General features: G+C 44.8%; 2 protein-coding genes across 3 annotated transcripts; one reads left to right on the forward strand and one right to left on the reverse strand.

Moving 5' to 3' along the window:
• Positions 1 to 10,367: 10,367 nt before the first annotated feature.
• On the forward strand, positions 10,368 to 50,103 carry LOC142486291 (uncharacterized; the record flags this gene model as incomplete). The annotated part of the gene is made up of 9 exons (XM_075584917.1): positions 10,368 to 10,680; positions 18,189 to 18,305; positions 19,125 to 19,191; positions 20,857 to 20,930; positions 32,063 to 32,117; positions 32,206 to 32,267; positions 41,431 to 41,491; positions 42,424 to 43,778; positions 50,016 to 50,103. Coding segments are annotated over exons 1-9 (2,026 nt in total), but the record flags the coding sequence as incomplete, so codon positions are not given.
• On the reverse strand, positions 24,118 to 30,758 carry LOC142486290 (uncharacterized). 2 transcript variants are annotated; one of them, XM_075584916.1, is made up of 3 exons: positions 30,061 to 30,758; positions 29,048 to 29,227; positions 24,118 to 25,883 (listed from the first exon to the last, which is right to left on the reverse strand). In XM_075584916.1, the coding sequence occupies exons 1-3, from the start codon at positions 30,302 to 30,304 to the stop codon at positions 25,747 to 25,749; spliced, it is 561 nt and encodes a 186-aa protein (XP_075441031.1). In that variant the 5' UTR covers positions 30,305 to 30,758; the 3' UTR covers positions 24,118 to 25,746. The 2 variants fall into 2 exon arrangements, with proteins under 2 accessions (XP_075441031.1, XP_075441030.1); XM_075584915.1 differs by having other exon boundaries at positions 24,118 to 29,227.
• Positions 50,104 to 72,089: the final 21,986 nt, after the last annotated feature.

Genomic DNA, 72,089 nt, shown 5'->3' on the forward strand with positions numbered 1-72,089 from the left:
AGGAAATAATACATGTGACATAACGGGAATGTAGTAAGTATGTGGGTTTGGCTGGGATTATCCTACATCCTGCAGGGATATAATAACTGGGAAAACGCTATATTTGATACCGCCACGTTGTGGGATGAGCGAGTAAACATTGCATGTCATTTCCCAGAATCCCTTGCTGCAGTGGGAGCACTGTATGCTACTGTACTGTAGGTGATAATGGTTGAAATATATATATATATATATATATATAGATATATAGATATATATCTATATATATATATATATATATATATATATATATATATATATATATATATATATATACATACATACACATCAACCAGTACAATAATTTAAAAGGGGGGAATTAAAATGGTTGAAGTGGATAATGACAAGTATATACCGATCCAAAAAAACAACTCCTGAGCATGTATGTACTGCTTACATGGATGTACTATTAGCATGTACAGTGTTGTTTGTTACTGCAGTTACCAATTTATTTCCATTTTAAATATTTAATTTCTCTGAAATGGTGCAAGCAAATTGTATGAAAAGTTGCAAACGAATACATGAATGTTTTGTATCCAGAGTCAGGGGGATGAGATGAGATGGGGTCATGTTCATACAGTATTTGAACTGTACATTACTAAAAGAAGGCTTTTTTTCTATGCAGATACAGTATAGTGTTTCAAACACATTCTATACACACGTACACACACATACACATACACACACACACACACACACACACACACGAGGTAATGTAAAGATGTGGGTGAACAGAGCGAAAAAGATTGTACTAGAAACGCTTATTAACATCAAAGGAATGGGCCTAAAGCAAAAGTTTGAACAGCAGCAGCAGCTGCAGTACCCTTGATATCTATGGATGGGACAGATACCCCCTGCAGACGCACGCACGCACACACACACACACAGGGAGGGGTCTGTAGTGTGACAGAGCACACCAGCTTCGCCACCAGGCACTCCTTCTTGAATTAAAATAAAACTATCTCCTTACCTCTTTCTGGATGCCCCCTCTTTACCAACAAGAGGGACAGGACCAGCTCTCCTCAGCTTCCATTTTCCTCTTCCTTTCCTCTCTCCCTTGAAAACTTTCTGCACCTGAGACAGTGGGAGGGAGGGAGATAGAGCATGAAACAGCACCCCAAATCCTGTCCCATTACAAGCAGCACAGGCTTCTGTCCCTCTACTCCTCTGCCTCCAGTCATTTGCATGGGAGGGAGGAGCTGCTTGCTCTCTCTCTCCCTCTTTCTCCCTCTCTCTCCTCTACCTCTCTCCCTCCCTCTCTCTTTTAGAAGCTTTACACCTGCCATCCTGCCTACAGTATGTGATGATATCACAATGTCTCTCTTACATCACAGACAGGCTGACATCATCACACAGGCTGGCGGCCAGCAAGAGACAGAAATGCAGATAGAGACACACTGACAAATACATACACTGTAGGCACAGGCACCATGCGGCTTCTGCACCATAAAAGTTCATTTGAATCAAAAATAATGTCATCTTTTAAGTGAGGCGCTATTGAAATCTTGGGGGTCTAAGTGTCAAGACAATCTTGACATAAAACGGAGGCATCATTTTCAATCATTCAATAATGATGTGGTTTTGGATGACAGTATTCTATGAGATATCATGGGAAAATAATAGGAGACATAATGGAAATACAGTATCGTCCAATTTGTGACCATAATGGGAATATACATAGCGCTTCCTTCACAGGAAATAATACATGTGACATAACGGGAATGTAGTAAGTATGTGGGTTTGGCTGGGATTATCCTACATCCTGCAGGGATATAATAACTGGGAAAACGCTATATTTGATACCGCCACGTTGTGGGATGAGCGAGTAAACATTGCATGTCATTTCCCAGAATCCCTTGCTGCAGTGGGAGCACTGTATGCTACTGTACTGTAGGTGATAATGGTTGAAATATATATATATATATATATATATATAGATATATAGATATATATATATATATATATATATATATATATATATATATACATACACATCAACCAGTACAATAATTTAAAAGGGGGGAATTAAAATGGTTGAAGTGGATAATGACAAGTATATACCGATCCAAAAAAACAACTCCTGAGCATGTATGTACTGCTTACATGGATGTACTATTAGCATGTACAGTGTTGTTTGTTACTGCAGTTACCAATTTATTTCCATTTTAAATATTTAATTTCTCTGAAATGGTGCAAGCAAATTGTATGAAAAGTTGCAAACGAATACATGAATGTTTTGTATCCAGAGTCAGGGGGATGAGATGAGATGGGGTCATGTTCATACAGTATTTGAACTGTACATTACTAAAAGAAGGCTTTTTTTCTATGCAGATACAGTATAGTGTTTCAAACACATGCTATACACACGTACACACACATACACATACACACACACACACACACACACACACACACGAGGTAATGTAAAGATGTGGGTGAACAGAGCGAAAAAGATTGTACTAGAAACGCTTATTAACATCAAACGAATGGGCCTAAAGCAAAAGTTTGAACAGCAGCAGCAGCTGCAGTACCCTTGATATCTATGGATGGGACAGATACCCCCTGCAGACGCACGCACGCACACACACACACACAGGGAGGGGTCTGTAGTGTGACAGAGCACACCAGCTTCGCCACCAGGCACTCCTTCTTGAATTAAAATAAAACTATCTCCTTACCTCTTTCTGGATGCCCCCTCTTTACCAACAAGAGGGAGAGGACCAGCTCTCCTCAGCTTCCATTTTCCTCTTCCTTTCCTCTCTCCCTTGAAAACTTTCTGCACCTGAGACAGTGGGAGGGAGGGAGATAGAGCATGAAACAGCACCCCAAATCCTGTCCCATTACAAGCAGCACAGGCTTCTGTCCCTCTACTCCTCTGCCTCCAGTCATTTGCATGGGAGGGAGGAGCTGCTTGCTCTCTCTCTCCCTCTTTCTCCCTCTCTCTCCTCTACCTCTCTCCCTCCCTCTCTCTTTTAGAAGCTTTACACCTGCCATCCTGCCTACAGTATGTGATGATATCACAATGTCTCTCTTACATCACAGACAGGCTGACATCATCACACAGGCTGGCGGCCAGCAAGAGACAGAAATGCAGATAGAGACACACTGACAAATACATACACTGTAGGCACAGGCACCATGCGGCTTCTGCACCATAAAAGTTCATTTGAATCAAAAATAATGTCATCTTTTAAGTGAGGCGCTATTGAAATCTTGGGGGTCTAAGTGTCAAGACAATCTTGACATAAAACGGAGGCATCATTTTCAATCATTCAATAATGATGTGGTTTTGGATGACAGTATTCTATGAGATATCATGGGAAAATAATAGGAGACATAATGGAAATACAGTATCGTCCAATTTGTGACCATAATGGGAATATACATAGCGCTTCCTTCACAGGAAATAATACATGTGACATAACGGGAATGTAGTAAGTATGTGGGTTTGGCTGGGATTATCCTACATCCTGCAGGGATATAATAACTGGGAAAACGCTATATTTGATACCGCCACGTTGTGGGATGAGCGAGTAAACATTGCATGTCATTTCCCAGAATCCCTTGCTGCAGTGGGAGCACTGTATGCTACTGTACTGTAGGTGATAATGGTTGAAATATATATATATATATATATATATATATATAGATATATAGATATATATCTATATATATATATATATATATATATATATATATATATATATATATATACATACACATCAACCAGTACAATAATTTAAAAGGGGGGAATTAAAATGGTTGAAGTGGATAATGACAAGTATATACCGATCCAAAAAAACAACTCCTGAGCATGTATGTACTGCTTACATGGATGTACTATTAGCATGTACAGTGTTGTTTGTTACTGCAGTTACCAATTTATTTCCATTTTAAATATTTAATTTCTCTGAAATGGTGCAAGCAAATTGTATGAAAAGTTGCAAACGAATACATGAATGTTTTGTATCCAGAGTCAGGGGGATGAGATGAGATGGGGTCATGTTCATACAGTATTTGAACTGTACATTACTAAAAGAAGGCTTTTTTTCTATGCAGATACAGTATAGTGTTTCAAACACATGCTATACACACGTACACACACATACACATACACACACACACACACACACACGAGGTAATGTAAAGATGTGGGTGAACAGAGCGAAAAAGATTGTACTAGAAACGCTTATTAACATCAAAGGAATGGGCCTAAAGCAAAAGTTTGAACAGCAGCAGCAGCTGCAGTACCCTTGATATCTATGGATGGGACAGATACCCCCTGCAGACGCACGCACGCACACACACACACACAGGGAGGGGTCTGTAGTGTGACAGAGCACACCAGCTTCGCCACCAGGCACTCCTTCTTGAATTAAAATAAAACTATCTCCTTACCTCTTTCTGGATGCCCCCTCTTTACCAACAAGAGGGACAGGACCAGCTCTCCTCAGCTTCCATTTTCCTCTTCCTTTCCTCTCTCCCTTGAAAACTTTCTGCACCTGAGACAGTGGGAGGGAGGGAGATAGAGCATGAAACAGCACCCCAAATCCTGTCCCATTACAAGCAGCACAGGCTTCTGTCCCTCTACTCCTCTGCCTCCAGTCATTTGCATGGGAGGGAGGAGCTGCTTGCTCTCTCTCTCCCTCTTTCTCCCTCTCTCTCCTCTACCTCTCTCCCTCCCTCTCTCTTTTAGAAGCTTTACACCTGCCATCCTGCCTACAGTATGTGATGATATCACAATGTCTCTCTTACATCACAGACAGGCTGACATCATCACACAGGCTGGCGGCCAGCAAGAGACAGAAATGCAGATAGAGACACACTGACAAATACATACACTGTAGGCACAGGCACCATGCGGCTTCTGCACCATAAAAGTTCATTTGAATCAAAAATAATGTCATCTTTTAAGTGAGGCGCTATTGAAATCTTGGGGGTCTAAGTGTCAAGACAATCTTGACATAAAACGGAGGCATCATTTTCAATCATTCAATAATGATGTGGTTTTGGATGACAGTATTCTATGAGATATCATGGGAAAATAATAGGAGACATAATGGAAATACAGTATCGTCCAATTTGTGACCATAATGGGAATATACATAGCGCTTCCTTCACAGGAAATAATACATGTGACATAACGGGAATGTAGTAAGTATGTGGGTTTGGCTGGGATTATCCTACATCCTGCAGGGATATAATAACTGGGAAAACGCTATATTTGATACCGCCACGTTGTGGGATGAGCGAGTAAACATTGCATGTCATTTCCCAGAATCCCTTGCTGCAGTGGGAGCACTGTATGCTACTGTACTGTAGGTGATAATGGTTGAAATATATATATATATATATATATATATATATATATATATATATATATACATACACATCAACCAGTACAATAATTTAAAAGGGGGGAATTAAAATGGTTGAAGTGGATAATGACAAGTATATACCGATCCAAAAAAACAACTCCTGAGCATGTATGTACTGCTTACATGGATGTACTATTAGCATGTACAGTGTTGTTTGTTACTGCAGTTACCAATTTATTTCCATTTTAAATATTTAATTTCTCTGAAATGGTGCAAGCAAATTGTATGAAAAGTTGCAAACGAATACATGAATGTTTTGTATCCAGAGTCAGGGGGATGAGATGAGATGGGGTCATGTTCATACAGTATTTGAACTGTACATTACTAAAAGAAGGCTTTTTTTCTATGCAGATACAGTATAGTGTTTCAAACACATGCTATACACACGTACACACACATACACATACACACACACACACACACACACACACACGAGGTAATGTAAAGATGTGGGTGAACAGAGCGAAAAAGATTGTACTAGAAACGCTTATTAACATCAAAGGAATGGGCCTAAAGCAAAAGTTTGAACAGCAGCAGCAGCTGCAGTACCCTTGATATCTATGGATGGGACAGATACCCCCTGCAGACGCACGCACGCACACACACACACACAGGGAGGGGTCTGTAGTGTGACAGAGCACACCAGCTTCGCCACCAGGCACTCCTTCTTGAATTAAAATAAAACTATCTCCTTACCTCTTTCTGGATGCCCCCTCTTTACCAACAAGAGGGACAGGACCAGCTCTCCTCAGCTTCCATTTTCCTCTTCCTTTCCTCTCTCCCTTGAAAACTTTCTGCACCTGAGACAGTGGGAGGGAGGGAGATAGAGCATGAAACAGCACCCCAAATCCTGTCCCATTACAAGCAGCACAGGCTTCTGTCCCTCTACTCCTCTGCCTCCAGTCATTTGCATGGGAGGGAGGAGCTGCTTGCTCTCTCTCTCCCTCTTTCTCCCTCTCTCTCCTCTACCTCTCTCCCTCCCTCTCTCTTTTAGAAGCTTTACACCTGCCATCCTGCCTACAGTATGTGATGATATCACAATGTCTCTCTTACATCACAGACAGGCTGACATCATCACACAGGCTGGCGGCCAGCAAGAGACAGAAATGCAGATAGAGACACACTGACAAATACATACACTGTAGGCACAGGCACCATGCGGCTTCTGCACCATAAAAGTTCATTTGAATCAAAAATAATGTCATCTTTTAAGTGAGGCGCTATTGAAATCTTGGGGGTCTAAGTGTCAAGACAATCTTGACATAAAACGGAGGCATCATTTTCAATCATTCAATAATGATGTGGTTTTGGATGACAGTATTCTATGAGATATCATGGGAAAATAATAGGAGACATAATGGAAATACAGTATCGTCCAATTTGTGACCATAATGGGAATATACATAGCGCTTCCTTCACAGGAAATAATACATGTGACATAACGGGAATGTAGTAAGTATGTGGGTTTGGCTGGGATTATCCTACATCCTGCAGGGATATAATAACTGGGAAAACGCTATATTTGATACCGCCACGTTGTGGGATGAGCGAGTAAACATTGCATGTCATTTCCCAGAATCCCTTGCTGCAGTGGGAGCACTGTATGCTACTGTACTGTAGGTGATAATGGTTGAAATATATATATATATATATATATAGATTCAGAGGCAGTCACGTGGCGACAGCCTCTGAAAAATCAAATTTGACCAGCACCAAATTTCGCGCCGCCACGTCGCATTGCGCTTACTATAAGCGCACACAATGGCGGCAATACATGTTTTGCCGCAACGTCGCCGGCATTATAAGCGCAGCCTAAGGCTGCGTTTATAGTACTGGCGACTGCGATTTTGCGCAGTGCCTTAGCAAGTACATGCAGTCCATCGCGGGTGCCCATAATGGGGTCGACGCGATCGCTGGAAGACTTCTTCGGCCCAAAAAAACCTTGCGCACCCCTGCTTTACGGTAATGTCATGATTTGCGTGGTGGGAAATTTAAGTGGTGGTCTTGCAGCCTCCATACTATTTAAGAGAGTGGGGAGCACTATACTTGCTCACTGCACCTGACATAGGGAATCATTCTCTGAACTGTTGTGATCTTTCTGCAAATAAATGCATGCCTTTTTTTTTTCCCAACGTAAAATAGTGCGCGCGACAAAGTAACGGAGTGATGTCGCCGTCGCAAAAACTGGAAGCCGGCAAATTTTGATTTTTCAAGGGCTGTTGCGTCACGTGACGGCCCTTGAACAAATCAAATTGCCGGAATCCCGCAACGCTGCTGCCCGGCGAAACATAACTTCCGCCGGTGGCGACGTCACACGTCGAGTCGCGGTCGACGGCATTATAGGCACGGCCTTAGATATTGTGGAGAAGGCTCGGTTCAGTGTCCAACTTATTCCAGACTGACTTTCATCAGACTATATTGAAGTCTATGAAACCCCTCATGCTAAAAATCAGTGACGAACTCAGAATCAGTGATATGGAGAAAATCAATGGGCATTGACATGTCTGATATAGTTATCAGCATCGGCAGCCCTCACTTTGTTGTCAGCCCGAAATCTGTCCTCATGAAGCTGCTTCCCTGCGTTCCGCTTCAGTTGAAGGCTATGTCCTATTAGATCTTACAATGGTTAAGGAGCATTATGATTGGTAACAAACTATGGACAGTGGTGGTAGTGCATTTGATAAAAGCTGTGGTTTGGTGCTTGGTTGCTGAAGAATAGAATTTCTTTTAAAGCATTTAGAACTGTGAAGTGGCTAAACAGGATTTGAAGCAGTACAAGCTCCTTGTAACTGTGGGATAGTCACTTTGTCTGCTTTGTCCTTAAGCTCCAAGGCCCTAATGTAACATGCTGTGGAGCCGCTTCTTTGTGCAAGAAACTATTTTAGTCCCTATTGTTTAAATGGAGCTGCTCTCTTCCCCAGTGCAGGAAAGTAGTTTCACAGCATATTGTATAGTGGTGCAATAATTAAACGGTGAGCTTTAGGCCCGCGCTTATAGTGCCGGTGGTGGCGACGCGACGTCGCCCGAAAACATGCATTGTCGCCGTCGCGTGCGCTTATAGTAAGCGTGACGGGGCGACGCGATTTTTTGCAGCCGGAAGATTTGATTTTTCAGGGGCTGTCGCCTCGTGTGACAGCTCCTGAACCAATCAGTGGCCTGGTCGCCCGCGCCGCCGCCGCAAAGCGAAATACAACTTTCGCTAGCGGCGACGGGTGACGTCACGTGTCGCCGTCGCGGTCACTATACGCGCGGCCTTACACAGGCAGGGGACTAGTGCCTGGAAGCTGTATATAGAGTGCTATATAAATGAATACTGTAGTGCATTATCATACCATTACAGTTAGTCCCCGCTCTTCAACGTTTCACTATACAACGAATGGCATATCCAGGGGTGAGCAAACTTTTTATGCCGAGCCCCCCTTTTCATCCATGACCTTTCTCGGGGCCCCCCTGCCTGATGTAATAAAAATCGTATGGAAAAAAAAACCCTTTATTAAACGGTATACAATGTAAATACAAATATGTCTAAATACTTATATATTTCAACAGCTCACGCTTGCAAAATTAGGCTGCGTCCATGTTGCCGCTGAGAGCGGTGACATCTCAAAGCATGAGTCACATAATTTTGCAAGCACGAGTGGGGGGGGGGGGAGTGGATCAGGGCTATTTTTGTGTGTAGCTGTGTGTGTGTGGCTGTGTGCATTGACTGCTGCTGAGCGTGCTACAAAGACAATTTTGTTTGTCTCCCCAAGCGCCAAGCTTGGGAGAGCGTACGTGCACAAAGGCAATCCTTTAGGGTGGGCATTCATCCACTTCTTTGCTACCTCCCTTTCCTCTCTCCATTTTTTTCCCTTCCCTCCCTTTTTTCCTTCTCCCATTTGCCTTTTTATTCTCCCTGCTCTTTAGCTTGCTTTCCCCAGTGTCATCCACACTCCTACCTACAGTATTATGTATTATTTATTTATTTCCGTTTTCAATGTTGTGTTATTTTTAATTATTTCTGTATATTCATAGTATGATTGATAGTGGCAGCCTACCCTTTCACTTGCAGAGGAAGTTGCAGAGGATCGCAGCGAAACAGTTTGCCAGCGGAGAGCAGGAACCCAGCGCTATTGCAGGGCAGACACCGGAAGGAGGGGCGTTTGACATCACAGCGCTGGGGCGTGCTCCTCCCCGTACCTCCGAAGCCCTCGCGCGTGCGCACACACAATCACGTGGCCGCCACCGGCACTATCCTGTTCGCCCGCGCACATCTTCGGCTGCCCGTCCGTGCACATCTTCTTGGCCCTTCCATGCACAGCATCTGCCGGCCCACGCACACCAGGTTTCGCTGCACGCGCCCCCATAGATAATCTTGCGCCCCCCCCCCCCCCCCCGTTTACGCACTGCTGCATTCAATCACAACACAGACACAGCACACATGATCACAACACACACAGAACACATACTCATATCACAACCTACACAACACACACAGACACAACACACACACTCAATCACGTAGCAAGCGTGCCCTCTATAGAACAGCCCTTGCAACGGTTTCACTATCCAACGCTACTTCCAGAACGGATTCCATTGGATAACCGAGGACAGCCTGTAATTATACACAGTACTATGCTGTTAAATTATTCCCCTTTCCCTGGCTGGAGATGAGATCAGCTCCAATCTAATGTGACTACAATCTTGTCCAGTACTCAAAAGCACCTTCACAGCATATTGAATTGGGAAGGTTTGTAGAATACAATCAGATCTTCTTGATGAAAATGAAAAGGCCACTTTCGGTCCAGAACACCTACATGTCACTCATGTTCTGTCCTTGGAGACTGATATCCGTGTTTCCTTCAACATGATTTCTGCTTTAATAACAGAAAGAGTAACATTGTTAAAAGAACGCACAGAACACGCGCACCTCAGCGCACAGAACACGCGCACCTCAGCGCACAGAACACGCGCACCTCAGCTAGGGAGACTGCTGCCCCAGCCCCCTCCGTGCTGCATTACTGTGACTAGGGCTGGCGTGCTGGCTATCAGTGACGTCACTACGCCTGCCCTCACCACCAGGCGCTGGTTTGGTGGCATAGAACGGGGCGTCTGCAGCGGCGGCGGCGGCATCATCATGCAGGGCGCAAGGGCAGGAAGGAGCGGGCAGGCTGCTGATCCGCGGCCGTGCAACGAGGTAACCACGGGCAGAGCCGGCGGGGCACTGAGCAGGGTTACCCCACGCGCTGCCAGGGTGGCAAGCAACACACGGGCAGAGAATTGGGTAAAGAGCGCCTTGTGCATGAAGAGCCGTGCTCAGAAGTCCGTGATTAGGGTGAAAGAGCCCGGACTCTGGGCCGGGTAGGCAGTAATATGCAAAGGTGAAGAGTGTCTGCTTCCTGGAGTGACAGCTCTCTGCAGGGCCCCGTGGTTGGATTACCCACTGGCCCTATCTCACCAGCCTTACACATCCGTTCATACAATTCATCTCTCATTCCCAGCATAGGACACTGCAGGTTTATGTGGTGACATCTGGGATGGGGCAGGAGTGCATCGCCATGTTAGCAATGGTTTGGCTAAATGTTACTGCATGTGTACTGCATGTGTACTGTCCAAGTATTATTTTTTTTATCATAGGAATTCAGATTTTACTGCTTTTACACCTAGTTGTTTTTTTTGTTAATAATAAAACGCGTTACACGATTGTTGTGTCCAGCAGTTCTGATTAAAGCATTTACTGTAGTAAAAGAAAAACACTGCACAGAACAGCAAAGCGTTAATATTAAGCTATTATTGGATTCTTGTTTTTTGTTTTACACAATTGCATCCACATTTTAATGTATTGAAAGTATGCAGAAAAATTCATTAAAACATTTTTTTTTACATAGTGAAACCATGCAACACTGCATGTGTAATTTTTGTAACTATGCCCAAGACATACAGTACTTGAAAAGGAGAGGTAACTCAGTGTATTACTTCCTGGTAAAACATTTTTATAAATAACTCATTTAACCCCTAACCTGCTTGCAGAAACACTGAAGTTTATTGCTGGCCCTGTGACTGAAGGAATCCGAGTACTTTGACAGCAAAGCTTTGATTTGCTATTGAGGGTGATGTTTAACCCTTTGAAGAAAAAAAATGTTCCCAGCACTCATAAATGATGAGTAAGTGTCAAATGGATATGCCAAAAAAAACTTTACCCATATTACAAAATCATAACAAAAAACACGAATGAATGAACAGTTTAGACACTGTATGTATATATACATGCAAGAACACACGGATAGAGAGAGAACAGAGCACAGTGTGAACACAAATCCAAAACACCGTGCGCAAAAGGGAAATACTACACACAAGAACAGATGACCAAAGGGGGGGGGGGAAATGAGAAGGAAAAGAACACAATGAAAATCTGTTACCACCGAAAGGTCTGTGGTACTTCCCTTAAGACCCTTAGGCCTTGCCCCCGCTGCCTACTACAGCGTCCGCTGTGGCGGACGCTGCGCGCACGAGAGCCCTCCCCGCAATGGCGCCGGGCCCGCTGCGAGCGGGGGCCGCAGCGCTCGAGCGAGAGCTACTCCTGCTCTCAATAGAATTGAGAGCAGGACCTAGCGTCGAGCGATACGGCACGCCCCCCGGCGGTTCAGCCAATGAGGGCGAACCTGCCGGGTGACGTCATGGCCACGCCCCCGTCACTCCTCCGCCACGCCCCCCCGGTCTCTTACTGCAGCTCCCTGCAGACCAGGTAATCGGCTGCACGCGCCGCCAATCTCGCGGGCGCGCGTTGCAGCTGAGTTACAGGGGCCGTAGCCTTAGGCTGCGTACATTGTGCGGAGACGACGTGAGTGACGTCGCTTGCGCCGAAAACAAACACTAGGGCGCCATTATAAGTGTGTATAGTGTGAGCGCGTGCACAAGAGCGACCGGCGCTTCGCGCGACAACCTTTATTGAATTTGCTGTGCGATGCTGGTTCTCGTGAGCAGTTCGCCCAATGAGTGTGAACCAGCTCTGTGACATCACAGCCACGCCTCCCTGTCGCTTCTGCCTGCAGGACAGAACAGGCGAGCGTGACGTTGCACACGCATTCACTATGGACGAGTCCTTAGTTAGGTCCTCCCTTGTTGGCAAAGAAAAGATGTAAAATGTGTACTGTAGTCCCAATGATGGGAAAGCAGTTGCACAATGGCTGGCCTATGTAATAGCCCAAGAAACAGGTATGTCCTCTAGCAGTGATAAACAAAACAAGAAAAGCTTCCCTGTTGAATGCACTCGTACAGTGAGTGCGTTCAACAGGGAAACTTTTCTTGTTCTGTTTATCATTATTATATTGTTCCTATTGCACCTCCAGTGTTAACATATCAATCAATATATTAAGGCTGCGCTTATAGTGCCCGCGGCGGTGACGCGACGTCGATCCGAAACAAATACATTGACGACCTCGCAAGTGCTTATAGTAAGCGCAACGGAGCGACATTGCAACCAAACATTTTGTCGCCGGGTCTATTTGATTTTTTAGAGACAGTCGCCACATGTGACTGTCTCTAAACCAATCAGGGACGTCGCTTCAAATCAAATTATAACTTTCGCTGGTGACGTCTTCTGCCGTCGTCGCCAGCACTATAAGCGCGGCCTTATACTGTAAGTACCAGGTCGCACTATATTCGGGCAAATATGGTACTTAGGCTGATGCGGGAGTATCATCCCTTCCCCCTTTCCCACAGAGCTCCGAAACTTGTGCAAAAAAAAAAAAAGCTAAGTACAAGCAAAAGTTCAAAACGCTGGAAAGCTCCAAGTATAAGCGTCCTCAATACTAAATATTCCCCAGCAGGGCTAATGGTATGTGATGCAGGAACCAAAGAACCGTATAGCTGCAAATTCAGATTTCCTCCCTCCCCCTTTTTTGGTCATCTGTTCTTTTGTGTAGTATTTCCCTTGTGTGCACTGTACTTTGTTTTGGAATCATTTGTGTTCATATTTTGTTCACACACTACTCGGTTTTATCTGTGTGTGTGTGTGTGTGTGTGTGTGTGTGTGTGTGTGTGTGTGTGTGTGTGTGTGTGTGTGTGTGTGTATATATACACACACACACACACTACATTGTTCATTCATTAGTGTTTTTTGTTATGATTTTGTAATTAAGTAAAGTTTTTTTGGCATATCCATTTGAGACTCATCATTTACCTTTCAGTGCTGGGAACTTGAGTGTGTTTTCGTGTGGATATTTTCAAGGGTTTTAGGGTCCCTCGCATGTTCCACTTGTACCACCATTGCGCTTTTGCATAGATGTGTTTATTTTTAGAGTGCTGCCTATACTCTATACTTTAATGTTTAACCCTTTGGTTGCGATCTTTCAGTGACCACGGGAATAGAGGAAATATGGTAGGGCACTCGACCTGCATTGCGACCTTTTTAAGTGCTAGATAAGACCAGGAGGGCTTTAGCGTTTTCCAGGTAAATCCAAGCGTAGAGTATGTTACAGCAAAAAGAAAAAAAGTGAGAAGCGCAGTCAAAATTGGGTAGTGGTAAAACTAGACACTTTTATTAAAAATCCTGTCCCAGGGATCACCCTCTAGGACAACAAAAACATGATGATCAATATATAGACAATAAAGTTTAAAAACTGTGCAGATGAAGCTGTTGTGCAATTGCACTCAATGGGTCTCCAAGGGGTTAAAAACGGGAGAATCCCGGTGTACAGTCAGAGTCCTGTAAACTGTGCGCTGCCCGGGCAGATTATGATATAGAGGGGTACCCCAGGGTTGAAGCAATGCTCGATATGCTCACCCTTTAATCGCTGCTGGTCCGTGGGGGTCCGATGACTTTCTTCAATCTCGAAATTTGCTCCAGTACACGCTGCACAGATGCACGTTGACACACGATACCACGCAGCCCTCCGGGTGTCCGGGTCTGATGTCACTTCCGGCCGTGACGCACAGACCCTTCCCGGTAGTCTCTGGACTGCGTCCGTCAGCTCTCCTCCTGGTGGTTGCCGATGAAAGGCAAACAAACTTGAAACAGGTGCTACTGGCTGGAGCCCACTGTATGATGTTGCTTGCTCCACTGCACTGAATGAGAGCAAAAACCCTATGCTCCTCCTCCTACGCGTTTCACCATGAAGATGGCTTCGTCAATTTGGGGCCCCTTATTTGCCTGACAATGTCTTGGTTAAATCTCATCTGGAATTCTAAGGACATCTTTTTATTTATAGATTATGTATGCCATGATCTTATTGCTTTTTCCAGTTGTTTCTTTGCCATTAATACTGCGTCATTGCTCTGGAACACATTGCTTCACGAGAGGCCCACGCCAAGTATAGGGCGTAGGATAACCCTCTATTATATGCTGGAACATTACTGCTGTAGTGTTGGTAATGAGCTTCCCATATGATTTGGGTTTTATTGTAGAACAGTTGCCTTTAATCTAACCCAAGCAGACCAGATTTTAGGAACCATTAATGAAGCATTGGGCAATAATGCAGTTACTTTTGGACATTTAAAGTAACCCGTATCAGTTGGCATTATTTTAATGATTTTTTTTTTTTATTATCGAAACTGAAACTCAGAGGAAGGCCAGCGCTAAAACGAGGCACGGGCCGTGGCACCCAAATATTGAGGGGGAGTGAAACGCAATCGCCAGGAGCAGTAGTGGTAATGTCACAACCTTTTGAAGTGGGTGATCACCGTTAAAAACCCAGTGTCTGCTGCCTACGTCCTGGGTAAAGTCACTTTACGTCCCCTTGTGCCTCAACTACTGTTATTATAATGTTACATTATAATGTTAATAGTGCAGGGATTTATGCCTGAAAACAATCCAAGCACAGGAATGCATAAGCAACAATATTATATTATCATATCACAATGTCCCTATATTATTACCTCAACTTCAAAAAGAGTTTCCCGTGGTTTTAAGCTTAAAGCTACAGCGCCAGTGAGCGTGCGCGAGCAACGGAGTGCCTGGTGGCGCTCGTGGCCTTCAGCCGAGCAATCTGAGGCGGCGGGGGCGCAGCCATGATCTCATGTGTCTGCTTCGCCCTCATTGGCTGAACCGCCACCGTGACGTGGCCATCGCTCGGCCGCACCATAAGTCAAATTTCTTGACTTCTCAAAATGTAGTCGCCACTCGCGCTTGATCATATGCGCGCATGCACTGACTGGGGCCGGCCCCATAGAGCCGTATTTTGTACGTGCTAGCAGTGGGGACGAGGCCTTATGCCTTGTCCATGAGGACGGAGCGCCATGGCGCTCGCTTGCAGCACGGGCGATTCCTGGCCTGCAGTGTAGCGCGATGGGCGGCTTGCTCGGGGTGTGCCCGTGATGTCACGTGCGCAGTTCGCTCTCATTGGCTGAACCAAGCACGTGACCGGCCCATCGCGCAACAGACAATTTTTGTCTCTGCATGAATCGCGCCTACAGACGCGCGAGCGCGCACACAGAGTATGGACACTCCAATGGATTTACATTGATCAACATGGAGAGGCCTAAGGCTGCGCTTATAGTGCTGGCGACGTCGCGGCAAAACAAATATATTGCCGCCATCGTGTGCGCTTATAGTAAGCGCGACGGATTGGTCGCGATCGCTGGAAGTCATCTCTATTTGATTTTCCAGCGACCGTCACCTGACAGTCGGATCGCCGGCACTATAAACGTAGCCTAAGGCTTGCTACCGCCGGGTCACTTATGACTTTTAATATGTCTCACTATCGCTTTAGTGGGTCGGTGTGTGTGTTGCACACTTTTTTGATTTGCGTTTAGGTGTGTATTGTGTGTTGATCTTAATGTCGATCCGTTAATACAGTACAGCAGTGTTTTCTTTATAAAGCTTTCTATGGTTGCCTGCATTTCCCCCTTGGTTTGGACTCCAGGGCCCTGACACAGCGCTTTGTATATTGCATACTTTGGTTAGTCACAAAAACCTGGTCTCTCTGGTGTCCCTAAGGGTAGACGTGAGAAAGTATGGCTTCGACGTTATTAGAGATGGACGAGCGTGTTCAGTCTGCAAATTCTCACGCACATTACTATTTCTTTGCAAATCCGTGGAGGTTTGTGCAAAGAGTTTGTTATAAAAAGTTTGTGCAAAAACATGCAGTTTCACCTTGCGCCACTAGAGTTCGCACCGACAAACTTCATAAATTTCGCTGAGACTCGTTATCACTAGAGTCCCAAGTGCTATACAGGCATACCCCGCTTTAAGTACACTCACTTTAAGTACACTCGCGAGTAAGTACATATCGCCCAATAGGCAAACGGCAGCTCACGCATGCGCCTGTCAGCACGTCCTGAACAGCAATACCGGCTCCCTACCTGTACCGAAGCTGTGCGCAAGCGGGGAGACTATAGAGCCTGTTACAAATGCGTTATTTACATCAGTTATGCACGTATATGATGATTACAGTACAGTACATGCATCAATAAGTGGGGAAAAGGTAGTGCTTCACTTTAAGTACATTTTCGCTTTACATACATGCTCCGGTCCCATTGCGTACGTTAATGCGGGGTATGCCTGTATATACCTCCCAAAACACACCATTTTATACAACGTGGAGAGAGACGTGCACCTAATGGAACACCCCTGAGATTCCTGGGAAACATGCTATTTTATTTATGCAATATATATATATATATATATATTATATATATTATGTCTTTAACAAAACTACAAAAGTTACAAACGTGACAACCGGTCATGTTTCACTCCCCACAAAAAGCGAAATGCTGACCCTGAGACCATTTTGGTGGACACTCATGAATGTGATTGCATTGTGCAGTAGTTTAAGTGGGGCAACGTAAAGTCATCAATGCACTCACAAGATGCCAGTATCAGCGGGTTCATCAGAAAAGTGGGTAGTTCTCCTCGAAGGCATTGCAGCTGTATATGCTGGATGCTTCTAGTAGTGGTCTGACTGCAGAGTGTGCTGGAAATGTCACCCGAGCCTATTCCCACACTCCTTTCCGGTATCTTCACTGCCGCGCGTGTCCGGAGCCGGTTCATACTGTTTTTTAGTGAAGTGCAGAGACAACCTTGTGTAATATTTTGGTTCAGTGATTCATAAACCGCCCCATTATAAGGAGAGAACTCACCAGTGTAACATCATTTAAAGCTTGAATAAAACAGTGTTATCAGGGTAATTGTGCTCAAAACCAAATATAAGTGCAATTCTTAAATAAGAAAGTGCTTAGTGAATTATTCAATACTGTATAACAATATAAAATATAAACTGAAAATTCTGTGATGAAAGACCAGAAAGTGACAATTTTCACTTTTTGATTATTTAAAGCTTACCTGAAACCCAGCAAGAATACCTAAGATTATAGGAACTACTGCCAGGTTTACATAAAATGGCTATTATTTGTAGGGTTTTTTTTTGTGTGTGTCAAAACAAGCACACAAAAAAACAACAAATATCTCAGGAATTAAATGGTCCATTGAAGGTTGGAGGACCATGGATCAGCTCAAGGGGAACCCAATTCCAAGTAAGTTATAAACCAAATAAGAACCAAAAAGGTATAGCATCGTGAGCTGCTGATTTTTAACCTGTCTTGAGTATCAAACAGTAATGTTGAAATTAAGTTCCAGCACTAGTCTTCCATCCTATTATGCTTGGTTCTGGTTAAACATCAGGTAACCGACCTCCTAGATAGTTAGTGAACGTATTGGCTTGTTTGTTGCCCCTTCTTCTGTACTACAACAATGACATTAGTGAGACATTTTAAGAAGTTAAAGCCCTACCCTGAGTGCCTTTGTCGGTGAATTCGGAAGACTTGATTTTTCGTGTTTAATTTTACCCTACCCAGGTCTTCGCTGACCTGTCCTCCGGGAAATTGCCTCTGGACCCAAGCGGCGTTTTGAACAGTGAACTGGACAGAAATGAGAAGGTCTTCCAAGCTAAAATGACAATGATTTTAATGAAGGTAGGAGCCATATCGCTCTACCATGAATATATGGATTGATGTTTCTTACATGATATTTTCATTTAACCGTTTAAAGCCTATGCCTGTGCTATATATTATTTATGATGTGATCTGCATCAGGGGGGTTCGCAGACATTTCTCAGGTCTGTCAGAGGAATGGAGTACATGGGTTTGAAAGCCTGTACAAGAGTAGAGAGAACACACCTGGTACACCTGTGCATGTGTTTTCACAGGCTACTTTAAGTTGGTATTCCATATAAAGTGACAATCTCCTGTGCCCGCCATAAAAATAAATGTTTATTTCATTTCTAAATTCTGTAAGGGCATTCTGGATAAATGATTTTTATTTTTCTTCCCCTCCGAGGGAAATAAAAATGGTTGCTGCCACCCACAAACATTTTAAAGCAGCTATTTGCATGGGGATGTCTTAACAGTGCAATAATAAACCGGTGAAAACTGTGTAAACCAGTTTTTTGGAAAAAAATTAAATAGAACAAGAAAAATCTGCACAATACAATCTAACTGTTTTGGGTTCTGATTTTTATTTTTTTTATATATATATATATTATTTTGGTGGGGGATGCTGCTTCAACCCTAATTTTAGTGGAGCACCTGAAAAAGCAGATTGTGTGCTGCAGTACAACCAGCAGTGAATGTTATATCTGTATCCAACACACACCACCACGACATTCCATATCAGATAAGTGTGAGGTGTAGCTGAATAATGTGAAGGTATTTGTTGTTATGGTTCTGTCTGCTACAAAGTAAATAGTAACTGCTGCAACGCCTTTTCATGTCTGTTTTTTTTTTTTTACATAGTACGACAAGCCTTTTGAAGATGATCTACTAATAGATATTGCAAGTTTAACTTATGATACCCCAAATGGTAAGGAAGTATTTGCAACCGATAAAAGTCCATGGGAAATCTCATGTGAGTGGGTAAATTGTTCTTTTAATCGGTTAATTGTTGGAGCCAAGAAATGTAGTCTGGTCCAATAGCACGGACATGTAAAGTGTTTATATTTCCAAATGAACATGAAAACTACTTACTACTTTAAAAAAACAAACCCCAGGAAATGTCAAGTGACCTGTTAATACTGTGTATGATTGTATGCATAATAATTGTACGGTTTCATTTTCTGGCTTGTTATATCTTGTAACATTATTTTAATGCGTGTCTCACATTCAAATGAATGTTGCAAGTGTTAAAGATCCCATCGGGACCAGAGATTGATCTATTTAATTAAACACTTGGAACATTCATTTGCGAGTGGCGTTTGTTGGAGATTCTGCAGTACCAAGGCAATTACACCAGTGCTGCTGTTTTGGTGTCCCGATTACACTGTAGTAGCCAAGCGTGTCAGCTTTTTTTTATGGTGGCACTCCTCTCTATAATTGCAATATGGCATCGCTGAAATTGGAGAAAGGTGGGAATAGATCTAACTGCTTCATATTTTTTTACATTAACCATCATGTCAAAGAATGAATTGCTTACAGGCATACCCCAGTTTAAGGACACTCACTTTAAGTACACTCGCGAGTAAGGACATATTTACAATAGCACCATACCTCTGTGTCCATACGCTTGCTTCGCGAGTGCGGACACTTATTCTGCCCTACAGACCGCCGTAGTAGCGATGCGCTGATTCCCCTCGCCCAATAGGCAAACGGCAGCTCGCGCATGCGCCTGTCTGCACGTCCTGAACAGCAATACCGGCTCCCTACCTGTACCGAAGCATCGATAAGTGGGGGGAAAAGGTAGTGCTTCACTTTAAGTACATTTTCGCTTAACATACATGCTTTGGTCCCATTGTGTACGTTAATGCCTGTATATATATCTAAAAAATTTTTTAGACATGTGTCCAGTGTTGCAAAGATCAATGGCTTCGTTTTGGACAGAACATGTAATTAATTTCCGGTTGCACGTGATTTGATCATCATTTCTTTGTAGCTATTAGTAAGTGTAGGAAGATGTTTGTGTCATCCCTACCAATGATATCAAAATGAACGTCTTCGGCCAGTTCATATTGGGACCTCCTTTCATTAATTGAAAGTTGAACACGATCCACTTCTCTCTCCTCAAGTCTGCAATACTTTCCATCTTTATTCAGCCATCCACTTATCTCTCCGTTATGCTCCTTGAGTGGTTCATTTAAGACTCCTACCTATCTCAGTAGATGTCTTCTCAGATGTTTTGGCTCTTTTAACCTACTTCTGCCCACTGGTTCAGAGCAAGTCTCTGTAGCTGCCAGCATTTCTCTCCTCTCGGGCTACAGCCTAATTCTGACCTGATATTGATACCAACAGCTGCTACTGCAAGCATTCCTTGGTTGGGTATCCAGACTACAGCAATATTTGTGCTACCATTGTAGTTCACCTAGCACTGTGATGACACTTTTTAACCCATTAAATATGACAAGAAAAAGCAAACCTATAACGTCTAGCAATCCAATAAATTATTATCTCAACGGATGACTCCCCTTCTCTGCTTTATTTAATGTGTTCATTTTTACTCAATCTTTTCTTTCTTTTTTTTTTTTTTTAAATCTAGGACCCAAAATATGGAATGGCTGCTATAAAAATATTAAAAAGAAACCGAAATATAAAAATCGTTCAAAGAAAAAGGTATTTATCAACTTTGTAGTCTTATTTTGCTTAAGATAGATAGAAAAGACAAGCCCAAACCCTCATAAAGCATTACTAAACAAATATTTTAGTGGGTAAAAGGTACTGAATACACATATGGTACAGTGGAAAAATAAAAACAATTGGGTATAATAACCATCAGGAGTCGTCGGAATACCAGACCCTCATAGGCACACCGAAGTGACAGGGACCCCACAAGGAAGCCCAGCCAGCCTATTGGTAACAATGCAGGTAGGTGTATTCACACAATCACTGCAGCATTGGAAATACCCGTTCCGATAGGGAAAGCACCCTCTCCCGGTCCAAAGCATACACTCCATCACTGCAACTAAAATTTTCTTAAGACACGCTTGCGGAAGCCCCTTCTAAAGCCGCTCTCATTGCGGCTGCAGGGGCTCGCTGCCGAGCAGCAGCGCGCCTCAGCGCCTAAGCACTGACCATGCCCGAGGCCTAAGGCGTCCACACCCCACGCTCCACTCAGATGAGCAGGTTAAGCTGGAATCATAAGCAAAGAAAAGAAAGAAAGCTCCCTAATAGCCGCACAAGAGAACACCTATACCTATGTTAAAAATTACTATTTATTAATAAATGATTAAAATATATTTATTGCAGCAAAAAGCTAACGTGAACCAAAGTGATTAAAATAAATTAAAAAACGGAGCAGGTAACTGTATGCCTAATTCAAACTAACAGTGTATGCTAGGAATAACTATTTTAGAATGTCCCACTGCTATATAATTATACTAACAGTGGTAGTTATACCAATACAGTTCTATATAGTTTGAGGACTACACCTAAATGGAGAGTATAGCTTAATGTAGTGTGTGTGCTCAGAATAATATATTTGTTGAGCCAGCTAATGCTAGTATACGGATATATACACACACATATGTACCAGACCAACGGGTTCAAAGGTAAATGAACATAGAGGTCTGTTATGTTTAGCAGAACAGCTATTTCAAGATCACAAAGTATGTGTCTTGTACTCAGAACCATGACAAATAGGAAAGTAGTCAGAGTGTTGTGCTTCCTTTAGAAGGCTCCGAAACACTCTAACTGAGAGAAGGCAACAGTCCTCTCCGATATAGCCAGCGCACTAGGTGGTGACGCTTAGCCTGCCCAACATATGTTTCACCGTTGTGGCTTCATCGGGGGCTGGAATCACCTCCTTTCAGGGAGCAGCTGCGACACAGACACTCAAGGGTGACGTCACCGCTCAGGAGTGGTACAGAGATCAAATGATTACCGGTAGCATGTGTCACGGGAGACCAGGACTAACACGCATGGTACATCATTGGTGGTTTCTTCTCGCTCTTCCTCATCTGGATTATGCCCCGTGTTTTCCATGCTCCCATAACATTTCATGCATAAATCCTCAACTCCCTTTTAGATAAGTGCAAAGTCTTTTATGGAGATAATGTGTAATCCTTTCCCCTCCAACAGGACATACATGTACAGGTAAGGGAGGAGCTAGGTGTCCCTCTATAAAAGAGCTCTGTCCACCAAAGCTTGGGATTTCTTCCATTATGAGTTAATGTTCCTTTTTAGTAAATGCTGCAGCAATTACAAATTGAAGACTAACCCGGTTAGGGATTGACTAAAAAGAAAAATGAAACGGGAGCAATGAATTGCTGTGACAAGGACTGCCGTACCCTCCTGAGGGACTTACACATGCATACTCTCATATGCATACGTTGAAATGTGTCCATATATATATAACCAGTGTTCGACAAACCTATACATTTGCTCGCCCCGGGCGAGTGGATTTATCCCCCGGGCGAGTAAATATTGGCCCAAGCAGCACACGTTTAGTACTAGGTGGCGAGTAGATTTTTTTGTGTGGCGAGTAGATTTTTTGGTGATTTGTCAACCACTGTATATAACCATACACAAACAACTTTAATCACAAGCGTTTCCTGATATTAAGTATTCATATATAGCATATCACGCACAGTGAAAGCCCAAATAAATACTTATTCTAGTAGTACATTTATTATTATTATTATTATACCTATGTGGTCACACTTTTTTTTTTTACACTGCTTTACAAAGCAGATCTAGAATTTCCAACAACATGCATTGAAGTTGTGGTTCGGTCTTGGGTTTCTTTTGTCCCCCCTAGATTGGAAGCAGGAGCTGTACCGCGTTATTTTCAGCTTTGGGAATCATCTCTTGCAGATATACTTGCCTCTGACCCCCAGTGGTGGATTTTCCATTAGGCCTGTGCCTAGGCCGGCATATTTCTTTACACCCCCTCCCCCCACAATATAAAGAGGCCCCTCTCTCTTCCCCACTGGTTGCTGCAGGAGAGAATAGGGCCTCTAAAGTTCTTACCTTCTGCGTCATGCCGCGCTTCTTCTGCAGAGTCAAATGACGCAGCGACGTCCGGTACCATGGCAACGTGCTGCCGTGTCACATCGCGGTACCATGACAACATGACGTCACGTTACCATCGTAACGCGAAGCCATGGGACGTTGTAGCTTCATTTGATGCTGCAGAAGGAGGGGCGCGGCACCAGGTAAGTGACTATGGCCGGCAGTTTTTGTAAATCCACTACTGGTGACCCTCGGTACCATCCCCTGCTGGGGTAACAAAATTGCATCCTTTTGGCCCACGTGCCATGGGAGGTTTTAGATCCAGTAAGTACCAACAGCAACTACAGAAGTTAGTATCTTGGGAAGCATGGGGTCCGCAGAACCAAAACGAATGCGGTTCAGCTTCATACCGATTTACAATATGTGACCTTAGTATGGAATGCTCCTTTCAGAATTAAATATCTTAACAAATGTATAGATCCTTTTTATCTTAAGTTTGATATTTACATTATATGCATGCGTTGTCTGGTTTTCAAAACGTAAACATTTTCATTGACCAAGGAGGCGCGAGCTTCCCCCCCCCCCTCTCATAAAAACCCTCTACATAAAGACATACAAATAACAAGAGGACACATATATGGAGGTAAAAGGCCGCGGCTTATTTATTAACACAAATGGGGATAGCGTACCACCTGTCCGCGCCAGAATGCTCAGGGCTGGGCAACGCAAAGGGGGCACCCGGAAGTACGTCCCGGTGACCTGCCCAATTGCTTCAAACCCCCCGATAACCAGCCCCGAGCCACTTCTGGGGAACAAGCACCTACCCCCCCCCCCCCCCAACTGCCGCCGCGACAAAGCAATTGGTCCACTGACCCCTCCATCGTTATCTTTTCTTCCTTGTCTCGAATATATACTCTTATTTATCTGCAAAATAAAGAAATGTTAACACCCCCCCCCCCAACTGCCGCCACCAACGGGCCTGTTTAACCCCCTTAAATCAGACCCGTACCGCCATACCCCTTATGACCTCTTCCAAACCTTCCTGTAAATCATTATTAAACATATCCACACCCACATCCGACAACTGTACCCCATCTTCCCTAAACCATCCACTCAATTAAAAACTAAACTGCGGGTGACGAATGACCCCACCCCCACATTGAACCAAGAAATTCCCCACCTTCCTGTTTAACCTCTTCCTCATCTTGTTAACTCTCCCCGGGATACGCGCACCTTTCCAAACCAACCTGCATATTATCTTATTATCTCGGACCAAAATAATTGCACCTTTGGCCAAAACGCTAACATGCGCGCCAAATCTTGCTTAATCTGCTGGAATAAATCAATCGACCGCAATTTTGCCACATCATTACCCCCAACATGAATAATGATGATGTCCGGTGCCCTCCTACCCCTGGCCCTAGAAATTAGCAGCGGAAAAAGACGTCCCCACCGCATCCCTCTCATCCCCCACCACGTTACCTCCACCTGCTCCATACTCAAACCTAAATTCTTTCCATACGGGCGCGAATTCACCCTCTTCCCCGCCCAGTGTACCATTGAATCTCCCACGATCCAAATTACCACGAAATCTGAGGAGGCAAAAACATGGTGGGAAAAAAGAAAAACAACAGCAGAGTGATTACTCTATCGCAACATTCTCCCCTACCAAATCCGGCCTGATGTATGTCCGGTAACTGTCTGACTTCCAGCGCCCAATCCTCCGTATCTTTGCTACCGCGAGCCCAACGCGTGCTGCTTCCGTCGCTGCCCCAATGCGAAAAGAATGCGTTCCATACTGCCCCCTTCTAACCCTTGCTGCTTGAGACACATCCGAAAGACCCGCAAATATTGAAACCTTGACAATGCCCCCCCGTTCATGTGCACTAACAGTGGACCCCCTTGTTCTGGCCTAATGGCCAAATAATCTTCCAAAGCTTTTACTGGGCACACCACACTTCCAGGCAAACCCTTCAACAAGATCCACGCTCCCTTTCCTTTCGGATCCGTTTTAGACCTCCGTACCAGCAACCTCACCAAACCTTCTCCTAAACTTACGTCAGCCCGCTGCAAGCCACCCCCTCCTTTCTTGGATACACAAACCAATTCACCTGCTCACAGAGCTGCAAAAAATGCTATGATGAATGTGACCTTAAAAAGTACTGCCTCAAAACTGGAAGAGCATACCACGTCTGTGACCCACAACAAACCTTCCAAAATTACCGGCGTCACTGGTCTTCTGCCATCCCTGCTAGTTATCCCTTTAACCATGCCTGCTAGCACCTTCCTTACCACAAAACACATCAACCCTACCATTCAGCCTAAGGAAGAACGATATACCCGCCATCTTTCTCCCTATGGATCCACCAGCTAAACACTTGTCCCTCAAACTCATCATGTGACCCAGCAAAATGTCTACCTCCGAGATCTTTCCTCCCGCCAACCTTTCCGCCTCCCGAAATTCTCGCCAAGCAGCCACCTAAGCACCCCACGTACCCGGGGCGAGTGAAGCCTTGATTATATCAATCACACCTCCGTTACCAGATCCCACAAGACTGCTGGGCACCGTTCGCCCTGGGTCTCCGCCCCCGGTGCCAACCTCCGAAACAGCTCCATCTGCAAACGTGATAATGCATCAGCAATGTTGTTCTCCACCCCAGGAACATGCCTAGCCTTGAAACCTATATTAAGCTGTAAACACCGTAACACAAAATGCCTCAACAGAACCAACACTGGTGGGGACCGTGAACCAAAATTATTCACAGCCTCCACCACACCCAAGTTGTTGGACCAAAACGTCACCTCCCTGTTAGCAAACTTGTCCCCCCAAAGATGTACAGCCACTAGTAAAGGGAAAAGTTCAAAAAATGTCAGATTCCTGATAAGCTGAGTCCCTCGCCAATCCTCTGGCCATTCCTCCGCACACCAAGCTCCATTAAAATATACACCAAACCCTACTGACCCAGCCGCATCCGTAAATAGCTGCAGCTCATCGTTCCGCGCTGGACGCCCCCTCCACAACGTCCTTCCGTTGTAACTCTGTAAGAATTCTTGCCACACCACCAAATCCTTCCGAATATCTGTTGTGACCCGAATGAAGTGGTTGGGACACCTTACCCCCGCTGTAGCTGCTGACAAGCGCCTGGAAAACACCCTTCCCACAGGCATAATGCGAGCTGCAAGCACCAAATGGCCCATCAAAACCGGAAACTGTCTTAATGAGGCCTTCCTAAGAAGCATGAAATCCTTTATCATACTCTCCAAAACAACTAACTTCTCAGGAGGTAACCTATATTCCCTGTTCACTGAATCAATTACTATGCCCAGAAAACTGAGAGTGGTCGTGGGTGCCACTGTTTTTTCATTCGCCAAAGGAACCCCAAATTCGCGCGCCATGGCTGAAAATGAAAAAGCCACCTTGCGCACAAATCAGACCCCTGCGGACCAACGAAAAGGAAATCATCCAAATAATGTATGATCCCTGCTGCCTGCACCCTATTGCGGATCACCCACTCCAAAAATGTGCTGAATGTTTCAAAATAAAAACAAGACAATGCACAACCCATAGGTAAACAAAGGTCAACAAAATAAAGCCCTTCCAACATACAGCCCGATAAATGAAAACCATCTGGATGTACCGGCAAGAGTCTGAAAGCTGACTTAACGTCAGCCTTCGCCATCAATGCCCCCTGCCCCATCCTTCCCACCAAAGCCGCCGCTTGATCAAAAGTGGCGTAGCTTACTGAGCATAAGTCCCTATCTATCCCGTCATTAACTGACGACCCTTTCGGGTAAGACAGATGTTGAATTAACCTGAAAGCCCCCGTCTCCTTTTTTGGAACCACTCCCAACAGTGACACCCTAAGATTTTTCAGTGGCGGGGAAAGGAAAGGGCCCGCCATTCTGCCCAACTCAATCTCTTTATCAATTTTTTCTTTTGCCACATCCCCATTCAACCTGACCAACTTCAAATTCCTCTCGCCCCCCGATCCCTCCTGATACTCAAAGGGGATCCTGAATCCTTCCTTAAACCCCTCTCGTAATAAGCTAGCTGCCCGTCTATTGGGGTATTTTTCCAAAATGTGCTGAATGTTTCAAAATAAAAACAAGACAATGCACAACCCATAGGTAAACAAAGGTCAACAAAATAACGCCCTTCCAACATACAGCCCGATAAATGAAAACCATCTGGATGTACCGGCAAGAGTCTGAAAGCTGACTTAACGTCAGCCTTCGCCATCAATGCCCCCTGCCCCATCCTTCCCACCAAAGCCGCCGCTTGATCAAAAGTGGCGTAGCTTACGGAGCATAAGTCCCTATCTATCCCGTCATTAACTGACGACCCTTTCGGGTAAGACAGATGTTGAATTAACCTGAAAGCCCCCGCCTCCTTTTTCGGAACCACTCCCAACAGCGACACCCTAAGATTTTTCAGGGGCGGGGAAAGGAAAGGGCCCGCCATTCTGCCCAACTCAATCTCTTTATCAATTTTTTCTTTTGCCACATCCCCATTCAACCTGACCGACTTCAAATTCCTCTCGCCCCCCGATCCCTCCTGATACTCAAAGGGGATCCTGAATCCTTCCTTAAACCCCTCTCGTAATAAGCTAGCTGCCCGTCTATTGGGGTATTTTTCCAGCCAAGGCGCCATTGCCTCTGCTGAAACTGGCGTTCCCGCCTTCCTGAACAGCCTGCTGTCCTGCTCCCTTGAAACCCTTACTATCTTTCTTAAAGCACTTTGATTTGGGATGCTGACCCCCGCACCCAGCGCAAGTATGTTGGAATCTACATACAATTCTCAAAATTGCATCTTGACTCGTTGTAACGCCAACATACCCCCGACTGCTTCCCACCTGCACGCCCTCTCCCTGATGTGCGCACCTGAAAATGCTCCCGCCAGACCCCTTTGAGGCTATTTGACCCACGAAAGGACGACCCCCCGTGTTTCTGAAACGCTTTTCTAATCGTATCCTGATACTTAAAAAGCGCCGAGCATAAATGCGGATCCTTTTCCCCCGCAACGCCCGCCAAAATCCCAAATGCCTGCGACCAATTACTGAACTTGCGAGGAAAAAGACGCTTTTCCACATCCTCCTTTTTAGCCTCCCCCTTTTTTTTTCCGGATTTAGCTACCGCTTCATTGTAACCCGGAAGCAATGACAAAATCTCAACGTAATCACCCGCCCAAATCTTTTCCTTTACTTCCTTTGACAAATGCACGCCTAAGGAACGTGATATGGTCGTACATGAGTCCCCATAGGCCGCATCCGGCAGCCTTTTTGAACCTGCCAATGGCCTTCCGAGCCCTGTCCCCTGCCCAGCACCTGAATTCACCACCGGATGCTCACCTAACAAACTAACAACTGTCGTTAAATCAGCTCCTTGTCCCGCCACCTGCACCGGCAATGCTGTGGCCGATGCCAACGCATCTTGAATAACTTTCGGCACTGTGCTAAGGGTACAACCTGCTGTACTCTCCCCACCCAAAGACACCTGAGCCAACTCTCCACCCACTGTTCCACGGTTGCTCCCCCCATCAAGCACTGAATCTGACCCCCCCTGCCGCTCACTTGACTTGCATGCCTCCACTGCTTGCTTAGTGGATAATAACGTTGTCATCGGCAATAAAGCTAACTGAACGCCCTTAACCACCGCACTAATCATTCTTGCCTCGGCATCGCCCGCTAACCCCAACTCCAACACCTGTGGCCCAGGGGAGCTAACAATGCCCGGCAAGGTAACGCCCTTATTTCCCAAACAAGCAACTCTTTTTCGCTTACCCTTCGATGCCCCAGTCCCCGGCGGTGTTTTGAACCGCCTGTCGGGACCTGCCCCAAGACCCTTGTCCTCTAAGCCTCTGACAGCAAGCTCAACCCGAGGCCCGGACCGCTTGCGAGCCGTGGACGACGTACCAGCGCCACGAAGCGAGGTCGACCGCGTCCCGGCCGTTCCAGATTTACCTGTAAATGAGGAAGCAAATATTAAACCCCCAATTAAGCTAACCTTTATTCCTGAATAAACGCTTATTTTTTTTTTTTTTTTAAAAGGACCAATCCTTTACCTACGTTCTCTTCTAGGCTGGGACCAAACCCCCCAACCTCTATTTTTTTTTTTTTTTTTTTTTTTTTTATTACCAACTATCCTTTTCCAGCTTTCCTTTCACCAGTAACCGGCTATGGCGAGCATGTCGGCCCTCTCCCAAAATCCCCCCCTTTTTTTTTTTTTTAGGGGAGAAATGGAATACTTAGCCACCTACTGCTCGCCTCCATCCATGCTTTTTTTTTTTTTTTTTATATAAGGTTGGGACCCATGTCCCACCCCTGTTTTTCCAGGGACCCATGTCCCACCCTTGTTTTTTTTTTTTATTTATTTTTTTTTTCTCAGGGACCCATGTCCCACCCTTGTTTTTTCCAGGGACCCATGTCCCACCCTTGCTTTTTCCAGGGACCCATGTCCCACACCGGTTTTTGTGGGGACCCATGTCCAACACTTGTTTTTGTGGGGACCCATGTCCCACACCTGTTTTTGTGGAGACCCATGTCCCACCCCTGTTTTTTCCAGGGGCCCATGTCCCACACCTGTTTTTGTGGGGACCCATGTCCAACACTTGTTTTTTGTGGGGACCCATGTCGCACACCTGTTTTTGTGGAGACCCATGTCCCACCCCTGTTTTTCCAGGGACCCAATGTCCCACACCTGTTCATGTGGGAACCCATCTCCCAGGCTCCTCCCAAAAGTCACCCAGCCTTCAACCAAATAGGCTGTGATTTCCAAAAACTCCGCCATGACATACCCTTCTGCACCACCAACGCTTCCCGTGCTCCGTAACTAGGACCCCCTTCATCACTTGATGATGGCCACGCCTCAGCGCAGGTAGCATGGGAACCACCCTGTCCTCTCGCGTTTCCACGACTGCCCAAACTTCCTTGATCACTTCCAGCTTTCAGCACTAGTGCACACATCTGCTTCTGAAACCATCCTTCCTCATTGTTGTGCGCCTCCGCCAAAAGCTGCATGGTGCTGACCTGAAAGGACATCGCTACTAGCGCTGAATTTATCCAATGGCTCGTCAAACACTGGTTTAATTCCACCACCTAAATCCTGCCAGCAAACTACTCTTGAACTCTTGCCTGGCCGATCTTTCCACGAAAACCAGTTCACTTGAATAGACTTAGAACCGCTCTAAAGCTTTTTTTTTTTTTTAAGTATGGTGTCACCCACGACACGAAAAACCTTAGAATTGGCTTCCATTAACCACAACCAAGACCAACCTCAAAAGGCGTTTTTTTTTTTTTAAACCTTTTTTTTTTTTTAATATATATTTTTAATTATTTATTTAATTATTATTATTTTTTTAAATGGACAGCCCCTGTTTAAAAGAGTGGAAGAAAAAAGGGGGGGAAGGAAAAGGGCCAATATCTCCCCAAGGAGGAGGGAGGAGGGGGGGCAAAAGCCCACCATTCCAGCCAAACCACGAACAGCCCCCTCCCCCAGACGTAATAACAGCCTTGCCCCCAGCCCCCCCCCAAAAAAACCACCCCCTGATCATCGTCAGGAGGCGGAACCACATGACACTCGTGTATGCAAAGACCTCCCTTGCCATTAGCCCAACCGCACGGCTAAGCGTGGGCTGGGCGAGCCTCTCTTCCCCCCCCCAGCCACACAAGCGGCCACAATAGGAGGACAGGAACAGGGCTCGCAAACGGCGCCAAGCAAAAACCTCCTCCACGCCGATGCGCCTTCCTACACGCATCAGCCCCAGGTAGGAGTCACTCTCCTCATCCTTCTCCCTCCTCCCCCCGCCGCTGCTACCAATAAAACAGCGCGATAACGAAAGGCAGGACAAAAACCTATCCCTACTCGCAATCCCCAACCTCCCCCCGAGCACCGGCAAAACCGGCAAAAACACATGGGGGGGGGGGGGGGGCGGAGGGTCCCTCACCACGAGGAAGGAAGGGAGGTCCCACGCAGGACAAAAAACAACAGCCTTACTTGCAATTCCCCCCCCCCCCCCCCCCCGGGCACTGGCAAAACCGGCAAAAACACACGGGGGGAGGCGGAGGGTCCCTCACCACGAGGAGGGAAGGGAAAATCCCTCACCCCGGGAGGGGGGCCCAAATCAAACCAATTTTAACCTACTAAACGCAGGAGAAGAGAGGAGAGTGTGTGAAACTGTTGAACGCCAAGGAACAAGTGACAGTTGCTTGTTCCTTGGCTCTATTTAAAAACTAACCGCCCCAACTGCCTTCCCTGATCGTGCACGCGACCAACAGCCTAGCTGGGGGGGGGGGGGGGCCGCACCCCCCGGTCAATAGCTGTAGCCACCCATGCGGGCTAGGCCAGCTCTATAACGGGTAATGAGGATATTACATTTAGATTTTTTTTTTTTAATACGTGGGGTTTATTGATTGTTATTCACATGTTCCAATGATAAAGGGGGTGACCCCCTTGCCAGGTGTGATTTGCCTTTTGTGTTGGCAAAACAGAGTGTAGAGTAGATTATTGATTTTATCTATGAAGCATGTTTATACAGTAGCTGAATATAGATTCCCAGTTCACCAGCGTGGCCTCAAATTCTCTCGCCTCACAATTCCATCATTTTAACTTGAGTATGGTTTAACCAGCATTTATCAGCTGGCTGTTCATAGGAGTTATCAAAAAGTCGAACGAAGATGCAATGCTGATACCTGAAATTTGTTTTAATGGGTGACATTATTTACCAGACATCCATATTCTGTAATTATTTCACTGTTTTTAGAATAAAGGTGTGATACTTTCGTTTTACTCCTTGTCAGGTGCATGCGATTGAAGATAATATTAATGTGTGCTGTGACAGCTACGTTATCTCCGGTAAGAAGGATAAAATATTACTCTGTCCCTAAAAAAAAAAAATACTAAATGAATTGGTTTGCAAGAATATATTTTCTTTCTGTTAAAGGTGAAGATGACAGTGGAAGCCATCCAGATACTACCAGCAATTCCGAACTGAAATCTTCTAATGTAAGTACTGTCACAGGAGACCAGAACTTTTACACCGGGATCACTAGCACCAAATAGGACAAGGTTGTTGAGTAAAATGAGGTTTATTCTGGCACGCCAGCAGACAAAACAAAGATGCACAAAGCAAGATACAATACCACCTGGGGAGTAGACTAGCCTCGCTAGGTGCAGGGGCCTGCTTCAAAAAGGCTTGCCCTGTCCGCTTCTCGTCCAGGATATCAGAGTGCTGATCACACAGCAGCCCCTCTAACGTATCTCCAGCTGGTCACAGTCAAGATCCAAACTCCTTCACAGAATGTCTCCCAGATAGATTCTCTGATCAGCAGTGCCTCTTATATAGCCCTCTGTTGCTATCCTTTACATGGGACGGGTTGCTGGCCAATCAGAGCAGACCTGATTGACCACTCTTTCCCACTCGCCAAATGTCTTTAACACCTCCACGTTCCCAGCCTTTGTCACAATACACATTTCTCTGAAGGAACCTCAGCTGATTAAATCACAGAGTCCCCTCTATAGAAATGTACACATGCAAATCACATTACAAGTCTGTCATCTTAGAAATGAGCACATACAGTCACCTAATCCAATTTACACTTTACAGGGCTGACTCCCAAATCACATCACAGAACAATGTTGATTCACTAAACTGGGGGCTTGCATTTACAGGGAATAAAGTGCTTTGATTTACATACATAGTGCATTATACTTTCCCTGTTCTCCCCCAGATATTAAAGTACATTTGGCCAAAATAAGCCTTACATAGGTGGCCAAGTTACATGGATTATGGGGTAGCTAGCTGGGCTTCATCCCAGTTTTGTGATGACAGCTACCCCATCCATCACAAGTACAGGTAGTCCTCGCTGTCCAACGTTTCACATTACAATGAATGGCATATCCAATGCTTTACAATGCAACCCTATGGGCCATTTTTCTACGCCGGAATGCGTTATCCAACGCTCACCACCACTGATTAACATGGGACTCACTTTACAACGTTTTCATTATCCAACGCTACTTCCAGAACGGATTCTGTTGGATAACCAAGGACTGCCTGTTATTTATTTGCTCCTGATAATGAATGCAACACGAAGGCCTCGGTCAGGGTGGCGCTGAGCGGGCGCTCACGCTGGCCGCGATGAAACACATTGCGACAATGTGTGGCCAGTGTGAGCAAGTGCATGAGCGGCGCCTACCTGCTTGCCAAAGCAAGCAAAATTGAATTTGTTCCTCGCACATCACGTGAGCTGTTTGCCCAATGAGGGCGAACCAGCTCTGTGACGTCATGGCCGCGCCCCCAGTGTGCGCATCTAGCCAGCCACAAATCTCCCAACCGAGCAGGGAGAGTGACGTCACCGCGCATGAGCGCCCGCTCCCTGCCTGGCCTCTGCCTAAGGCTTAATAAATTGTTTGCATGAGAATGTTTTGCTTTATTGTTCAGCCATTAACTACATTATTTAGGGTGCTTTTGTGTGTACCTCTGATGGGGAGGGAGCGTCCTTCTAATCATTCAATCTGACTACATCTGTCTGTCTTCAATGACAAAAACACTCTAACATGGAGTGAAATGAGTGTGGAGGTAATTGCAGCAGTTCAATGAACCAATCCCTATTAGTATTTATATTGACAGGAAACAAAAACAAAAAGAACTTACCCTGTTACTCTTCCGTCACTATGTATTAATGTTCCTTCATAGTTTTAAATGATTCAATGACTGTCATACATTTTTTAATAAACCAACAACTAGAATTTTTCAGAGATAATTGAGTGTACAGAGATTTACAAACCCCTGCATCTCTTTTTCATGTGCAGATGAAGATGCACAACTCTCTCAGCGATTACCCGCACGATCTAGCGTGCCTAAAAGGGTTCAGTTGTTGCTGCTCCCTCATTGGATACAGTGAAATTCATTATTAACTTATTACATTGTTTTGCTGGTGACTTAATTGCCTGATCTATTTTCTTATATATACGCTCCGCGCTGAGCCCCTGCATCCTCAATGAGGATGCCTTGAGAGGGGGCTCACGCGAGCGTCCGCAGGCATGCTGAGGCGCTGGATTTTTCAGCCGACAGCCAAGCTGTTTTTCAGAGCGCTGTCGGCTGAAAACAACCAATCAGCGCGGAGCAGCGTCAATGTCACGGCGCCGTGACGTTGACATTGGTGCGTCGCGGGCGATTGGCCCAGCGACGTCACTGCCCCGCCTCCCTCAGTCTCCCCCCGCCTCCGATCGCGCCCGCTGGCTCGCCTGCATGGGCATGAAATCGCGCAGATTTCAGCAGGCGAGCCTCAGCGTCAGCGCGGTCCAGCCCTGCTTCCCCTTCTATGGACCCAGCCTTAGGCTTGGATTTGAACCAGGGATGGTGGCTATTTTGTCCGATGTGGAATGTGTTGCTTACAAAAACAGGAAGTCCATCTTCAGTTTGGAGGCAAACTGACCACCAGAATTTCCCACGTTTGCGCAATGTAACCATTTATTTAAAATTCGTTTTTGAGAGACGGGCTTTTTTTCTGTTTCAATTTTGTTGTTGCAATTAGTTAATACAAAGAAGTGAGATTTTAGCTCAGGGGACGGGTTTAAAGCTGCAGTTCAAGCAATATCCTACGTGTATGTTTGTTTTAATAAATCAGTTCTGTACAATGAGAAAATACTTGTAGCCCTTTTTTTTTTTTAACAATTTTTTAAAGACATTTTTAATGTATTATAATGTAACAAGCATTTTTGTTTCTATAGCAACCATTTACAAAGTCACACACACTTCCTCTTCTGAAACGCTCTGGCATACCCCTTTTGCCCTCTCTAGCAGTACACCAATTGTATCTAGTGGCTGCCTGGTCACATGATCTTTCCCACAGAACTTTGCATCTTGGGGAATCTTCTGCTGCCCTAATGGTGATGTAAAGAACCCCCAAAACCAAATCTTCAGCGATTAATTACAGGAGAAACAATCGATCTGCAGCTTAGCTAATCACTTGTCAGTGTGCAGATTTTATTGATGCACATATTAAATGAAAAAATAAATACATTAAAAAAAAACGGCAGCCTGAACTGCAGATTTAAGTAAATCATTCCATTTATGTGACACCCCATACTTTTTGGATCAAGTTAAAGGTCTATTTTCCCGTGGGAGGTATCCACAAAATATCACTGCACAGTATGGTCTGTCCAAAATGAAATCGGAAGGTGGGTGCTGAATCCTCCCCTTCTTCCCTTTTTTTTTAAAAATTATATAAATATGCTTCATGATCTATTCTATACTATATATAGTGATATATATATATATATATATATATATATATATATATATATATATATATATATATATATATATATATATATATATATTTTTAACAGGATCATGCTCCTTTAGTGCATTTTTCAGATCTGAAGCTTGGGAAAAAATATGTTGCAGATGTAGATATTATTGTTCACTTCAATGAAAGAGCAATTCCTAAAACATTGGCCGTAAGTATATATTTTTGAATCTTACATTTTAGAACCACTGCTCTGTACACATTGCAAGTTCTCTCCAAACAACTCTTCCACACACACATTTTCCATGATATCTCACTTTTTAGTCTCCTATTCCTCAACTTGCATCCAAAACCTCTGCCGGGTCCAAACATTTTCTACCTACCCTGGAACATCAAATTTGCCTTACCCTTCACATAAGGTGTCTGAAAAACGCCTTCCTTCGAAGAATGGTTTTCAACATCCTCCTGTTATGTTACTCTGCTTATTCCTGCCTCTACTGCAACACACATTAGCTCAGGGGTGGGCAACTCCAATCCTCATGGGCCACCAACAGGTCCGGTATTAAGGATATCCCTGCTTCAGCGCAGGTGGCAGTTTTTGACTGAGCCACCTGTGCTGACGCAGGAATATCATTAATACCAGACCTGTTGGTGGCCCTTGAGGACTGGAGTTGCCCACCCCTGTGCTAGATTCATAGTAGTCTTTACAACCACACCCATCTTTTGAAGTGAAACTTTAATGGCACCTAGTAAATTCTCATAGGACAAAATCTCCTTCACGGAGGCGAAAATGTGTAACGGAAGTGACGTAATTTGCTGGTGCTGCACCGCGCATACACAGAAGTGGTCGCCGCATGCGCAGGTGACATCAGAACCGCTTGTGCAGGAGCAGTCAGAGTGCATGCGCAGAAGCGGCAAAAGTTGCATCCACATGCGTACAAACGCCTGATGGCATTCGCGCATGTGCTGAAGAACTTTTCCATTATCGTGCATGCGCAGAAACAACTAACAGAGGCCAGCACCGCATTCGCAGAAACGACCAGAGCCGCTTGTGCATGCGTGTAAACGGCCGTCCACCCTCACGCATGCATAGAAGAGGTTTCCCATTTTCACGCATGTGCAGAAACAGCCAGAGCTGCTTGCACATGTGCTGGATGTTGGGAAACGTTGCTATGGTGTTCCCACTATTTATGGCACACCTGGCACATTTTGTGAGGTAAATTCTCGCTTCATCAAAGGTGATTCAATAGCCCTCTAAATGAGCAGAACATGAGCTTATAAAGAAGTAACAATTGATATTACACACCCATCTGTTAAATTCATTGTATGTATGAAAGAAAGTACAACTCTGTCTTGTCCTCGTCTCTTGATCTACATGCCCCGCTTTCTCTCTGCCGCCCTCGCCCTTCTAACCCTAGACCCTGGCTAAATTCCCACACGCGCATGCTGCGTTCCTCCACTCGTTCCTCTGAACGCCTCTGGAGGAAGTCTCACACTCTCGCAGACTTCCTTCACTACAAATTTATGCTATCCTGTTTCAACTCTGCCCTCTCGCAAGCTAAACAAGCCTACTTTTCTGCACTAATCAACATGCACAAGTCTAACCCACGCCGACTGTTCTCTGTCTTTGATACTCTACTCAAACCACCCTCAGCTGCCTCTCCTTCTTCCATCTCCGCTCAGGACTTTGCTGACTATTTTAAGGAAAAGGTGGAATCCATACGGCAGAACATCCCCTCTGTTCCTTCCCCCCATCCTACACCTCTTCCTAACTCTCCTCCTGCCTTCCTTGAGTCTTTTTCCACTGTCTCAGAGGAGGATGTGTCGCTGTTGATCTCCTCTTCTCCCTCTACCACTTGCCCTCTTGACCCCATTCCCTCCCATCTCCTAAAACCTCTAGCTCCTACTATAATCCCTACGCTTACACACATTTTTAACTCCTCCCTCTGCTCTGGAACCTTTCCATCCTCCTTCAAACATGCAACAGTCATACCATTACTCAAAAACAGCAAGCTTGACCCTACCTGTCTTTCTAACTATCGACCTGTCTCCCTCCTGCCTTTTGCCTCTAAACTACTTGAACGTCTTGTATTCTCTCGCTTGCTCCATTTTCTCAACACCTATTCTCTCCTAGACCCTCTACAATCTGGCTTCCGCACTGCTCACTCCACCGAAACAGCCCTCACCAAAATAACTGACGACCTCCATGCTGCCAAAGACAGAGGTCATTACACTCTGCTCATATTACTCGACCTCTCTGCAGCATTTGACACCGTGGACCACCCTCTTCTCCTCCACATTCTCCATACTCTAGGTATTCGGAACAAAGCTCTATCATGGATCTCATCCTACCTCTCCCATCGTACTTTTAGTGTCTCTTCTGCTAACACCTCCTCCTCCTCTTTTGATCTCTCTTTGGGGGTACCCCAGGGCTCTGTCCTGGGACCTCTTCTCTTTTCTCTGTACACACTCTCTATAGGTGACCTAATAACATCTTTTGGGTTTAATTATCACCTCTTTGCCGACGACACACAAATATACTTTTCAACACCTGACCTTACACCTGCTGTACAAACCAAAGTTTCTGAATGTCTCTCTGCTATATCATCCTGGATGGCCCTCCGACGCCTTAAACTCAACATGGCTAAAACAGAGCTCCTCATACTTCCTCCCAAACCTGGCCCTACTACCTCCTTCCACATTACTGTTGGAACTACAATCATTCACCCAGTAGCCCAAGCACGCTGCCTAGGGGTCACACTCGACTCCTCTCTCACATTCGCCCCTCACATTCAAAACATTTCTAAAACTTGTCGCTTTTTCCTCCGCAATATAACTAAGATACGCCCTTTCCTCTGTTGTTCGACTGCTAAAACTCTGACTCAGGCCCTCATTCTCTCCCGTCTTGATTACTGTAACCTCCTGCTGTCTGGCCTTCCTGCCTCTCACCTGTCTCCCCTACAATCTATCCTAAATGCTGCTGCCAGAATCACTCTACTCTTTCCTAGATCTGTCTCAGCATCTCCCCTCATGAAATCCCTCTCCTGGCTTCCGATCAAATCCCGCATCTCACACTCCATTCTTCTCCTCACTTTTAAAGCTTTACACTTTTCTGCTCCTCCTTACATCTCAGCCCTAATTTCTCGCTATGCACCATCCCGACTCTTGCGTTCTGCTCAAGGATGTCTACTTTCTACCCCCTTTGTATCTAAAGCCCTCTCCCGCCTTAAACCTTTTTCACTGACTGCCCCACACCTCTGGAATGCCCTTCCCCTCAGTACCCGACTTGCACCCTCTCTATCCACCTTTAAGACCCACCTTAAGACACACTTACTTAAAGAAGCATATGAATAGCACTGTGGATATTCTGAACACAGGATACATAAAGATTGGCCCCCTGCAGACGCACTTACCAGAACTCCCTCCTACTGTCTGTGTACGTTCTCCCTACCTACCAATTAGAATGCAAGCTCCTCAGGGCAGGGACTCCTCTTCCGAAATGTTACTTTTATGTCTAAAGCACTTATTCCCATGATCTGTTATTTATATTATCTGTTATTTATTTGATTACCACATGTATTACTACTGTGAAGCGCTATGTACACTAATGGCGCTATATAAATAAAGACATACAATACAATACAATACAATACAATGTATGCAACTGTCTAAATAAACAAACACTTCTGGTCTAAGGATAATTGAAAAAAAAAACTTAGTATGTGTGTTGAAAATTTATGAATGAAAAGAACCAGCAACACAAGCATGAGGATGAATAATAAATAAAATACAAATGTATCACATACTGTAACTAAGGACAACATGGGTAATCCTGAATGAAAGCAAAATATAGAAGTGAGTTTTTAAAAAAAAGTGTGTGCCGATCACGCGCGTTCGAAGTGAAACTTCTTTGTTTTGTCACTGATTTGTATTTTGATTTTTATGATTTTGATTGAATGAAAGACTTTTGAAAGTATCGGCATTTAGATACTTTAAAATCCAAATTATGTATACAGGTAAACCCCGTTATAGCGCGGTCCTCGGGGACCACCCGATCCGACCGCGCTACAAACGGGGTCGCGCTAATTAAATTAATTAATTAATTAAACAAATTTAAAAATGGCCGCCGCGCCCGGGGTTCCGTGTCTACAGAGGGGGGAGAGCTGGGATCGCATCATCGCACTGTGCTGCACTGTGCTACTCCTCCCTCCTCCCCAGCAGTCAGAGAGCTGCAGGCAGTGCTTGGAGAGTGCGAGGCTCAGGGCTGCAGCCTTCTCTCCATGGCAATTTTACTCACATGTCCACTGATCACCCGCACAGCAGCTTCTCCTGCTCTCACTCGCAAACTTTTCAGGGACGCCAGGGGAGCCTGCCCTGTCTAGAAAGAGAGCTGTGTGTCTGTGTGTCTGTGTTCCTGATAGCTTCTCCTGCTCTACACCACAGACATTCTATCCTGTGTGTGGGGGGGGGGGGAGAGGGAGAGAGTGTGTGTGTCCTGTGAGTGTGTGTGCTGTGCAGTGTCCTGTGAGTGTGTGTACTGTGCAGTGTCCTGTCAGTGTGTGTGCTGTGCAGTGTCCTGTGAGTGTGTGTGCTGTGCAGTGTCCTGTGAGTGTGTGTGCAGTGTCCTGTGAATGTGTGTGCAGTGTGCAGTATCCTGTGAGTGTGTGCAGTGTCCTGTGAGTGTGTGCAGTGTCCTGTGAGTGTGTGCAGTGTCCTGTGAGTGTGTGCAGTGTGCAGTGTCCTGTGAGTGTGTGCAGTGTCCTGTGAGTGTGTGCAGTGTGTGTGCAGTGTGCAGTCAGTGTGTGCAGTGTCCTGTGAGTATGTAGTGTCCTGTGAGTGTGTGCAGTGGTGCAGTGAGAGTGTGTGTGCAGTGAGTGTGTGTGTGCAGTGAGAGTGTGTGTGTGTGCAGTGAGAGTGTGTGTGCAGTGTGTGCAGTGTGAAGCGTGCAGTGTGCAAAAAAACATGTAAAAAAAAATTTTGATTTATATATTTATTTATTTTTAAATGGGAGCCACGTGAAAACCGCGTTATAACGGGTCGCGCTATAACGGGGTTTACCTGTATATCTTACTTTAGTTATCATAAGTCAATTGTATCATCTTTTCCAACTGGTATTATGGAAATTTCTGCAGGAAAAAAAATTATACTCAAGTCTTTAATTCAATCAAAATCATAACAATCAAAATACAATGTCAGTGACAAAACACAAAGAAGTTTCACTTAGAACGCGCATGCTCGGCACACACCCTTCCTTTTTTCTTCCCCACTGTAACTTGCACGCCCTCACGTTTTGGACTGTATCCTTTGAGCAAGGCCCTCCTTGCTTATTGTCTGTTAATGTCATTTTATTGTTATGGTCTTTCACAGCCCGTTGTACTGCGCTGCTAAATATTATCTCTTTATAAATAAATGACTTTTTACTAAGTAAATTCTATGATCTGTAGCCAATTGGCTTTTCTGCCATTTGATAGGAAATTGGCAAGTAAAATGTAGAGTATGACTTGTAGATGTCACTGCTAATTACACCTTTAGGCCTCGTCCATGGTAAGCACTTGCTTGCTGAAGCATGCTGACGCGCGCTCCCGTTCAGCACTGAGCCCCTACAGTCGCAATTAGAGCGGCTTCAGTAGGGGCTCGCTTACGCTTCCGCAAGCGCGCGGAACCGTAGGTCTTACCCAATTTTAAAAATCCAAAAAAATCAAGCGCTTGCCGGTCACGTGAGCGGTTCGCCCAATGAGGGCGGACCAGCTCCGTGACGGAACTGGCCCGCCCCCTGACGGAGCGCAGGGCAAGCAACCGCAAGGCCAGGGAAAGACAACGCTTTCCCTGCGCCTCAGCACGCAAGCGAAGAGCCTGGACGAGGCCTTAGTTAGGACGTGATCTATTATCTTTTTCTTTTCTTTTTTTTGTAGGTTGAACGCACAGGAGAAAAATATTTTTCTGTAAAAGTTTCGCCAATGAAAAATAAACACGGTAATAAAAAATGCCCCCCTCCCCCGCCATTCTCTGCCTTTGTATTGGATACAGATGTAGCCAGTATTACTATCGCCAGAGCTGTGTGAAGAAAAGCAAAACGCTGCGGCTCGGGGAACGAACCGTAAAAACCATGGCTGCTTTCAGTGGGTTTATTCTACCTGATACGACCAAGGCTGCATCTGTATAGTAATGTTTGGTAGATTGCTCAAGGACCTTGTAGACAAAATTGGTTGATTTGGAAACCATTCACTGAAAAATCTGATATCTGTCTTGTCCAGTTGGTTGTTTAGGAACTGCGGTCTCTTTTATGGTGAGAAGCAATGTGCTGTACTGTACAATCAATGGTGCATTAACTTTCATTTATGTGAATGGAAGTGACGTCACTGTTATAATGGTGCATTACTTCACTTCACAGAGGGTGTGTCATTGCAGATGGAAAGCTTGTGTGATCTGAGTTAGCATTATGTCAATGTTTTGTCACATTGTTACATCATGACAGAATATATTCACTAGCCCCTATTCTACAGCATACGTAACAGAACATTGTACATCTATCAAAGATCTCGCGGCAAACCCGGCTGGTTTTTATTAGTTTTGGGGAGTTCCCCGGAGCTGAATCTTACTATATGCTGGTGCAAATTACTGGTATAAAGCCTCCAGGGAAATTAAATGTCCGTTCAAATCGCAGGCCAATAGGAAGCTGGAATCATGGCCATTTAAATCTCCTGCTTCCACAGCGGTAACTTCACCGAAGGTATGTCTGGAACTAGGAGGTCACAGAGCTGAAAATAATGCAGGTCATGGGACTTGTCCAATCCAGTTACAAAAACAACTGCAGAATAAATACACAGTGTTAAAGCTGAACAATTATTGACTTTTTTTAGATCTTTAAAATGTAATTGATAACGTTATAAATTTTCATTTTCCAGGTAACAGAGAAGATATTTCTCTTGGATATCTTGAACATAAAAGTACCAATGCTTCCCGTTCTTTTGCTTCTCCTCTAAAAGTCTCCATTGCCACACAACTGAAAAGATTTATTGGTAGACACAATAGACAGTTGGCGTCGGATAGTACAGCAGGAGCATGTAAGCAGACACTTTGTTTTACGGAAGGGGAGGACAGTGAAACAGATAAGCCAGAATCTGTGGACTGTAACGACTCTAATTTCTCTGAATTCGGGGATGTCACTCTTGCTGACTTTTATCCGAATATGATACAATTTTTCAGCAGACTGATGGAAATCCAAAGCAAAAAATGGGCAGCCGTTAATGTACTTCAATACTACAGACGCAATGTTTGGTACGCTAACAAGCACAAGACAGATCTTACCAGAGTAAAAAGAGAGATTCCCACATCCAGGCTTTCAAAGTCGCTGCTGGGCCCAATTTCTAAGAAAGAGAAAGCGTGTTGCACTGTTAATTATGAGGCAAATTCCCACATGCCTTGGAGACCTGAAGATACAAGCGATTTGAACAATTCCGGTATTGCTGAACGTGGGCAGAGGAGCTTGTGCTCCAGAGATCCTTACACAGAACAAAGTCTTCAAGTTGCAAAGCCGAATCTACTGCAAGCTTCTTTTTTGTCACATACCCTTCCCACAGACCAGACTTTTACTAACGAAATCTGTAATGAGAGCGGCATCGCATCAAGGCCAGAATGTTTGCGTAAAAGTGACGCATGGTTTACCAGATGTGTACTTCCATGTTCTTCATTATTGGGTCCAAGAGAAAGCTATCAAGTTGGTGAATCGCCATCAAAACTGTTGTCTGCGGCGTTGCTGAATCAAAGGAAGCTGGAGAATTGTGAGATAAAGTCACCAGCACAGACTTCTAACCATGTAGGGCTGATTATGTGGCCCAAAGAGATTCAAGGCACCATAAGAAGAAGGCATTCTTTTTCCACATTTCCTATAGTGAAAAGTCCTGCTAAAACCAGTTCAGAACTTAAAACCGTGTACAGGAAACTAGTTTTAGGGGATCCACATCCGATGTTTTTGCCCAGGCGAAGAATCCTAAACGCAATTAGCCAAGAAACGCAAGTATCAGAAACTGTAAATGCTCTGATCAATTCACCAGTGTCAAGCAGACGTAAAAGGGCAGCAAGTGATGATCTGTCTTTTTCAAAGCTTAAAAGGCACAGAAGTATACCAGAAAGCCATATGTCGGGTGCATTGCAGCCACAATCTTATTATATAGCAAACCGGTGTCCCCAGTGGGAAAGGACTGGCATGACTGAGAGTGTTTTCGAAGCCTCGTACAATGGCAACTCTAGTCATTATCCAGTAAGTCAATCTGCCTTTTTGGTCTTGCAAATGTATTTTACTGTTATGGTTCTAGAACAGAGTGCATACTGACTAAGCCAAAGTCTGTTTTCTAATCTTCCTCCTGGATATAGTGCAGTGTATGGGTTCTCTCCCTCCCCACCCACCTTATTGAATCAAATCAAAACTGTAACTCTGATCCTTTGTTCCAAAAATACGCTTTAGTTGAATTTTAGCCATTTGAGCTTTTTGGAGTAGAACGGTCCGTGAATGCCAGTGCCTGTTACTAGTCTCTTTGCCTCAGCTTGCAGAGCTGGGATCTTTTTTCACTTTGTAGGCTATCGTTCTGTGCAAATTAGTGCATTAGAAAGTTCTGCTGGATCCCACTTCAGAGCTGACTGCAAATTGCTCTGAAGTAGTTTTATAGCAACTTGTAATTGTGTGTGTCTGCGACACTTTCTCTCAATCTTCTCACTTGGGCACCTTAGCTAGGCTATTGGCTGGTTATATCCATCACACATTCATATTTAATATAATTGCACACATGCTTGGTAATTAATTTGTTATTCCTAACATTTGAGTTGTCCTGAGAAGATTGTTGAGAAAAACTGATTATAGTGAGTGCAAACTTTTTTTGAAGTGAAACTTCCTTAGTGGCACCTCATTCGTGATGGGGCAAAAAAGAATTGTGGAGACAGAAATGAAACGGATGTGACGTCAGTGCTGGCAGTTGAGGCCGGGCTGTGTTCTGGCTCAGCCCGACCCCAACACTGACATCACACCCGCTCCACAAATCAGATCGCCGCCGGCGCCGCTCCTAATCGCTCCCCCCCCTAAGCCCCCTCCCCCCCCCAGCCCCACCCCCCCCACACATCGTGACAAATGCGGCGCTCCTAACGGCCGCTGCCATGCCGCGCATGCGCAGTTGTGACGGCGCCGCTGATTCCCCGCCCGTTCCCCGCCCATTGATATGCTGCGCATGCCCGGTAGTCATGGCGACGCTCGAGACGCCATGACTCTCCTCACAGGGACACTGAAGCCCACACTGCTCCCCGGGGCTCTATGCAGGCACTGATCTCCTGCGGCCTCTCCTCCCGGTGCATGCCCCGGCCGAGGCATAGAACTGCTCCGGAAACGGGGGGGGAGGAGGGGGGTGATGAGTGCGCTGCGTCCCCCACGTCCCCCACAGCACCATCAGAAGCCTCCGAGTTGGCTCCAGCTGACGATGACGCGCTTCTCCCTCTCCCCCCGCCGACACTGCCTCCATCTCCTCTGTGCCGCGATCTGGTAGGAATGGGGGGGGGGGGGAATGCTGAAAGGGTCTGGGTGCAGGGAAAGGATAAGGGTGCTGGGGGGAGGACAAGTGTGCTGGGGGGAGGACAAGTGTGCTGGGGAGAGTCAGGAGAAAGGGGGGCAGGACACACACACACACACACATACATACACACTGACACATACACACTGACACATACACACATACTGTACTGACTCACATACACACACACTGACTCACATACACACACACACATACACACTGACTGACACACACACTGACACACACCCCCACACACTCACTGACCCCCTCCCCCACACACTGACTGACCCCACCCACTGACTGACCCCCCCCACACACACTGACTGACCCCCCCCACCCCCCCCACACACTGACTGACCCCCACACCCCCCCCACACACTGACTGACCCACCCACCCACCCCGTCACTGACTGACCCCCCCACCCCCCCCACACACTGACTGACCCACCCACCCCCCCACACACTGACTGACCCCCCCCCACACACTGACTGACCCACCCACCCCCCCCACACACTGACTGACCCACCCACCCCCCCCCACACACTGACTGACCCACCCGCCCCCCCCCCACACACACTGACTGACCCCCCCCCCACACACACTGACTGACCCCCCCCCACACACACACACTGACTGAACCCACCCCCCGACACACACTGACTGACCCACCCCCCCCCACACACTGACTGACCCACCCACACCCCACCCACAGTGACTGACCCACACACTGACTGACCCACCCACCCCCCCCCACACACTGACTGACCCACCCCCCCCACACACTGACTGACCCACCCACCCCCCCACACACTGACTGACCCACCCACCCCCACACACTGACTGACCCACCCACCCCCCCCACACACTGACTGACCCCCCCCCCCACACACTGACTGACGCACCCACCCCCCCCACACACTGACTGACCCACCCACCCCCCCCCCCACACACTGACTGACCCACCCACCCCCCCACACACTGACTGACCCACCCACCCCCCCACACACTGACTGACCCCCCCACCCCCCCCCCCACACTGACTGACCCACCAACCCCCCCCCCACACTGACTGACCCACCCACCCCCCCCACACACTGACTGACCCACCCACCCCCCCACACACTGACTCACCCACCCCCCGACACACTGACTGACCCACCCACCCCCCCACACACTGACTGACCCACCCACCCCCCCACACACTGACTGACCCACCCACCCCCCCCACACACTGACTGAACCCCCCACACACTGACTGACCCACCCACCCCCCCCCACACACTGACTGAGCCACCCACCCCCCCCCCACACACTGACTGACCCACCCACCCCCCCACACACTGACTGACCCACCCACCCCCCCACACACTGACTGACCCACCCACACCTCCCCGCACACTGACTGACTGACCCACCCACACCTCCCCGCACACTGACTGACTGACCCACCCACACCTCCCCGCACACTGTCTGTCTGACTGACCCACCCACACACACCTCCACGCACAATGACTGACTGACCCACCCACCCACACTTCCCCGCACACTGACTGACTGACCCACCCACCCACACTTCCCCGCACACTGACTGACTGACCCACCCACACCTCCCCGCACACTGACTGACTGACGCACCCACACCTCCCCGCACACTGACTGACTGACCCACCCACACCTCCCCGCACACTGACTGACTGACCCACCCACACCTCCCCGCACACTGACTGACTGACCCACCCACACCTCCCCGCACACTGACTGACTGACCCACCCACACCTCCCCGCACACTGACTGACTGACCCACCCACACCTCCCCACACACTGACTGACTGACCCACCCACACCTCCCCGCACACTGACTGACTGACCCACCCACCCCCCCCCCACACACTGACTGACCCACCCACCCCCCACACACTGACTGACCCACCTACCCCCCCCACACACTGACTGACCCACCCACCCCCCCCCACACACTGACTGACCCACCCACCCCCCCCCACACTGACTGACCCACCCACCCCCCCACACACTGACTGAACACACACTGACTGACCCACCCACCCCCCTACACACTGACTCACCCACCCCCCCACACACTGACTGACCCACCCACCCCCCCCACACACTGACTGACCCACCCACCCCCCCACACACTGACTGACCCACCCACCCCCGCCCCCCACACACTGACTGAACCCCCCACACACTGACTGACCCACCCACCCCCCCCCACACACTGACTGACCCACCCACCCCCCCCCCACACACTGACTGACACACTGACTGACCCACCCACCCCCCCACACACTGACTGACCCACCCACACCTCCCCGCACACTGACTGACTGACTGACCCACACCTCCCCGCACACTGACTGACTGACTGACCCACCCACACCTCCCCGCACACTCACTGACTGACCCACCCACACCTCCCCGCACACTGTCTGTCTGACTGACCCACCCACACACACCTCCACGCACAATGACTGACTGACCCACCCACCCACACTTCCCCGCACACTGACTGACTGACCCACCCACCCACACTTCCCCGCACACTGACTGACTGACCCACCCACACCTCCCCGCACACTGACTGACTGACCCACCCACACCTCCCCGCACACTGACTGACTGACCCACCCACACCTCCCCGCACACTGACTGACTGACCCACCCACACCTCCCCGCACACTGACTGACTGACCCACCCACACCTCCCCGCACACTGACTGACTGACCCACCCACACCTCCCCGCACACTCACTGACTGACCCACCCACACCTCCCCGCACACTGTCTGTCTGACTGACCCACCCACACACACCTCCACGCACAATGACTGACTGACCCACCCACCCACACTTCCCCGCACACTGACTGACTGACCCACCCACCCACACTTCCCCGCACACTGACTGACTGACCCACCCACACCTCCCCGCACACTGACTGACTGACCCACCCACACCTCCCCGCACACTGACTGACTGACCCACCCACACCTCCCCGCACACTGACTGACTGACCCACCCACACCTCCCCGCACACTGACTGACTGACCCACCCACACCTCCCCGCACACTGACTGACTGACCCACCCACACCTCCCCGCACACTGACTGACTGACCCACCCACACCTCCCCGCACACTCACTGACTGACCCACCCACACCTCCCCGCACACTGTCTGTCTGACTGACCCACCCACACACACCTCCACGCACAATGACTGACTGACCCACCCACCCACACTTCCCCGCACACTGACTGACTGACCCACCCACCCACACTTCCCCGCACACTGACTGACTGACCCACCCACACCTCCCCGCACACTGACTGACTGACCCACCCACACCTCCCCGCACACTGACTGACTGACCCACCCACACCTCCCCGCACACTGACTGACTGACCCACCCACACCTCCCCGCACACTGACTGACTGACCCACCCACACCTCCCCGCACACTGACTGACTGACCCACCCACACCTCCCCGCACACTGACTGACTGACCCACCCACACCTCCCCGCACACTGACTGACTGACCCACCCACACCTCCCCGCACACTGACTGACTGACCCACCCCTCCCCGCACACTGACTGACTCACCCACACCTCCCCACACACTGACTGACTGACCCACCCCTCCCCGCACACTGACTGACTCACCCACCCCTCCCCGCACACTGACTGACTCACCCACACCCCCCCGCACACTCTGACCCACCCAAACACTGACTGACACACACACTGACTTACACATACACACTGACTGACACACATACACACACACTGACTGACACACACACACACACTGACTGACACACACACTGACTGACTGACTGACATACACACACACACACTGACTGACTGACTGACTGACTGACACACACACTGACACACATACACACAAGGAATTCACACTTAGTGCAAATAGCTAATACATGGGATGTGTGCCGAGCACGCGCATTCTAAGTCAAATTTATTTGCGTTTTGTAACTGAAATTGTATTTTGATTTTTAATTAAAACATCACCAACACAAATACAATTTCTGTGACAAAAGTCAAAGAAGTTTCACTTACTATGCGCGTGCTCAGCACACACAGCTTTTTTTTTTTTTTTTAATGTTGCAGTGGTCTCAATTTTGTACTTTAAACTGTGAAGGGCTAACAAAGTTGAAGAGACAATGTTATATTGCTTAATCCTTATTGCATCGCCAGTTTACATTCTTAAGTCGGACGGCACGTGCTCCTAGAAAGTATGCCAAATTTCCTGTTCTTTTGGTGACCGGTTTAAATTCAAATAATGTTTATTAGCAATGTTTAGTAGTTAAGGTAAGAAATAATAAGTCTGTGCTTTGCATAATATAGAACTATTTGATTTGCAGAATGAATATCCTGCTCTTTCAAATCGTACATTATCTCTGAGTCCAAGTGCCTCTGGTAAGTTGTTTAGAACACTTAGCAATGTATTTCATTATCAATTTGCAGTGCAAGTTCATTTTACAATAATTTGGTGTACTCTGGGTGACAGAGATTTGGGAACAGGTACAGAGAAAAACAATCTTACCTAATTGATTGTCAAATCTGTAGTTAACCTGTTGAGAAGCAGACTTCACACACGTTTTGAATTATTTTTGAGTATGGAACGAGTAGATATACTGACATATTTATGGTATGATGACCAAGAGAGAACATCGATATAGGAAGGTGCAGTGCAGCAGGTTTTCTGTTATAGGTATTATTTTGTTACTCATCACAGCACAGTTTTCTCTTGCCAACTTACCTATGATATTATCTCACTTCAAATGTGTATTGACTGTCTAATTCCAATGAAAACAACATGTTTACAACAGAAGTAAATTACGACAGCCTGTCATTCCTATGACCAAATCTCGGTATATGAATTTTCATTCTGCTTCAAGGTTCTTTGGCTCAGAGGGGATACAGCTGGAGCCCAAGAGGTCCCAATACTTGGAGCTCACCTAGAAGAGTACAAAGGACCAACACCAGGTATGGTGAAATGACGGTAACTTCTAAAAAATGGAACAAAGGATTTAGTAACATAAGCTTTCTTCAGTACTCCTTAGTTTAATTTGAAACCTGATTTAGCTGTTGAGCAGCCAGTAAAAATCCATGTGTTTTTTCATTTCTTAACTATTTGTTTGAAAGCATAAATGTGCATTGTTTCTGTTTTTTGTTTTTAAAGGCACAATGTTTAGTATCAAATCCTGGTTTGGCTGTTGTTATTACCATCACAGTTTGGTTAATATATGGAGTCGTGATAAATGTTCCTGTAAAACATGTCACGAGAGCTGAATGTCAGATGTAAAAGAAGTACAGTACAAGCATAAATGCAACTGTACACATTATATTATCTCTCACCACATTTAACATGCATTCCAATTAGGGAGTGTTTACCGCATTCTCGTCCCTGAGCACTTCACTAATCTGCGGGTAGAGAATTTCTCCTATGGAAAAAGAGTACAATAGAAAGAAAGCCATGTTGATAAATGTCACGTAGATGCTTGAGTGTATGAAAGGGATCAACCACAAAACGGGTCTCTAAATACCTTTACAAGTCTGTAGGGGAGTGTCTTGATTGTTTATCACTTTCCCTTGACCGGGGACACATTTATGACCTGAAATCGAGGACTTTCATTTATTTCGACTTTAATCAGAGTATAAAAGACTCCATAAGTCTCTCCAAGTACTTAACCAGCACCATCATATTCCAGATAACCCCTCAGATATATACATATTAAATGTAATTTGTGGGTGAAATTAATGTATCTGCAACTGGTTACATGTAAAAATGTGTAGAATATCATTATAACAACCACGTACATTGGTTTGTACACCAACACATACTGTACAAAACATTTAATTCTTGCTAGCCTGTAGTTGTAAAGACATACCAACCCCATGGTAACTCCATTTAAATCTGGTTTTAATGGATCCTTTGGAGAGAACGTCCTTAGAATTGCAAATCTGAGTACACGCGATCCGTCTTGGTCGCCCCAGCTGTCATTTTCATATAAAGAATTAGAGAGCCAGCATTCCCTTATATATTTTAGTACATGGGCCTGCACTTGGAACCTAAGCTTTTGACACAGACGCAAGGCAGAACTTAACCAGGGTATTAACCTTACTAAATGTGTTCATCATACCGCACACAAAAGCAATATTTACTATATTGTGACTATATAAATTCAATTGAATAATAATTAAATGTTGAATCATAATTATTACTCCAGTAACTATATGGGGCAGACTTTGTAGCAGGCTTTCCAGAAATAACGAGACCACACACCAGGCAACCTGAATTCCAAGATGTATTGCAGGTAAGTGGTACAAACACCCAACGTTTTGGTCCTACAAACTGGACCGAAACGTCGGGTGTTTGTGCCACTTACCTGCAATACATCTTGGAATTCAGGTTGCCTGATGTGCGGTCTCGTTCTTTCTAGAAAGCCTGCTACAAAGTCTGCCCGGTGAGGATACTTTTGTCTATCTGCTTATTATGGGACAAGCACCTACAATCACTTTTATACACGAGAATGCCATCTGTTCATATATATATATTTATATATAATATATATATATATATATATATATATATATATGTATATATATAGTCAATCGGTGCTAGAGGTATCATATGGTTCTCTTGGTGGCTCTAACAGGTTGTGGTGGTCCCTACTGACATGTCCTAGCACTGTGCTTGAGCTCAGAGGGATCGCGAGACTGAGATCCGTGTTCTGCATTCAGTTTCCATCCCCCCTACATTGAAGTGGCAGTTGTGAAGTGGGGGAAAAGTAGCCAGGGCGTGGCAGGTTCTCTTGCACTCTCCTAGGGGCTGAGGCCTATTGTTCATCAGGATTTTTACTGTTTCCCTTATATGCAGCCCAGAAGACTCCCATTCATACACAAATACTACAGTATTACTACCAACTCTGACTCCAGTTAGGCATGTGGTGTATTTCTGTCTCTGTGCCGCACAGATTGTATTTACAGTAACTAATTTCACGTACATTTTGCTGAAGATGGCATCTCACCAGAGCTTGTAGTAAATAATACATTTGTAAAGCGTGGCGAATATTTGGAAATGTCACTAATTATTTGTTTGTGGCGGAAGTCCCAAATTGACCAGTTTTGCTCATTTGTGTAACATTTTTATCTCCAGTCGCGACATTAAAATAGAATACGTAGAACCTGCCAATGTATAAACTGTTGAAACTTCTCTTAAGGGTTAACGTGAAAGTTGTGTACATTCTAGTTATGATAAATTAAGTTAACCACATGCTCCATAGATCCTGGTAGATTAGTGAATGCCAGATATGGGGGGGGGGGGGGTGAAGAAGTAACAGCATTAGAGACCCCCTGTATTTGTCTTTTTCATCTCTTTGTATTTGTGAAGAGTTATGGGATATTAAAGATTTCTAATATACTGCTCTTCTTTTTAGCATCTACAGGAAATTGAGCTACAAGTAAGATATTGACTCGGCTGCTGAGAACTGCAAGATCATTTTTGAAATATGTATATTTTTGTACTGATTCATGCTTAAGCAATCCCTTTGCTGGTTGCATTTTATCCTAAGAGTAAATCATTAAAGTCCTTTTAGGTTGCCTACAAATGTAGGCAAATCTAGCATTCCTGGAGCCACGGCAGAAAAAAAACAAACATCCCTAGGCTCCAGGGAAGGTAAAAGCCACGGCTTCCTGTGGGAGAGGGTTCATTCCTTGTATCTGTCCCTAGGCACTATCGATGCCTGCTGCCGGGGAACGCTGTGGTCACAAGCCTGTGGCTTTCCTAGCTTATAGGTAAATTTAGTTTAGCTACACCTGTATTAAGCATCTGCACATTTTACAACGGGAGTCCACAGCTGTACGTCTCCAGTTTCTGCATTGTCCCTTATGTAGGTGAAGGTGGATATTGCTCTCCATCGCCTATCTCCCAGGAGCTATAATACGCACGTGAAAATGTTGTCATAGAACTCAGTTGGTCATGTCATGAGATGCGCCGTAACATCACGGAATCCAACATTTCCATTCTTGACGCGTATTTCGTGTGCCGACTGAGAATAAACCTGTAAACCTTTTGTGTGGATAGGAAGTCTCAGCTATATTACTAACGTGTTAAGTGGATTTGAAATGCAGATTTGGGGAAATCTGAATTCGCCGCATTTTATCCTTTTTTTACTTCCAATTAGCAAGTAAATTCAGTTGAGTTGAAAAGCATGGTTTTAATGTTAGGATACATTTTTAATCGAGGCAATTGTGTAACTGATAACGGGATATTCCTGTAATGTACATGTTTTTTTTTTATTTTAACTGCCACTTAGTGTGTCTAGTTCAACTGTTTCTTAATTGTAAAAACATTTCTATTTAGATCCGTTTTATCCAAATGTAATACTTATTTTAAATATTGTGGCGATTCTTTTCTTTTTTTTAAATTTTTTTATTATTATTTTAAAACACCGATTGCCCAGTTATACAAATACTATGGAAACCTCAACATTTATGCTGAAAGATGTAAATATTTTCAACAGTATGGTTGTGTTCACTAAACCTGTATATGGTTACTTTTATACAGTATTTGTTCAATGTAATGTTTTTGTGAGTTAATATTGTGGAACTGTCATTAAACTTTGTGGTTTACTATATAAAATACTTCGTCTTGTATAGTTATTGTTTTTGTATGTCCAGATTTTGTGAAAATATTCATGTTCTCAAAAAAAAGCAAGAAAGTTATATTTCCTGAAATTGAAGTTTACTGCACGATCCTAACACACTACACCTGTATAGCAAGTCCTCTACTATACGTTCTCACCATATATAAGGCCAGCATTTAGCAACAAGTCACGTTCATTCAACACTGAATGATGCATAAAATATACCTGGCTGTTAGAGGGCATACTTTTTACAATAACTTGTTCTCCTTGAATTATTCTAAGGATTTTGTATTGGGTGCAAGAATGTAAACTGGTTTGGCATTCCCTTCCGTAGGTGTAAAATGTATTACTTTGCCTCATAATGTATTGTTTTTTTAATCTGTAGCCTGCCTTTACATGCACAATCCTAGTTTACCAAAACATATATACAGCTCAACCCCATTATAAGGCGATCCGTTACAACGCGAATCTGCTTATACCGCGATGCAAGCGTGGCTCCCACTTTTCTTATTTATGAATACTTAACACGATTATTGATATCTTAAATACTTTCTTGTACAATGCATACAATTATACATTATTTCTAACGCGATCTGCTTATAGCGCGATGTGATTCTTTGGACCCCAAGAAAAGCGTTATAAGGGGGTTGAGCGGTATAATGAAAATGTAGCAATGAAATGGTCTTTGTTTAAACAAATGTAATCAGACTTTAAAACATGTCTGCTTTAACTTCTTTTAAGTAAAATTTTATTTTCATCAAGGACCTCTTAATGAGGGGGTGGGAGTCTTCTCAATTACGCATTCAATCTTTAATTGCCAAGACCTTGATTTTTCTTGGACCTCTAACCATAACATTGAAGAAGGTGTAATGAAGGGAGCTTTGCTTGTGCTTATTCATTAAGGCTTGATAAAGATTACTTTGGTACAGTAACTGAAATGTCAAATATTAATGTTTTGAGTGCCTGTTTCTGGTTTTCATATTCTTTTCATAGGCAGAGATACTAGGGTTTAGTTAATCTTGAAATTCCTTTCAGATTTAGCAGGTCAATCAATGTCAGACTGTTCTTGGAACAACCAGTGCTGTGTCGTCATGGTTTTAGTACAGCAGTGTTATTTTGTTGATATGTGAACCTTCAGTTGCTTAGGTACTTGCAAAGAATATTACTATATAAGTGGTAACACAACCATTATTGTACATAGCATCCCCTGGGGTTACAGATGGGACAATGGGGGTTATTAATTCATCTGTAATGGCACCATCGAGTGGAAATTGCCATTGACATCCATGGGAGTTTGTGTGCCATAGTGCCTCTATCGGCTCCATCTCAATTGAATGAATAACACCCAATATGTATTTTGTACACTCCCTAAGCAAAATAAGTGGTTTGACGTAAACTTAATTAGAGAATAAACAAATATATACAGTATAGATATAGGCAGCAACGTTAAAAATTCTAGGGAAATTACCTCTGCGCTGGGCTGTGATCGTGCTTGGCCGCACTTGAGCCGCGGTCCACCACGTGATGCACGGGGAACTTGTATCGCGCCTCATCTGTATATAGATCTAGGTCATACACTTTTCATTGATCACATCATGGGTGAAGGGGATCAGGATAAATATCTAGCTCTGGGTCTTTTCAATATTTGACATTCTTCTGAAGTTTTCCAACTCTTGACAAATATACACAATGTTGGTCAGAGATACGAAGTTTAACTTGGGTGGATATTCTCTTTGTTTTTTATTATAACGGATGCAGTTCTTTAATGCGTGCTAATATATGTTCCAAATCTACCCGTAATCTTTCAGGAACCCTATACATTGCAACGTACAGATTCCTTTTTATCTACTTCTAAAACTTGTCACAATTTTTGTATAATCTTGTAACTTTGACCCAGTTAATCGAAAAATCATAAACTCCCTCGACAAAATAATTAAATCAATGCTTCTCATTGATTGTAGGTGGACTGCAAATATTATAAATTTTACTTCAAGTAGCTGTATACCACAGTGCATTTATTTTCTATCACCACTGAAGATCTAATGATTAGATTAGTTTATGCTATATTTACGGGTATTATATATACACCGATTTTTATTGCTAGTGTTTATTTTTATATTTATCACTAATGTATCCACCTTTAATATTTATACTGGTTTGTTTTTGTTAGTTTTGTATAGCACACAGTGCATTTTATGCGATTTTAGTATTGATTATATCATTTTTCTAACAATAATATCATACTATTAGCCGTTTTCGATTGTGTGTTGAATCAGCAGAGCTGATTCCAGTCTTCTTTGAGCTTTTTTCGCCGTGTTTACGTGGACTTTGCCCTATAAAACTGGCTATGACACATCAACCAATCAACTCCTGAGGAAGTCACGCAACGTGACGAAACGCGTAGAGACGCGGTGACGTCATCTCAGGCGGGCGTGTGGGAGGAGGTACTGTGTTCTCGTTACCTTTCAGCTGCTCTGCCTGTATTTCCAACGGTGCATTACAGAAGGAAGCTCTTTTGAGCACTTGAAACGCTGCAGGGCTCGTGGCAGGAGTCAGATGCAGCTACACCAGATGCACAGTATCACTATGCCCCCCACCCCCCCCCCCCTGCTCCTGTAGATGACGCCCCATACAGTTTCTCTCCAATGTACATGTTATTTTAACCTTTTGTAAGTGTATCTCCTAAGGACACTCTCCTTAATAAATTTACCCATTTTTGTACACAGTTACGCGCTATGAAGCGTGTGCTTTTTTTTGTGTTATGTATTAAAATATATTGAGAATTAAAAAAAATATATATATATATTATATACATATAACCCCTCTTTATTTTACCTCAGATTATATGGCCTATCACTGAGGTGGGAGCCTGAGTCCTATGGGTTATTGTTTAATTCTTATAGTGTGAGCTACATGTTGTGTGAGACTGTAGTGACAAGATACAACACAGTGGTAATGAATTATAACAATTTTTATATTCTCATAGCTATAATTTGTGGCGTTGCATATCTCATATGAATTAGTACGGTGACTTAATCTCAGAATCACTCCATACACATATTTAAGCAAACTATACCAACAGTGCGAACGCTGTGCAAACAAATAATAACTTTTATCTCTGTCTGGCCTCCCAATCATGGGGTACTGGCCTGTAGATCCTGGTGCGCTAGCACAATCGTTGCAGCTCATAAACTGTGTGTGTGTTGCAGGCCTGGTGCTTCATAAAGATCAAACTGATGGCAATATAACTGCAGTTTAAATCCTTTGTGGGTTAGCTCACCCACTCCAACCTGGTGTAATTCATGCACAGCCGGGCTCCCTAATCTCTCTCTGTAGTAGCCTCACTCCCTCGGCTCCCTTTCCAACTGTCACTCCACTGGCTAAGCACAGTCACATGGTCCAGTGGAATGTAATTCTTAAAGGGGCCATGTCCTGTGCTGATAGCAGATACAGGGGGTTACAGTAGTATCAATCACAAAATCTGAGTGGGAATCAGGTAGTCCATGTGTAATCCCAAATAGTAAAGTGAATCCAAGTTTCCTCCGTGGATTAGTCTGAGTTACTGGTATCCTCTGAGAACATATTGAATGGGTGAAATGACATCACAATACCGTGCAGGTCATAGTACAATGAGTAATGGAATGGAGTGTTGTTCTAAGGTTCTAAGGTTTCTATGTTTCTTTATGAAGTTCAGATGCATCAGACCTTGACTCAACAGTGATTATCCCTGAAGCCTTTCATATTCTCTCCACACAACTTTCTGCTGAGGTCTGTCACTTTTATCTTACTTATTTATGGTACCAACGTCTCCGTCTGCTGATGAAGGCCCCATAGCTGACCAAAACATTGGTATCATTTCTTGACCACAATACAAACTTTTTTGATTCACTCAGTGTGCTGTGTCCTTTATCCAAGTTCCTGCCTGGGTATTGTACGGTATATATGGTTAATCGTAGATACATGCTGGGCTGCCAAGAGTGAGTTCGGGCCCCGGTGAAATGTTTTTTTCCGGGACACTTAGCAGCTCTTTTCTCTCCCGCACTTAGATGTGTGGCCGCCTCTTTGCTTACGGCCTCCTTCTCCATCTGAACCACAGCGTAAAATGACGCCGCTGACGTCACCGTGACGGTGTCGCGTTGCCATGATAACACGACGTTCTGATGTCATTTAATACTGCGGTTCAGAAGGAGAAGGAGGGCGGCAGCAAGGAGTGACAAATAATGATACTACCGAGAAAGCGAAAACATGCAATATAGTCGGGTCCCGGGCCCCCTTTCAGACCCTGTTAATTTGTACCAGCTTCTCCCCCCTTTTCCTTTGTAGTGGTGTGTGTGCACATTTTAAGTTTTGGTGGGTGAAAAAGGCAACAAAAAACCTCCATCGTTAGCATATAGCCAATAAAGAATATCACTTGTGAGCACAATCACATGTCTTAGACAGGTCTACAAACCTGCCTTTCACCATTATCATCTAGCATACAGTGCTTCCACTGCAGCAAGGGATTCTGGGATATGAATGTGCTCACAAGTGATATTCTTTATTGGCTATATGCTAACGCTGGAGATTTTTTGTTGCCTTTTTCACCCACCATGACTTAAAATGTGTTAGGTAAATCCACCCAGCCTTGAAAATTGCAAAGCCAGTACAACAAACCTCACATTGATGAGACCCATTAAGGTTGAAGCATGTCTGTGCGTGGTTTGACTGGCTTTGCATCTAATCCCATGCTGTGCGTAAAAGCTGTGTGAACAGCAGAGCATTTGCTTATATGGGGTCCATGTAAATGGATTTCAGGCAAAAGGTGACACATTGTGTGCTCATTTGCATGTAATTTCCCAGAATCCCTTGCTGCAGTGGAAGCACTGTATGTTAGGTGATAATGGTTGAAAGGCGGGGTTGCAGACCTGTCTAAGACATGTGAATGTGCTCACAATTTATATTTTCATTTGCTATATACTGTGTGTGTGTGTGTGTGTGTGTGTGTGTGTGTGTGTGTGTGTGTGTGTGTGTGTGTGTGTGTGTGTGTGTGTGTGTGTGTGTATCTTCCAAATGTTTACTAACAATGCAGTTGCCCACAAGATGGGGACATTTGAGAATCTCTGCGCTTTACTGCATATGGACCCCATTATTATCTGTTGCAGCAATGAAAACTTGAAATAGATTAATAAACTATACATAAGAATTTTTGTTGTAAGTGAAAAATTATAAACTAATCACCGTAAAAAAAAAAAAAAAGAAGAATTGTACTGACTGTTAAGCACCCCTTCCTATAACTTTCATCACTAAGCTATGAGATAAAGAAAAAAGACACAATGGGAACCACAAAAAAAAGTGCACAGACAGGCACCTAATTCAGATGTGTCCCTTAATTTTTTTTTTTAATATATACAAAGGAGAGCACTGGAAAAACAAAATAAATAAACACAGATTTTACCAACAAATTAACATGGAGAACTGGATTCTTCAAGTCCTTAAATATAAAAAAACATATATAGGTTATTTGTAAATTCACACAGTGGTTCTTCCAGCATCTTAATATATTCATATAATCCAGCACATGTATATGTACTTGTTTATATATGAAATCATTTTATACAAAGTTATCTACAACCATTTTTCCGTATACTGCACTGTTCATTTTTAGTAAGTATTACAGTCCTTCCAAACGAAGACCGATACAAAACAGTCTTATTGCAATATATTTACTTCGCTTTGGATGTGTAATCAAGGCTGGCATTATTGAACGCTCTTTTGTGCAGTTGTATTCATGTTTCACACTACTGCAAACATCTTTACCAGTGAGATGAAAGAGCTTTCAGCACACTCATTTTCTACTACTACTGTAAGACCTAAGGAAGGTCCCACAGTCAGTAAATAAGGCTACTAACAATTGGTCATGAGGGATCTGTGCTTGTACCTTTTCTCATCTCAGTACTAAAAGAATCTAGAGGCCGTTGACCTGTTAAAGTGAGCTCCCTATCATGTTTTCTTTCAACATGCTTCCTTTATATTCTTCTTGTTTATTGCTCAGTATATTATTTTCGCAATTACACTTTTTCCGTTCGTGGTATATGCCAAGTACAGATGATGCAAGTACCCCAGATCATATTAAGCACAAAAAAATCCCAGTCAGCAGATCACAAATTCTGCTTCGGGTGGGTCAATCAGTTTGATTTTGGTCCTCTGTAGATATGTTTCTTGTTTTATGTATAGCCTGGCCTTCGGCAGCTATTGCTAATTCTGGGCCTTTCCTCTGTCAGTCCTGTTAGAACGGGCAGTGGAAAGGTTCATTCCTTCAGTTAGCCTGTTTGTGAGTTTCAGCTCTGAAGTATTGTAGCAATATTCAGAGGCGGGCCTAAGCAACCTTTGAGCATGTTAATCCAAAGGGTGGATATGGGTTGGAACACCCCCGGATGTGTGTGTGAGACAATCGTTATCCAGCTTTGAGTTGTAATGATTCAAAGTTAGAGACACTCCCTGAGGATATTCAAATTGAGACATGTCTCCAAAAATATAGTATGTTAGTTAGTGATCAGGAGTTAGTCTTCAGAGAGAGCTGAGAGAGATAGCAAGCCAAGAAGAGTTCTCTCCCTCCTTCCCCACCTGGGTGAGGAGGGAGGGGAATTCAAGCTGCCATGAGCAGAGGGGCAGAGATTACTCCAAGCCTGTGATATCATGCTGTATGCTGTCTGCACATCTATGCTGCTCTGAATAAAGATCCACAGAAAAGAAGCTGCTGTGTGTGTCCCTGTGTATGGAGAATGGAGTGTCAGTGGGGGTCTCTCCTCTGTAGACCCAGGGGATCCCTGCTGGCTGGAGGCACTGTGCACCCTGAGAGAACAAGGTAACCTGTCCCACACCACACCTCCTGTCCCTGTCCTGGGTTCTCCCCACAACACCGCAGAGCACTCAGCCCTCCTGTTTACCAGCAGGTCACAGCACCCAGACCACTCAGTGACCAGAAGGAGTGTACCCCCAATCTCATGTCAGGTGGGGTACCATAGAAGGGTTACATATGTATTAGGTGGTAGAGCCTGATTGGGTCGTCATGGATCATATCCTCTGCGGCATTGCTTTCAGCTTTTAACTGCTCACTGTTGAGGTATATGCTGGATCTAGATACGATATTGCCAGGCTTCAGGGGTTTTCTGTCCTCCACACAATCTTGAGCATCTATATGGCAGGCTTTCTTTTTTTTATTTTTCCTGGGCTTTTTAGGGCTGAGGTCCAGTGCTGCATAACACACTTGTTCCTCAAATTCCACCTGAAGAATATAGTAAACAAATAAAATAAAAGGAAAATGTGATCAACAGTCTTTCTTTCAAAGTTTGTAATAAAATAATAATAAAATATGCCAATTTATGTCTGTAGAACAAAAAAAAATCAAAGTAACATCTCTTCCAAGGTAGAAAAAATGGGGAATCTTTTTCCTTGAAAAAGCACCATAGGTGGCGTGAAATGCGTGGGTGGAGTTTTTTCACTGTCTTTATGTTTTTTATGTAGCCTAATAAATTGTTTTTAATTTTCTATGGCTGGTGGGTTTCCCCATTTTTTTCTACCTTGGAGCAGCTGTTACTTTGATCCTTTTTTGTTCTGTCTACTTTTTTGATCGAGGAAACGCCACCGGGGGCAAACCGGAGGACGCACACAGTTTAGCAGCAGCCATGCTAGCAGCTTCAATCCAAAGGAGTCACAGGGCGGTGCTTAATAGTGAGTAGAGGCTACTCACACCGGCTTAACCGAGGACTCAGGGATTTTTGCTTATAGCTCTATAAAACATCTCCCTTATACATTATGTCTCCTCCTGTTCTCCAGTACAATTCGATTTGATATAGCTGCAGCAGACCTTCCGTTATAACCCGATTTTTCTCCTCACGTGCCACCTGACTTCCTCTTTCTTTCTTCGTCTGCTTTCTGGGTAAACTTTATAGCTATCTGACTCTCCTTATCTGCTACCAACCAGGCTATGTGCATTATGATGGCACGTGCCAGATACAAAGCCTACCAGTTACAGCACATGGAACATAACGTTCCTAGCAGCACCCTCTTTGGAATGTTCGAGAGGATCCAAACCATGACTATGGTTTTTATACATAAAGTAAACCTTCCAAGTTTGGTTGCCCTAGGTCTTATAGTTTGGCGTGCATAATGAGAGAGAGAGAGAGAGAGAGAGAGAGAGAGAGAGAGAGAGAAGAGAGAGAAGAGAGAGAATAGATATTGCTTTTAAAACGCTTTTATTCCTTAATCTGACCAGTCAAGACTTTCTACCACATCAGCCTCACCAATGTATACATCTTCCTTTACCTCATCCAGGCTGTGTCAAGCGTATAGTAATGATTACACATTGAAAATGTGAAGCTGTTCAGAGTTCTCTACTGTGATCAGAGTATTCGTGTATGTTTGTGTCTTGCTTGGAAATATAAAATAGAAGACAGCACCTGGAATTCTTCTGTTTCTCTCTTGGGGTGTTGCCATCTGTTCATAACAACATTCATCTATGCGCCCATAAAAAGAAAAAAAAATGATTAAATGCTTTTTTTTTTTTTTTTTTAAAGGCTAAAGACCTAATAACTTTAATAAAGAAGAAAGCAGATTTAAGCTGATACCACCATAAATCTCTTTAAATCACAGAATAGTAATCTACTGCAGTTTTAACTTGTGTTAATAAGAACGGCATAGAATTGGCATTATCTGGTGATGTAACCTCAATGTTGATGACATCAGTCAACATTTGTATTAGGTTCTTTTGTACGTGCACACACAGGGTCCCTGTGATCTGCTGCAGCTGACATAATTAGAAATGGCTATATGTCAAAGTTATTGGTTTATATATAAAAAAATAAATAAGGGGTGGGTACATTTACAAATGTTATCTCTAAGTACTGTCTGTGTAAAAATGGTACCAAGAAAATGGACTGAATCTGAAAATTGCCGATCCTTGGACGCCTGATGGGAGCTTTGTTACAAGATTAATTACTGATCATTACCCTCTTAGCAATAATGTCCCCCCTGCAGAGGAAATCCAAGCCGTTTGTTTTGTTGTTTTCTTTAATTTTTTTAAATACAGAATTCAAGCAGGGGGTCTCCGGAGTGGAACCCCATTAATTTCACATCTGGGGACCCCCTGCTTCCAGAGGTACTTACCTCCGTGGTGGGTGCCGGAAGCCACTCCAGGGTTCACATTACGACTGCTTTTCAAAGCTCGCGAGCCAATAGGAAGCCGTAATGTCATCAGGTGCAACTTCCTATTGGCCCATGTGATCGGGGGCTTTAAACTGCAGAAAACTGCAGGAGATACAGGCACCCCCTTCGGAGGACAGTATCTTCGGAAGCAGGGGGACCCCAGAGCTGAAATTAACGGGGTTCTGCTCCCGAGACCGTCTGCTTCATTCTTGTATTAAAGAAATGAAGGGGGGGGGGGGGCGGTTTGGATCTGTCCTCTAAAACCTCATCTGAAAATGATTTAGATCAATGCAGAGAGAAGCTTTACTATTAGCAATTAAAAGGGATATTGAAATACTGTATATATATACATACATACACTGGTTGTGGGGCAATAACCTGTCTGTGATTGAGAATGTGTGCTTGTCCGTTACATCCTCAGTAGATTATTATTCTCTTTGTCTACACTCTGATTTTTCCCTGTAAATAATCTTCTATTCATTTACCTCCTATTTTGAATATACGTCTTAATGTAGTACTGTACTTTTATTGCTGCAATCCTATTATATGTAGCCCTGGTAAGAAATGGTGCTATAGTTCTATCCTTCTCCTGGTATAATCCCTGGTAAGGGCAGGTTGCCTGGAGTTATAATGGGTTCCCCCCACTTCAAGCACTTGCCCTGAGTGGTGGAGGTAGGTCACCTGACCCTGTGTCAAAGCAAGAGACACAGGGGCGGTGCCTGCTGAGATCATAAAAGAGCAGTGCATTTCCTATTTAGTGTGTTCTGTTCTGTCAGTCTGAGAGTAGTGAGTGAGTGAGTTAGTGAGGAGAGGAGTGATCAGCTCATGAGTAGAGCTGAAATAGCTGTAGTTAGTGAGGTGGACCAAATACCTCTCACCCTGCTTAGGGGGTGAGGGAAGAGCTAGCCCCACTCTGGATGCCCTTTGGGTCCAGAGTGACGGCAGGGAACATCATAAGGGAGAACAGTTAGTGGACTGTGCATCAACTGTACCTGTCGGCTGCTGCTGCTGCTGCCCAAGAGAATAAAGAGACTGCTGCTTTTAAAGATAATCCGTGTGTGAGACTGGAATCTCTCATCCCTGTGGGGAATCTCTGTGGTAAGGATTCCTCCCCGCATTCCTGGGGCTTACTATAGATGGAGGCGCTTGTTACGCCGGTGCTGCCCGCAGACCAGACCCGTCCCCTGAGCTGAAGGGGGAAGTGGTAATACACGCACCCGCAGCAAAGGGAGCGTGTCCGTAGTGTGGTATGAAGCGTTGCCAGGCCAGGTGTAGTAAGGTAGACAATACTTGCCGGTACCGGTTGTAGAGATAGAGTGAATGATGCCTTTCCGAAGTCAGGGAGTGGAGAGTGGAGATAGGTCGTAGTCCAAGCCGAGTTCAAGGGGTTACCAGAGTGAGCGTTGTCCAAGGAGTGCCGAGATCGAGAGCCAGAGGCGTAGTCGTACGAGCTGCGTCAGAACCTGTGAAAACACTGAGAGAATCCAGAAGTACTTCCATACAGAGACTATGTCGAGCAAAGACTGAGCAGAGAGGAGCTAGATAAAGCAGGAAGGTCTAATTAGGAACGGAGGCGGGACAGGAAGAGCTACAGGGAGACACTGCAGATTGGTGCAGGCATAACAGGCCAGGTGAGTCTTGTTAGTAACCTGAGTATGCCCGTGCAGTGTGCGGGGGCGGAGCCTGAGGTCCGGGGGACGGGAATAAGAGTGTGCAGACTGAGCTTGCTCCGTAACTCGTGTACGCGTGTGAACAGAGCCAGTGGATGGTGCAGGTGTGCGTGCAGGAGGGCGTGGGCGCGCCCGGCGCTGTGCAGAGGAATCGCCGAGGGGAGTGATTCCGCGACGCGTGTTGAAGGCCATCTTCCATTCATCCCCCTTCCTGATGCGCACCAGGTTATACACTGGCGACACACTTTATTCGAGCTTGGCTAGTCCCACGAATTCGGGTATACCCGGGTGTATTGAGGTTTGTGACTGTTTTCTGCCCGAGTACATTGAGTTATTTTCCAAGCAGGGATTGAAGCATTTTATTCCTGCTGGCTGCAATACTGCACAGTATATATATATATACTGCATTACAATTCATGAATTTATGCCATCTGGTAGACACGCGAAGCATTGCAGCCTATTAAATCCTAATCATTATCATTTAACAGATCAGCCGCCCATCAGCCAGGCATGAACCCAGGCTGGGAAGGCAAATGCAACGGGGCTTGTCAGAGGTTAGGAGTGGCGCATTCCAGGTATCTGCCAGGTACATACCGGGTATTTGCTCGAATAAAGTGTGTCGGTGCAGTAGGCACCATGTAGATCTAACTTGGAAAAAATCTTGGCCCCCTGTAATTTATCGAACAGTTCGGTAATAAGGGGAAGGGGTAACGATTTTTAATAGTGATGTGGTTTAAACCCCTGTAGTCGATGCAAGGCCTCAACGATCCGTCCTTTTTCTTGACGAAGAAAAACCCAGCCCCTGCTGGGGAATTGGAGTGACGAATAAAGCCTTTCTTGAGATTCTCCTGGATATATTCATCCATAGCGTGAGATTCTGGTAACGACAAGGGGTAGGTCTTGGACTTGGGTAGGGAGTAGAGTTTTGGGAAGCAAGGAGCACAGCTGAAGTAGAAGTCTGCAGGGAGAATCCTGTAGAAAAAATGAATAAAGGGCACAACTCCGTGCTAAAACTGAGGGTGATTTATTGGATAAATGCACAGGGACAGAAACACAGCCCACAACCGACATGTTTCGTCCCACGGGACTTTATCAAGGTGTACCACATCACTATACCTCCTTACCTTTAATACACCCGTTTTGCGCCAAAATCGCCCAACCGAGTACACTGCGCATGCGCGCCGGCGACGCGTCGCATCTCTGTGACATCGCCTCCCCTCTGGCACTAGTCCTAGAGTCAGAGACCACGTCACTGGGATGCGTCCGTTTCCACCCTGGAACGCATGCCAGCTGTGCTCCTATTGGGCCAAGGCGGAAGAGGGATGAAAGCTACATTTTTTTACACTCAACAACTTTATTAATGTTAAAAAAAGAGACAAACATATTTTGCCCATAGCTAAACTTTGCAAACAGACACAGTGCTACTTTAGTTTAGGATTACATTAAAAACAAACACTAATCACATTGAATAACCTTTGATAAATAAAGAGAAAGAAGATGTTTTAAGCAGTCACAAAGCTACATTTAGACTTCAATCATTTTAGAAGACTATATTCTAATCTAAGTAGATAAGTGTATTTAGGGAAGTGTATATGTTAAGGGGGGTAAGCAGGGTAAACCATATCTGCGGTAGTCGCGCTGACTGACCGCTAGGTCCCATGTTCATGTCCCCCCTTGACCTAGTATTATATACATGCTGGAATTATTTATAGAAGTTCCTATCTACCTATATGCTGTAATACAGCTTGTGAGTCCATACACTTGTATGAGCGTCAATCTCTACGTTTATACATATTGGGTAGGGAGTAACCGGGAACTAGATCGATCGGACAATCGTAAGTCCTGTGTGGCGGCAAGAGGTCTGACTGTACCTTATTGAAAACGTCCCGGAATTGATGGTAAATGGAAGGTAGAATAACTTCGGGAACAGAGGTATTGGCCAGCAGTTGATGAGTCTCGTCTGACCTCGGCCTCCAGGAAATGGGAGCAGAGGAAGTCCAGTCAATGAGAGGATTGTTAAGCTGTAGCCAAGGAAGACCAAGGGTGATGGGTATCCCAGGAGCGTGAGTGGCATCGAGAACTAAGATCTCCTTGTGCAGATGTGAGGACAGAAGCAAGGGAGCCGTCTCTAAGGAGATGTGGGCCGGGGTAAGAGGACGTCCATCGATACAGACGAGTGCGATGGGAACCTTCTTTCTCACGAGTGGTATGCGGTTTAACCTGGCGAATTCAAGATCCACGAAGTTTCCTCCAGCTCCTGAGTCAATGAAAGCGGCGGTAGAAGTCTTGAACTTATCGCCTGAAAGGGAGACCCTAAGTCTGTGGTTCCGAGAGGGGGTAACCAGGCTCACTAATAAAGGTCAAGCCACTTGGCTGCCAGAATGCCCTGCTTCAGCACAGACCAGAAAGGCATTGTGATAAGCGTATCCCCGGTATAGTCAGGGGTTAATGGGAGTCATCCCCGTCCCCCCAGTATACGGCCAGAACCATGGACCCGGTACTTGTGGTTCGGATTCTCTCCAACCAGCCATAATGTTGTGAGAGTGAAATTATGTCTAAGTCCAGCTTTGGTACATTAGAAGCAACTCTGAAACTTAACCTAAGCGTTTTTCGAAGCTACTTTTTGGCTAACTTCTTATAGGAAGGTCTAGGAGCTCTGAAAATGAACGTGCGCGTCTTTCACTCTTCCCGAGGGACTTAGAAGAATTTTGTGATATTTTTTATTAAAATGGTGTATAAGGGTATATATATAAATATATTTTATGCACTGTATATGAGCTGGCGATTTCTAAGTCTGTGGTTCCGAGAGGGGGTAACCAGGCTCACTAATAAAGGTCAAGCCACTTGGCTGCCAGAATGCCCTGCTTCAGCACAGACCAGAAAGGCATTGTGATAAGCGTATCCCCGGTATAGTCAGGGGTTAATGGGAGTCGTCCCCGTCCCCCCAGTATACGGCCAGAACCATGGACCCGGTACTTGTGGTTCGGACTGTCTCCAACCAGCCATAATGTTGTGAGAGTGAAATTATGTCTAAGTCCAGCTTTGGTACATTAGAAGCAACTCTGAAACTTAACCTAAGCGTTTTTCGAAACGACTTTTTGGCTAACTTCTTATAGGAAGGTCTAGGAGCTCTGAAAATGAACGTGCGCGTCTTTCACTCTTCCCGAGTGACTTAGAAGAATTTTGTGATATTTTTTATTAAATGGTGTATAAGGGTATATATATAAATATATTTTATGCACTGTATATGAGCTTGCGATTTCTAAGTCTGTGGTTCCGAGAGGGGGTAACCAGGCTCACTAATAAAGGTCAAGCCACTTGGCTGCCAGAATGCCGTGCTTCAGCACAGACCAGAAAGGCATTGTGATAAGCGTATCCCCGGTATAGTCAGGGGTTAATGGGAGTCGTCCCCGTCCCCCCCAGTATACGGCCAGAACCATGGACCCGGTACTTGTGGTTCGGACTGTCTCCAACAAGCCATAATGTTGTGAGAGTGAAATTATGTCTAAGTCCAGCTTTGGTACATTAGAAGCAACTCTGAAACTTAACCTAAGCGTTTTTCGAAGCTACTTTTTGGCTAACTTCTTATAGGAAGGTCTAGGAGCTCTGAAAATGAACGTGCGCGTCTTTCACTCTTCCCGAGGGACTTAGAAGAATTTTGTGATATTTTTTATTAAAATGGTGTATAAGGGTATATATATAAATATATTTTATGCACTGTATATGAGCTGGCGATTTCTAAGTCTGTGGTTCCGAGAGGGGGTAACCAGGCTCACTAATAAAGGTCAAGCCACTTGGCTGCCAGAATGCCCTGCTTCAGCACAGACCAGAAAGGCATTGTGATAAGCGTATCCCCGGTATAGTCAGGGGTTAATGGGAGTCGTCCCCGTCCCCCCAGTATACGGCCAGAACCATGTGGTATATATATATATATATATATATATAAATATATTTTATGCACTGTATATGAGCTGGCGATTTCTAAGTCAGCGGTAAAATGGCAAGTTTCTATGGAACTGCATCTCGGCTTGTGACTGTGGTTTTCCCGGTCACACAAAAATGCTGAAATTCGACTTATACAGTGTTTTTGCTTATTAAACTTGATGAATTCTCTCCTCTTGACTGTAGAATAGTGTGTAAAGCAAAGCACAATACATTCCTATGTGTAGAAGCAAAGATATACGCGATTTCACAATGTGTTCCTAGAACAGCTGTGAGCAACTTTTTTACACAATGTTAACAACACATTTGAAGCTCAATATTTCATGGGCTGAAGCGGGCAAGATAGAAAACGTGTGCCCTGTAAAGGCGAAGTCTGTGGCATTAACAGGAAGGGAGAAAAAGTACTTTCTACCCATTTTTAGGTTCAGCGGTAAAATGGCAAGTTTCTATGGAACTGCATCTCGTCTTGTGACTGTGGTTTTCCCGGTCACACAAAAATGCTGAAATTCGACTTATACAGTGTTTTTGCTTATTAAACTTGATGAATTCTCATCTCTTGACTGTAGAATAGTGTGTAAAGCAAAGCACAATACATTGCTATGTGTAGAAGCAAAGATATACGCGATTTCACAATGTGTTCCTAGAACAGCTGTGAGCAACTTTTTTACACCACGTTAACAACACATTTGAAGCTCAATATTTCATGGGCTGAAGCGGGGAAGATAGAAAACGTGTGCCCTGTAAAGGCGAAGTCTGTGGCATTAACAGGAAGGGAGAAAAAGTACTTTCTACCCATTTTTAGGTTCAGCGGTAAAATGGCAAGTTTCTATGGAACTGCATCTCGGCTTGTGACTGTGGTTTTCCCGGTCACACAAAAATGCTGAAATTCGACTTATACAGTGTTTTTGCTTATTAAACTTGATGAATTCTCATCTCTTGACTGTAGAATAGTGTGTAAAGCAAAGCACAATACACTGCTATTTGTAGAAGCAAAGATATATGCGATTTCACAATGTGTTCCTAGAACAGCTGTGAGCAACTTTTTTACACCACGTTAACAACACATTTGAAGCTCAATATTTCATGGGCTGAAGCGGGGAAGATAGAAAACGTGTGCCCTGTAAAGGCGAAGTCTGTGACATTAACAGGAAGGGAGAAAAAGTACTTTCTACCCATTTTTAGGTTCAGCGGTAAAATGGCAAGTTTCTATGGAACTGCATCTCGGCTTGTGACTGTGGTTTTCCCGGTCACACAAAAATGCTGAAATTCGACTTATACAGTGTTTTTGCTTATTAAACTTGATGAATTCTCTCCTCTTGACTGTAGAATAGTGTGTAAAGCAAAGCACAATACATTGCTATGTGTAGAAGCAAAGATATACGCGATTTCACAATGTGTTCCTAGAACAGCTGTGAGCAACTTTTTTACACAATGTTAACAACACATTTGAAGCTCAATATTTCATGGGCTGAAGCGGGGAAGATAGAAAACGTGTGCCCTGTAAAGGCGAAGTCTGTGGCATTAACAGGAAGGGAGAAAAAGTACTTTCTACCCATTTTTAGGTTCAGCGGTAAAATGGCAAGTTTCTATGGAACTGCATCTCGGCTTGTGACTGTGGTTTTCCCGGTCACACAAAAATGCTGAAATTCGACTTATACAGTGTTTTTGCTTATTAAACTTGATGAATTCTCTCCTCTTGACTGTAGAATAGTGTGTAAAGCAAAGCACAATACATTGCTATGTGTAGAAGCAAAGATATACGCGATTTCACAATGTGTTCCTAGAACAGCTGTGAGCAACTTTTTTACACCACGTTAACAACACATTTGAAGCTCAATATTTCATGGGCTGAAGCGGGGAAGATAGAAAACGTGTGCCCTGTAAAGGCGAAGTCTGTGGCATTAACAGGAAGGGAGAAAAAGTACTTTCTACCCATTTTTAGGTTCAGCGGTAAAATGGCAAGTTTCTATGGAACTTCATCTCGGCTTGTGACTGTGGTTTTCCCGGTCACACAAAAATGCTGAAATTCGACTTATACAGTGTTTTTGCTTATTAAACTTGATGAATTCTCTCCTCTTGACTGTAGAATAGTGTGTAAAGCAAAGCACAATACATTGCTATTTGTAGAAGCAAAGATATATGCGATTTCACAATGTGTTCCTAGAACAGCTGTGAGCAACTTTTTTACACCACGTTAACAACACATTTGAAGCTCAATATTTCATGGGCTGAAGCGGGGAAGATAGAAAACGTGTGCCCTGTAAAGGCGAAGTCTGTGACATTAACAGGAAGGGAGAAAAAGTACTTTCTACCCATTTTTAGGTTCAGCGGTAAAATGGCAAGTTTCTATGGAACTGCATCTCGGCTTGTGACTGTGGTTTTCCCGGTCACACAAAAATGCTGAAATTCGACTTATACAGTGTTTTTGCTTATTAAACTTGATGAATTCTCTCCTCTTGACTGTAGAATAGTGTGTAAAGCAAAGCACAATACATTGCTATGTGTAGAAGCAAAGATATACGCGATTTCACAATGTGTTCCTAGAACAGCTGTGAGCAACTTTTTTACACAATGTTAACAACACATTTGAAGCTCAATATTTCATGGGCTGAAGCGGGGAAGATAGAAAACGTGTGCCCTGTAAAGGCGAAGTCTGTGGCATTAACAGGAAGGGAGAAAAAGTACTTTCTACCCATTTTTAGGTTCAGCGGTAAAATGGCAAGTTTCTATGGAACTGCATCTCGGCTTGTGACTGTGGTTTTCCCGGTCACACAAAAATGCTGAAATTCGACTTATACAGTGTTTTTGCTTATTAAACTTGATGAATTCTCTCCTCTTGACTGTAGAATAGTGTGTAAAGCAAAGCACAATACATTGCTATGTGTAGAAGCAAAGATATACGCGATTTCACAATGTGTTCCTAGAACAGCTGTGAGCAACTTTTTTACACCACGTTAACAACACATTTGAAGCTCAATATTTCATGGGCTGAAGCGGGGAAGATAGAAAACGTGTGCCCTGTAAAGGCGAAGTCTGTGGCATTAACAGGAAGGGAGAAAAAGTACTTTCTACCCATTTTTAGGTTCAGCGGTAAAATGGCAAGTTTCTATGGAACTGCATCTCGGCTTGTGACTGTGGTTTTCCCGGTCACACAAAAATGCTGAAATTCGACTTATACAGTGTTTTTGCTTATTAAACTTGATGAATTCTCTCCTCTTGACTGTAGAATAGTGTGTAAAGCAAAGCACAATACATTGCTATGTGTAGAAGCAAAGATATACGCGATTTCACAATGTGTTCCTAGAACAGCTGTGAGCAACTTTTTTACACCACGTTAACAACACATTTGAAGCTCAATATTTCATGGGCTGAAGCGGGGAAGATAGAAAACGTGTGCCCTGTAAAGGCGAAGTCTGTGGCATTAACAGGAAGGGAGAAAAAGTACTTTCTACCCATTTTTAGGTTCAGCGGTAAAATGGCAAGTTTCTATGGAACTTCATCTCGGCTTGTGACTGTGGTTTTCCCGGTC

This window comes from Ascaphus truei, unplaced genomic scaffold (assembly GCF_040206685.1).
Source record: "Ascaphus truei isolate aAscTru1 unplaced genomic scaffold, aAscTru1.hap1 HAP1_SCAFFOLD_806, whole genome shotgun sequence".
NCBI lineage: Eukaryota > Metazoa > Chordata > Amphibia > Anura > Ascaphidae > Ascaphus > Ascaphus truei.

Coding starts and splice junctions, on each gene's coding strand:
- LOC142486290 (XM_075584915.1), bottom strand. CDS start 30,304: ATGTCCTTTCAGGTCAGCACCATGCAGCTTTTGGCGGAGGCGCACAAC. Junction 29,228..30,060: donor AGCGTTGGTGGTGCAGAAGG/GTATGTCATGGC, acceptor CCTCATTTACAG/GTAAATCTGGAACGGCCGGG.